Here is a 50,812-nt window from a genome sequence, read left to right on the forward strand (position 1 = left end):
CAGCCGCTGGACACCACCAAGGGATGCCTTCGCCCACTTGTAGACAATGGGTCTTCTATATGTCTAACCTCCACTCATCAGCAAAACTCTCAGGAAGTTGCGTCAAGACCGGGGCACAATGATCCTCATAGCCCCTCACTGGCCACGGCAGGTTTGGTTTTCCATCCTACGTGACCTCTCAGTCCAGCAACCAATTCACCTAGGCACTGATCTAACTCAAATAATGCAGAACGGGCTGTTGCATCATCTGAACCTCCACTCCCTGTCTCTGACAGCATGGATGTTGAAAGGTTGATACTACAATCCCTTCATCTTTCTGACAATGTATCCCAGGTCCTCGTAGCTTCACGAAAGCCTTCTAGAAAATCTTATCGTTCCAAATGGAAAAGATTTTCCTTATGGTGCACGACAAAGGAAATAGACCCTTTTCCTGCCCCACAACAAGGTTCCTGGACTACCTCCTGGTACCTCTTGGAGTCTGGTCTACAAACTTCCTCCATCTGAATGCATGTCAGCACCATAGCTGCTTACCACAAAGGTATAGGAGATGCCCCGATCTTGCTGCAACCCCTTGTAGGGCGCTTTGAGAGGCTTGCTACAACTGAAGCCTCCACTGCATCCTCCGCTTCCAGCATGGGACCTCAATGTTGTACTAGCACAGCTCATGCGACCTCTGTTCGAGCCCCTGCACTCCTGCGAGCTACGTCATCTCACTTGGAAAGTGCTCTTTCTCCTTGCTTTGACATTGGTTCGCAGAGTCAGTGAGCTACAGGCACTGGTAATATACCCATCTTATACAAAACTTCTCCACGATCGTGTGGTACTCCGCACTCACCCTAAAGTTTTGCCAAAGGTAGTAGTGTCTGATTTCCATTTAAATCAATCCATAATACTACCCACATTTTTTTCAAAACCTCACTCACTCCCAGGTGAGCAAGCCCTGCATTCCTTGGACTGTAAATGTATGCTTGCTTTTTATTTGGACCGCACTACAGCCCATAGGAAATCCACCCAACTTTTTATCTCCTTTGATAAGACCAAACTGGGAGTTCCGCTGGGCAAGCATACCCTTTCCACCTGGCTGGCAGACTGTATTACCTTCTGCTACCAACAAGCAGGCCTTCCGCTACAGGGACGTGTGAAAGCGCATTCAGTAAAAGCCATGGCAACGTCAGTAGCACACCTCCGTTCTGTAGAGCTGCCACATGGAGCTCTCTCCACACCTTTGCAGCTCATTGTCTCGACAAGGCTGGCAGGCAGGATTTCATCTTTGGCCAGTCTTTCCTACGTAATTTGTTTCCAGTTTAATAACCCAACTTCCTTCCTGCGACCCACTGTGAAACTCAGGCTGCCCTCATACCCAAAACCATCCCTGTTGTACGTCATGGGGTGCTTTTGGTTCACTCTACTCGGGCATCCTGTAACTCGCTATTCACCAGTATGTGAGGACTACCATCCTGCTTGTCCTGGGAGGAAAGCAGTTGCTTACCTGTAACAGGTGTTCTCCCAGGACAGCAGAATGTTGGTCCTCACGAACCCCACCCACCACCCCGTGGAGTTGGGTTTGCTTACATTTGTATTTTATTTTTCACTCGTACTTTTTGCTACAAACGAGACTGAAGGGGGACCCCTGCTGGATGCAGGGTTAGTGGCATGCTGGGCATGCTCAGTGTGCCAGTCAAAGTTCTAGAAACTTTGATAAAAGTGTTCTGTGATAGGGCTCCATCCTGATGATGTCACCCATATGTGAGGACTAACATCCTGCTGTCCTGGGAGAACACATGTTACAGGTAAGCAACTCTGCTGTATCCGAGATGCTGGAGGCAGACTAAGATTATTTTTGCGGATTGGTGGCCCAGTATAAACTTGGACTAATGGGTTCTGTCCATTGTACTTAAAGGGTTCCAATTGAACCTATTGGGTGTCCCGCCAAATTGCCCTCTGTGCCTGTTACGGGAGCTCTCCGCCCACTTTAACAACCAGAGCAGTCAAACCTGTCCCACCAAGGCAAAGAGGGCAGGGATTCTACTGCTGGTACTTCCTGATTCCAAAGAGAACAGGGGGACTCCGTCCCATCCTAGACCTGAGGGCTTTGAACAAGTTTATCAAAAAAGAAAAGTTCAAGATGGTTTTCCTGGGCACCCAGATTCCCCTCTTGCAAAAAGAGGACTGGCTATGCTCCTTCGATTTAAAGAATGCATACACTCACATCGATATCTTCCCAGGTCACAGAAAGTATCTCAGATTTGTGGTGGGAAAACAGTACTTCCAGTACAGAGTGTTGCTGTTTGAGCTAGCTTCAGCCCCACGTGTCTTAACGAAATGTCTGGCCATGGTGGGGGTGCACCTCTGCAGACTGGAGGGCATGTTTTCCCGTACTTGGATGATTGGCTGGTTAAGAGCACATCTCAGGGGCTGATTGGTCCTTGATTTACCATCTGGGTGCTGGAATCACTAGGGTTCATCATCAACTACCCAAAGTCCCATCTCAGCTGGTCACCTCGATTGGACTTCATAGAAGTCCTGCTGGACATAACTCAGGCAAGAGTCTTCCAGCCATTTTTCAGAGCAGTCACCTTGGTGTCCATAAAGGCAGTGATAGAACAGAGCTAGCAGGTTTCAGCTCAGCACATTGTGAGCTGTTGGGCCATATGGCCACAACCGTCCATGTTACTCCCTTGGCACATCTACACATGTGCAGAACCCAATGGACCCTGAGGTCGCAGTGGCATCAGGCCACAAAGCCTCGGGCTTGCATCTGAGTCTCTGTTTCTCCGAGACTGTCTTGGTGATGGGTTCTCTCGAATTTGGAACGGGGACTATCCAAAATCCCTCTCCCAAATTGTCCTAACCACAGATGCGTCCACCTTTGGTGGGGAGCTCATGTAGAGTGGCTCCGCACCCAAGGCCTATGGTCCACCCAGGAAGCACGGTGTCAGATCAACTTCCTGGAGCTCCAGACGATCAGATACGCGCTATGGGCTTTCAGAGATCGGCTGTCCAACAAAATTGTCCTGATACAGATAACCAGGTTGCGATGTGGTATGTCAACAAGCAGGGAGGCACAGGGTTGTACCTCCTATGTCAGGAAGCTGTCTGATCTGGTCCTGGGGCCTGTCCCACGGGATGGTACTCATGACCATGGTTCTTGCCGAACTGAGAATGTGATAGTGGATAGACTGTCGTGCCTTCAGACCCCCACGAGTGGTCTCTGGACCAGGAAATAGTTAAGCGGATCTTCCGCCTCTGTGGAAACCTAGATGTGGACTTGTTCGTGTCCCCCTGCAACAGGAAGATGACACAGTTCTGCTCCCTGTACAGATAAGATGATCCTCATAGCCCCTCATTGGCCAAGACAGATTTGTTTTCCATTCCTTTGGGAGTTGTCCATCTGGAGATCAGTTTGGGGACTTCACCAGATCTCATCATCCCAAGCTCCCCCTGGATGTTGAGAGATTAATTCTGTAGCCACCCAATCTTTCTTAGAATGTCTCTAGTCCTGGTGGCTTCCAGAAATCCTTCCACTAGAAAGTCTTTTGGACTGAAGTGGAGGCTTATTTTCATTGTGGTGTGAGCAGAAGGCACTATATCTGTTCTGCCCCATGCAAAAAATGCTTGATTGATAGGTGTAGTAGGTAGAGGCTAGCTTGAAGACCAACTCAGAGTTCATCTTAGTGCAATTGGCATATACCACCGAGGTGTAGATGGTACAACCATCTCTGTACAGCCAATGGGCCTGCTTCAATTGGAGCCTCCCCTAAGGCCTTTTGCTGTGTCTTGGGACCTCAACAAGGTGCTAGCTCAGCTGTTGAAAGCTCCTTTTGAGCTGCTGTGCTCCAGTGACCTGAAATACCTGTCTTGGAAGGTCATAGTTTTGGTGGCAGTCACTTCAGCGCGCAGAGTCAGTGAGCTCCAGACCTTAGTAACTTATCCAACTTATACGAAATTCTATCATCATAGGCTGGTCTTGCATATGTACCCTAAGTTCCTTTTCTTTCCCAGGCCCCATACGCACCAAGGCGAACGAGCACTGCACACTTTGGATTAAAAGAGAGCCTTAGCCTTCTGTCTGGAGCAGACAGCAGTTTATAGACAGTCCACCCAACTTTTTATTTCTTTTGACAGGAATAAGTTGGGAGTTGCTGTTGCCAAACACACTATCCAATTGGCTAGCAGACTACATCTCCTTAAGTTATGTCCAGCCGGACTGCATCTTGGGGGTCATGTCAAGGCTCATTCTGTTAGAGCCATGCAACGTCAGTGGCCCACTTGCGAGCAGTTCCTATGGAGGAGATCTGCAGAGCTGCAATGTGGAGTTCTTTTCACAAATTCGTATCTCACTACTATCTGGATAGGGATGGCCGACGTGATAAGTTCGCCCAGTCTGTCCTTCAGAATCTCTTTGAGATGTAGGCCCCAACTCTCCCTGCCTTGGGCCCATTGTTTGGGTTCAGACTGTCTCCCCCTCTGTTACCAACAGCAATGTGGTGGTTGTGCTTGTTGGCATCTGGTTGGTACTTTTGGTTCCCTTTTGTGTTGCGAATAGCCTGAAGCTAGGGATTCACCCATGTGTGAGGACTACCATCCTGCTTGTCCTAGGAGAAAGTTGCTTACCTGTAACTGGTGTTACAGGTAAGATGTTAGTCCTCATGAAACCCGCCCGCCACCCTGCGGAGTTGGGCTTCTCCTGTTGTTTATTTATTTATTTATTTATTATTTTGTTATACCGAGTTTCATGACTAGAATCACATCAACCCGGTTTACAATTAACAATGTGTGTAAGGTAGAGAGTAACATAGTAAACAATATTCCCAATTCAAACTTCAAATACAGAAAACAATATTATGGATGTGAGAAAGTTACAATAAAACAGAGAAAATTAACTAGGATCTGGAAAGGGGGAGAAATTGAACAAAAATATTTACATTTCAGTCAGTTGCATCAATTAATATAATTGTATAGCAAAAATGAATATATATGATACAGTTGTGAAGGACGATAATATGGTGCTGTGTGTGAGTGGGTAGTTGGTGGATTCTTATTTCAATCCAATTTTTGAATACGAGTTTGTGCTGATGGGTGGAGGATTTAATCAAGGCCTGGGAATGCTTTTTTGAAAAGCCAAGTTTTTAGTCTTTTCCTAAATGTTAGAGTGCATGGTTCTTGTCTCAAGTCAGGTGGGATAGAGTTCCATAGAGTTGGACTTGCTGAAGAGAAAGCTCTGAGACTGAAGGATTTATGTTGGTAGGTTTTGGCATGTGGAACCTGAAGTGATTCTTTGTAGTATTCCCTGATGGGTCTGGCGGATGTGTGTTTTTTAAATGGGATTTGTAGGTCGAGTTGAGTGTGTTGGTGGATGGCCTTGTAGATGATAGTGATGGATTTGTACATGATTCTGTAGTGGATCGGTAACCAATGAAGGTCTTTGAGAATAGGGGAGATGTGGTCGATTTTCCTGGAGTTTGTAAGGATTCTGGCTGCTGTGTTCTGTACCATTTGTAGAGGCTTGGTATAAGAAGTTGGGAGGCCTAGTAGTAGTGAGTTGCAATAATCTAGTTTGGAGAAGATTATTGCTTGCAAGATTGTTCTAAAGTCCTGAGCGTGGAAAAGTGGCTTTATTCTTTTCAGAATATGTAATTTGTGGAAGCAATCTTTGGTGGTTTGGTTAATGAATGGTTTGAGGTTAAGACGGTTGTCTAAGATGGCTCCTAGGTCTCTTACATGAGCGGTTTGAAGGAGGGCTGGTGGCTTTGAATGTGTGTTGTTGTTTTCTGGTGATATGAGCAGGTATTCCGTTTTCGAAGCATTGAGGACTAGGTTTAGGCTGGTGAGGAGATGTTTGATTTCTAATAAGCAACTATCCCAGTATTCCATTGTTTTCGAGATTGATTCTTTTATAGGGATCACAATCTGTACGTCGTCTGCGAAGAGGAAGTGTTTCAGGCTTAATTTTGTGAGTAGTTGACATAGCGGTAGCAGGTAGAACCTTGCGGCACCCCTCGGTTGGAAGGGGTGATATTGGGATTCTGTATTGTGAATTTTGATTCTATATCCTCTGTTTTCCAGGAAGGTTTTGAACCAAGTTAGTGTAGCACCTGTCACTCCTATGTTTGCCAGCTGTTTTAGAAGGAGGAAATGGTTGACGGTGTCAAAGGCCGCCGAGAAGTCAAGGAGGATTAGTAAAAATGCTTGGCCTTTATCAATTCCGGAGAGGAGGAAGTCCGTGAGTGAGAGGAGTAGCGTTTCGGTGCTTGCGGCTTTGCGAAAACCATATTGGTTTGGAGACAGAATACTGTGGTCCTCCAAGTAGTTGGATAGTTGAGTGTTCACCAATTTTTCCATAATTTTGGCTATGAATGGGAGGTTGGAAATAGGGCGGAAGTTGTTGGGATCACATGCATTTAGATTCGGTTTTTTTAGGAGGGGTTTGATTGAGGCTGTTTTTAGGTCATCTGGGTAGATACCCTGGGACAGGGAACAGTTTATGATTTCGGCTAGGGTTTTTGATATAGTATCAGGGATGAGAAGAAGCATTTTGGAAGGGATTTGATCAAAAGGGTGTGATGAAGGTTTCATTATCTTCAGCACCGATTGTATCTCTGATTGTGATGGGTTCGAATGCGTTAAGCTGAATGTCTTTGTTTGGGAGAAGATATGTGTTATCAGGAGAGCTAGTGTTTGGTATCAGCTGATTGAGGAGGTCAGAGATTTTTTTGTTGAAATGAAGAGCCAGTTCGTCTGCTTTAGTCTGAGATAGTTCGGGTGGGATATCTGGAGTGATAGGTTTAGTGAGACTGGAAACGAAGGCGAATAGAGCTTTTGAGTCAAAGATGAGGTGGTGAACCTTAAGGGCATAGTAGTCTCTTTTGGTTTTCAGAGTAATGCTCTTGTATAGGTGGAGTGTGCGTTTGTAATCGGAGAGTGAGGCCGGTGAAGGGGCTTTGCCCCATTTTCTTTCTTTCTGCCGAAGTAGGTGTTTGAGATTACGCAGTTCATCATTAAACCAGGGTTGTCTTTTGGAAGCATTTGAAGTCTGTTTTTTGGTTGTCAGGGGGCAAAGAGTGTTTGCTACTGATTTTATTTTGGACCAGGATTGGAGTGCAGAGTTGGGTGTAGAAACATCGATGAGTGGTAGATCTGGGGCTAGAAGTTTGCTGAGGTGTTCCGAGGTGCAAGGTTTTCTGTATAGGAAAGAAGGTCTTGAGTCGAGATTGAAGTCTGGTCGTGGTAGAGAAAAGCTGGTGGAGATTAGAGAGTGGTCTGACCATGGGACTTGTTTACAATCTGGTTGTTTTGTTTGAGAAATACCGGAGTTTGTAAAGAAGAGATCGAGCGTGTGGCCTGCTTTGTGAGTGGGTTTGTTGATTTGTTGTTTGAAACCCATCGCTGACATTGCGGTGAGGAAGGCTTCACAGTTTGTTGAAAGGGGGGGATTTTGTCAACATGTAAGTTGAAGTCACCCAGGATTATAGCAGGATTATAGCAGGATTATAGTCAAGGTTTAGGTGCAAAGTTATGGTTTCGAGAATAGGGGAGGCGTCTGACTCTAGCAGGCCTGGAGGGGCATAGACCAGAAGGATTTGGAGATATTCTGATTTGAACAATCCTAGTTCTAGTTTGGTAGCTGTGTTGATAGGGTAGTGTGTGAACCTTAGGGATTTTTTGGCAGCTAAGAAGATAATCCCTCCTCTTTTTTTTTTTTTTTTTTTGTCTTGGGATAGAGAAAAAATCGTAAGTCTGTGTTGGTAGTTGGTTAATGAGGGTGATGTCGGTGGATTTGAGCCATGTTTCTGTTATGGCGCAAAAGTCTGGGGTTGTGTCCTGCAGTATGTCGTTGAGTATTAGTGTTTTGTTGGTAAGCGATTGGGCGTTAAATAGGATGATGGTGAATAGGGTGAGACCTAGGAACTGTGTGGTGGGGGAAATCATGATTGGGATAAGGGATTTGTAGGTGCGTGGGCGGTAGTGCATTGTTGGCCTTGCAGACTGGTAGCTGGATGTAGGCTGGCAGCTGCTGGGAGGGTTCTGGATGAAAGCTGCTGGAGGCTGGATGGGTGCTGGATGAATGCTGCTGGAGGCTGGATGATGGGTGCTGGTTGAATGTTGCTGGAGGCTGGATGGGTGCTGGATGAATGCTGCTGGAGGCTGGATGGGTGTTGGATGAATCCTGCTGGAGGCTGGATGAATGCTGCTGGAGGCTGGATGGGTGCTGGATGAATCCTGCTGGAGGCTGGATGAATGCTGCTGGAGGCTGGATGGGTGCTGGATGAATGCTGCTGGAGGCTGGATGGGTGTTGGATGAATGCTGCTGGAGGCTGGATGGGTGCTGGATGAATGCTGGATGATGGGTGCTGGATGAATGCTGCTGGAGGCTGGATGGGTGTTGGATGAATGCTGCTGGAGGCTGGATGAATGCTGAATGATGGGTCCTGGATGAATGTTGCTGGAGGCTGGATGGGTGTTGGATGAATGCTGGATGATGGGTGCTGGATGAATGCTGCTGGAGGCTGGATGGGTGCTGGATGAATGCTGGATGATGGGTGCTGGATGAATGCTGCTGGAGGCTGGAAGAGGCAAGTAAGTTGGCTATGTTGTGTGTCAATGTTGAGGCGAGGGATACTGTTGGAGGGACCTTAGTTCTAATTCCTTGGGCTCTCCAAGGGGCGCACTAAGGGGCAGGCCCCTTAGGTCGCGCCCCTTCGGGCACGCAACGCCGGAGGGCGGCAACGCGATTTAAAGGCCTCTCTTTTTTTTTTTTTTTTCGCGCCCTGATAGGCCTAGTGCCTCAGGGGGGCGTGGCTGACTCACCGCGTGGGTCCTGCGGTTCCGTCTCCTTTTCCTTCTCTTTATTTTATTTTTTGTTTGGTTTTCCTTTTCCTGCTATTTCTGATGCCTCCTCTGCACGGCTCGCGGGATTGCGAGCGGGCTCTAGCTCCGATTGGGCCTCGGGAGCCTCAGCAGAGGAGGAGACGGGCGGCGGCCGATGCCGGGAGCTGCTGCTGTTGTTGTTTTTTGGGTTGTTTGTTTTTTTTAATTATTGTAGTTCTGTTATGAGACTGAAGAGGGACCCTGTGTGGATGTGTGGAATAGGGCATGCTGGGCATTCTCAGTGTGCATAGTCAAAGCTCCAGAATTTTGACATGTTTTCTGTGCTGTGCTCCATCCAATGATGTCACCCATGTGTGAGGACTAATGTCCTGCTGGCCTAGGAGAACACCTGTTACAGGTAAGCAATTCTTTCAGACAGGTACCCCCTCCCACTCAAGGGGCCCTCTGAGATTTTGGCTTGGAGGCTTAGAATTTGAACTTATACTACTGATAATGCTGAGTTTTATATAGTGCTCTCAACTAAGGGGTCTTACATATATGTGCAAAAATTTCATGCCTCAAGGAGTTTACGATCTAAGGTAGGTATCTGAGGTGGCAGGAGATAAAATGCTTTACCTTAGGTTACAATAAATGTTAGTGGATGGAAGAAGCAGGATTTGAACTGTGGCTATCTGGTCCTAACTATAAGCCACTCCCTATGACTAATGAAGTAATAGAATAGCAGAAAGTTATAAACTATCTCTGAAGTGATTTGATCTAAAGCTAGAGCGGAGAATTGTGGTTGCTTTATTAGTCCAATTGAATATGTAGAAAGTGAGTTTGTTTTCAGGGTTCTGTGTAGCCAGCAGAATGAATTAGCCATGACGCAGGTGATGTCATCTGGCATCACGCAGACCTGTTGCTCCAGCTCGGTAGTGTGATTTGTTTTTTTGTACTACTAAGCATGTCTGGGAGTTCCCACCTGTGTACTGCCTTGTGAGCCTCTCGATTGTAGAGCTCAGCTTTAGCTAGGTAGTAGACTCTCCAGGGAGGTGGGTGGGCATTAAGTATGGCTAATTCATCTTGCTATCCATGTAGTACCCTGTTTTATGGTAAGCAATCTGTCTTTCTCAGTTGACAAGCAAGGATGAATTAGTAATGGAAGGAGTCCCAAGCTGATGGAGCAATTACTGAAAAAGCAACCTCGGCCTCTCCACTACTTCCTTGTGATGGTGAGCAGGCTGCATAAAACTGCTTGTCAAAAGTTACAGTCACTTCTTGAGAGAGTGCCTAGCATAGTGAGAGGTAAAGATGTATACAGACCAACTTTCAGTTTTGCAGACATTTTCAATAGAGAGAGCTCTTAGGTGAGCAACTGAAATAGCCATGCCTCTCATTTGATAAGTCTGCAAAGACCAGCCAGTGTAATACAGTTTACTAGCCCATCACACAAAATATGAAGACTAAGGGTCAAGGCCTGAGTATCAGGGCTTATCAAAATCTAAGCCTTGGTTTGGGCTGATACTGCTGTAGTGTCTTAAATTGATGTTTCTCACATGGGTGACCTCAAGCTGGAAATTGCTGTGTGGCAGTGCAGGTATAGCCTGATATCACTGAAATTGGAGGAGGGGGGCATCTTTGAAAGAAGGACCACTTAAAAGCGAAGTATAGATGCCTGGAAATAGACTAGTCTATCCCTGCTGACAGGAACTGGCTGGCCATATATTTCTTCTTAATTTGGGCAACAGTATCTGACTTTTTCCCCAAAGAGATTGTCCCCAGAATGCAGGATGTTGATCAACTTGCCATGGATGTCATCTTGCAGAATGCTTGCTCTTAACCAAACCATCTGGCATGCCCTAATGGTTGCAGCAATGGATTTTGCCACTATGTTGAAGGATTTATTAATTAACCAGATGAGGTACTGCTCACATTCTGTATCCAGAAGAGCCTGGCCATATCCCTCTTGCTCCCTGTCCAAGGACTCAATGAGAGGCTTTAGCTTGTCGATGCAGTCATGTAAGTATTGTATCATACAGAGTTGGTGGACTGCAATGCGGGCATTTAGCATCAGACTTTTCTTGAAGGTGCCCAGTAACCTGGGGACCTTATCCAGGGATATGTTGGAAAATATGTAGGTGGTCTTAATCAGCTTTAAAGCTGACTCCCACCACAGACTAGTGGAGCAGTTGGACTATGACAAAACAGGGAGCCTGTTACATACTGTTTGAGATCCAGCTTCTTGGGTTTGCATAATCTGATGAACTTGGATTGCTGATGGTTTGAAAGGGGTTTCCAGATTTCTGTGCAGGGGACCTTGTTCCTCTGGACACTGACTCCATTGGCCCTATCCAGACTCCTGGAAACATTGGAATAGGAGAGATCTTCTGGTGAAGGCAAATGCACCAGCAGATTGGTTGAGGGGTCTGAGAGAATCCCTGTAGACTCCTCCTCCAAACTGAATAGTGGAGGGACACTAACCTATGACCCTGAAGATGGCAATCGAGGCAAAGACCTCTGTCATGTCAGAAGAGAAACCTTCAAAGGAAGGTCCCAGTTGCCAATGCTTCATCCTCTTGACTACTGGCTGGACTCCAATGGAGCAAGTGGGACTCCCCCACCCCCCACACACACATCTTGAGGGAACAAATTATTGTCATGGACAGGAGAGGTTGAAGGGTGCCACTCTAGTCACTGGCTGCCAGAGGTAAAAAAAAAAACCAAAAACGTCATCACTAGTCTTGCAATGTGGTCTATGGACTGCTATGGCCCCCAGGCCAGAATTGGAGAAAAAACATCTTCCTCTGAGACTGATATAGTTTCATTGCCTTGAGAAGCACATACTGACTCTAGGTAGATACCTCTTCCTTCTGGGCTATCTCTGTCAAGGGTAACATAAAAAAAAACAAAGGCACAATGGAGCAGATAAGGTCCAAGTTTCAGATGCAGTGGAAGGGACCTAGGTTGACTGCTTTGGACAGATGACATTAATGAGGCCCTGGAAGGCCTAGGATCTGGAAAGAAGAGGCGAGATGGTGGTAAAAGCATAAAAAGAGGCATGCACCTGTTATTACTGCTAGGGCCAACCTGAGCCAGGGTCACAACCTGCATTGATGGCATCAACTGTGCTCCAGACTTTGGTGCCAGGGACTGGTGCTTCAACATGGATGGTTTCTGCACAGCTAGTGCCAATTGAGCCAAATGGTGCTGCTTCAACACAGAGACCCAAGAGGGAGATGTGGCTCTGGAGTGCACTAGCTCCTGCACCTTGACTTTTGCTCAACACCAGAACTATGGTGGATCTGAAGTCTGGCACTGTAGATGAGGAGCCCTGCCAGAGAAGTCTTTGCTAGACTCAGCACAGAGGAGGCTCTGCTCTAAGAACATCTACATCTCCACAGATTTGTGGAGTATCTAGCTTCCATGGCTAGTTCTGATAGGATCTAGATGACATCTGGGCACAGTTATAGAAATTGACAGTGTTATGTTCATGTCCCAGGCATTTGTAGCAGATGTTAATGACATCTTGTGGCTACAGATGCAGTCATTTGAAGCCACTAGGTCTGATCTTTTTGGACCTGGACAGCCCAGTATCTTCATTTTTTTTTTTAATTTGTTTTAGCCCAGAAACATGCTGTTGAGGGACTGCCAAAGCAGCAAGGCAACAGGCAAAAAAAGACTGACGAGCAGATTAGTAGAAGAAGATGAGAGGATACATGGAAGCTTGGAAACACAAGACTGAGGGGCTCGTGAGGTAGCATGTGCACGGGAACTCCCAGGCATGCACAGCAGTGAAAGTTTACTGAGCTAAAGAGAGAGGTCCATTCAGCATCATCAGATGATCTCACCCACGAGTCATGACTATTTCGGCCCTGCTTGTTGATGGAGAATTAAAGATGAATGTGAGAAGAGAACAATACCATGGTTAGTAACAAAAAAACAAAAGTGATTATATACTCTGGACTTGTTTAGGAGTGTGCAACCTGTATAATTGCACATGATACCACTGCAGCTTTGAAGGTGCTGCCACATCAACATCACCAGCCCTCCAGCCATGGAGCATAGCTTTGAAAGCATGCTACTGGCAGCGCTCTGGAGGAGATGCTGTTGCCAGAGAGAGCACTTTTCCTGGTGCTTGTATAAGGTGCTACCGGTGCTAAAACCAGCCCTATTTATCTTGTGCCTTACAGTTACAGTTTAGTTTCTACCTATAGTTGCATAAAGATAAGCAAATGGACAACAGAGATGAAGCCTTGGGGGTGGCAATGCTGATAACTTCTCTCCCTAAAACCTTCATAAAGTCCTAAAGTGGAATGTTAGTTATGTGGCTGGAGCTGCCTTAAACTAAGGCTTGACTTAGGGGAATAAGGATCTGTGAAATGATAAAGCTGTGATAAATGGTTTTAATCTGTTGCTAAAGATGTCTGAACTGGCTGGGGTTTACAAGCAAACAAAGCTGGTAGCATATAAACTTCCTGGTGATCAGTTCAGGATCTTTGGCATAATTAAAGCAATGAGAGTGGTATTTGACTAGAACCCAGGCTTGTGTAACCAGTTTTGCAAGCTCATTATTACAGAATGCTGCTGCTGTACTATAGAGTAACCACACCTTTGTGATGCATGAACAGAAGGAAAAGCTGGCCTTATATCAAAGCAGCATCAATATCTTCCTTAGATATGGTCTGAAGAGACCTAGAAACTGTTTTGTTTTCTTTAGACATTAAATAGCATCTAAAGAGATGTTAAGATTAGTTGTGTGCAAAAGTTTTGGCAGCCCTGATTAAATTGTATGTTTCAATGACTCGAGAACAGAAGCTAACATAACCTCTACATGGTACAAAATTAAACATGAAATCTTTCTGCAATTTTTAATGCAAAATTACTATTTATTTGCTGACTTTAATAAATTAAACAAAATAAAATAGTGAATGTGACATATGCAAAAGTTTAGACACTCTTCAAATCTCCTTTGGCAGAAATAATAGCTTCCCACTGTTTCCTGTAGCCAGCTAAGAGTCTTCATGTTCTTGTTTTTTGACTTTGTTCCTGCTCTTCCTTGCAGAACTTCACTCAGAACTGAGATCTCCCCACAGATTTTCAATAATATTCAAGCCTGGGGACTATGAAGACCATTCCAAAACCTTCATATCTATTTCCTGTAAGTACCGTATTTCTTGGTTGTATTTGAGGTATGTTTCGGATCATTGACTTGTTGAAATGTATTTATTTAATTCTTTTTTATACAGACATTCATGACAGGTCATATCACATCGGTTTACATCAAAACTTAGAGGAATGGAAAGTTACATTTAACAAGGGGTAATAACTTGGAAGGAGAAGGGTAAAGAACGTGGAGGAGGCACCTTGAGAAACCTCGGGGGAGGGTCCCGAGTGAAAAAAGTGGGTAAGATAGAAACATGAGTCATAAAACCAGAATTAACATATTGAAAAATGGAATGCTGAGGTCTCCAGGGTATGGGTATCTGGGAGGCCGGGAAGGAGGGAGGCGGAAGGAGGAAGGGAAGGAAATATCCAATTTCTTCAATTTTTTTTCACTGACACTGGGACATTAACTTCTAGGATATGTTATTTAGTTGAATCCATTCTTCCTTCTATCCACACAATATTTCATGTGCTACTGGCTACTACTCAACCCCAAAGCATAATAGATCCCATTTCGTCTTAATGGGCCAGGTGCTTTTTTTTTTTTCCCCTCCAAATATCTCTTATGTGATTGTGGTCGAACAGTTCAATTTTTGTTTCATCAGTCCAAAACACTTTGTTCCAAAAGGCTTATCAAGGTTTTGTTACACATACTTAACATAGTAATGACAGCAGATAAAGAGTGAATGGTCCATCCAGTCTGCCAGCAAGTTGCTCATGGTAGTAACTGCTGCTCTGTGCAGGTTACCCCCATGTTCCCCTCTTTCCATTACCAACATCCGGTATTTAGAGTTCTGAAGTATGTATCCCATGTCTTTTTGAAGCCATTTACCGATTTCCTTCTTACCAACTCTTCCAGGAGGGCATTCCAATATCTATTATCCTTTCCATGAAGAAATACTTCCTGACGTAGGTTCTAAGTCACTCCCCAGCCCGGAGTTTCATTTCATGAACTCTAGTTCTACAATTTCCTTTCCAACAAAAAAGATTTGAAGTTTGCACATCATTAAACCTTTCAGCTATCTGAAGGTTTGAATCGTATCTCCCCTGCACTTCTCTTTCAGATCCTTCAGCATCTCCTCAAGTCTTCTGATACAGACCCCACACCATTTTGATAGGATGGAAGCAGTCCAGAGAAAAACTTTCTCCATCTCTTTTAAGATACTGTCTCCAGAACTGAACACGGTACTCCAGGTGAGGCCTCACCAAGGACTTGTACAAGGGGATTATCACCTCCTTTTTTCTTATTATCCTTCTCTATGTAGCCCAGCATCCTTCTGGCTTTAGCTATTGATTTACTACCTTCAGATCACCAGACATTATTACCCCAAGGTCCCTGTCTTGCTCTATGCACATCAATTTTTTGCCACCACCCCACCCAAATCGCATACATTTCTTTCAGATTACTGCACTCCAGGTGCATGACTGCATTACTTGTCGTTGAATCTCAGCTGCCAAATCTTTGACAACTCTTCAAGCTTTCTTAAGTCACTTTTCATTCTCTCTACTCCTTCAAGTGGGTTACTCCATTGCAGATCTTAATATCAGCTGCAAAAAAGACAAACTTTACCTTCTATTCCTTCTGCAATGTCGCTCACAAAGATATTGAACAGAATCTGAGCCAAAACCAATCCTTGAGGCATTCCACTTAACACTGTTCTCTCCTCAGAGTAGGATCCATATACTATTACACACTCTTCTATCAGTCAACCAGTTTGTAATCCATTCCACTACCTTAGCACCCAATTCCAAGATTCTCATTTTATTCATGAGCATCCTCTTGTACTTTCCCCTTAACCATCCTTTCCTCCTTAGTTGAGAATCCCCTAGCCCACGCCCTATCTTTTCTCTTTGACTCACTCTGTATATAGACTCTACATAAGGTTTCGTCCCTGTATATAGACAATATATAGTCTTTACATAATGTTTCGATCCTGTATATTGACTGTACTTAATGCTATCTTGTTAATTGTATATGTACATAAAACCCAATTGCTTCCCTGCCCCCCCCCCCCCCCCACCCTAGTTGTAACATCAGTTAATATGTAAAGCCCTGTTGGCTGAAGTATCTTGTTATCTGGAAACCGATGTGATGTGTCTAACGAATGTCTGTGTATATAAAAAAAATTAAATAAATAAATAAAATCATCTGCAGAGCTGAATCAAAAGCTTTGCTGAAATCCAAGTTAAATCACATTGGGTACTCTTCCTTGATCCAGTTCTTTTGTCACACACAGTCAAAAAAGTAAATCCAGATTTGTCTGACAGGACCATTCCCTGGTGAATCCATGATGCTTCGAGTCCAGCAACCCATTGGATTAGAGAGAGTTCACTATCTTTTCCTTCAGCAGAGGCTCCATTCATTTTCCCACCACTGAGGTGAGGCTGACCGGATTATAGTTTCCAGCCTTGTGTCTGCTACCACTCTTGTGAAACGGGATCACAACCGCTCTTCAGTCCTATGGCACCACCCTAATTTCCAGGAATTATTGAACAGGTCTTTCAGCGGCCCCACCAGCACATCTCCTTTAGTATCCTGGAATGTACCTCATCCAGCCCCCCATGGACTTGTCCATGTTGAGTTTCCTTAACACCTCCCATACATCCTCTTCTGTAAATGGGGTTGCTTCTACCCTACTCCCCTCTGTTCTTGTTGACCAGCAATGGTCCTTCTCCAGGGTAGTCTTTAGTGAACACCGAACTAAAGTATTTAATATTTCTGCTATTTCATCATATTTCTACACACATTCCTCTTTTTCAGTTTTACTGTACCACCTCTGGCCTGCCTTCCTTTTTCTTATATATCTCAAAAATGTTTAGTCACCTCGCTTTACATCTTTGGCAAAAAAAACCCTCCTTTGAGTCAGAACAATTAACATATCTGGAAATCCCACACTACATAGCGACCATTGTCATACTTGTGACTGTACACCAGGTTAATGTTTAAGTACCTGCTACATCAGTGGTTCTCAACCTTTTTTCTGTCAGGACACACCTGACAGATGGTTCTCACATGCGTGACACTGAACATGTGACCATCACGGGGCTAAATGTAAACAAACACTCTGCATTCCACAGGAACCCCCTCGACCCCCAACAATGGGTGCAGAGCAGAACCAGGACATTCCCCGTTCAATTTACCATACAAAAAACGATATTTCTGGTGACATCTCAATAACAGCAACTTAAACACTCTCTCCTACCAGGTACAATAACCCTCCTTATGAAAAGACAGTAATTTACCACCAATGCATGTTCTATTGAGAAAACACAACAAATAATATTGATACAAATGCCTACATGCTAATAAAATACCTCAACTCGGTCACACACATAGAATTGACCTTCACCAAGTACAGACAGACCACAAATTACAAATATGGAAACAGAAACTGGAATGGAAACCCAAAAAAGCCACTCTGCACTCTGTGCAAAACAGAAATATAGCACCTAACAGACTTCCATGATCTGAAATAATGTACAAAAAATGAATGCACACAAAGTTACTCCTGCATTATGGAACTCAAACAGTAATAACCCTACCTATGAAAAGGCAGCACTGCAAAAATTACACCAGGCCCTAAACACCAATACACCTCCTATTAGGAAATCAGAACAAGCCAAGCTGCTATAGATCCCTACCAAGAAACTACAAGCTTGCAGAACACCCTTAGCTGGGTCACACCCGCAGCACACAGACAACCCCTCATCAAATATAGAATAAAGTGACCATAAAGTAATGTTTTTGTTTTTGCATTGTTGCACTGCATACAGAGTTTGGCTTCTTGCTGTTTCCATTCAGTTTTTGTCTCCACATTTCTATTTATACATTCCTCGAGAAATATAAAATAATTCTAAAACTAGAATATAATAAATGTTTGTTTCAAAACAACTGATAAATGGAATAACATCCAAACATTAAAATTTTTCAAAATTATTAAAAATTCTCCAAATGCCAATTAAATATTTCTAACAGCAGACACATCACATAATACCCAATAATTAAAATGGCAGTCAATCAAGAAAGATAAACTTAAAAAGCCACCTGTACTTTCCCTCTCCAGTAACTCTCCTACTCCTTTCCCTTGTAGGCCAGTAGCGCATACTAGAAGCAGCAAGGGCTGCTGAAGCTCTGTCCCTCACGTTCTTCTTTCTTAGGGCCCATGACTAGTCTATTTCACACACACACACCAGTCACCTCCCTGACTAATGTCTTTCTCTCACACACACCAGTGACTTTCCTGAGCAGTATCTTTCTCTCACACATTTTCTCTTACACACACACACACACACATTCTCTCATATACTTACACACATGCTGGCTCTCTCTCTCTCACTCACTCCCACCCCACATGGTAGCTGGTATACTGCTATTAAAAGCAAAGTCCTGACAGGCTAGAAACTACAGAAGGACTGACCTCTCCGCCCCCCAGTGGTAAGAAGACAGCACTCAGCTGATTGCTTATGCTGCTATCACGGCACAGAGCAGTCAGCCTAGAATGTAATTCTATGCTTTTTTTTTCTCCCCACCCCAGCCTTTTATTTTTTTTTTTTTGCAGTTTGATTATTTTTATGTTTCCTTGCTGGTGTTGCACTGGCGAGAGAAGGGGAGGTAAGAGCCAGGCCAAGGAGGGGGACAGCGGCACCGTACTCCTGCCGCCCCTGGCAAAGTGACGAGCCAGCATCGATCTTCAGCTCCGTGTCCGGGCAGCTGATGGACAACTTTCCCCAACAGCCGCACGGCAGGAAATCCCGGTGGCCACATTCTCAGCTGACTGCTCTGTGCTGCGATGATCGCAGCACAGGCAAACTGCTGAGTGTAGCGGGGCTGGGGAGAGCCTTGAGGTGCAATTTCTGCAGCAGCATGCATGGCCTTTTCTTCTTCCCACGTGCTCGGTAAACATCACTTCCTCTTCCGGGCCACAGGGGCGGGAAGAAGAAAAGGTCATGTTCCTGTTGCCGGCTTCCACAAATACTGCTGCCGTTCCCCCTCGGGGCTTGAATGTGCTGATAGCCCGGGCAGGAATGGCAGCAGTGTTTGTCTCACTGAGGTGAAGGGGGGGGGGGAGAGCAGCGGGTGCTTCGCGACACACCGGTTGAGAACCGCTGTGCTAGATAATCATGGTAGGGGCCCCAGATGGCAAGATATTTAGAGTAGTCATTCTTAAGGTCATATCATAACATTGTCCGCTATATCTTTAACTTGTGAGCACTAATACTCTGTTCGTACACACCTTCCAGAGGGTTGCTGCTATAAATCTTGCCACTAGAAGAAACTGTCCCACCAAAGCCCTGTACTTAACTGGAACTAGGGACCAGTAAACCCAGTTCAGGTGTCACTCGAACAGAGAAACAAAGAATAGCCACAATTTGTTGAGTAATTTGCTTCCAAAAACAGCTAACTACTGGGCAGAACCACCACATGCAAATGTACGTGCCTCTCTGGCCACACCCCTCCAACAGTGAACTCCAGCCTACAAAAAACATTTGGAATAAAATGTAGGGGTACGACATGAGCTCTGTTCTTTTGGCACAAATAGAGATGTGGTGTGCAGAAGGCCATATGCGCTTCCAAGCTCTATGGTCTAACTCTATGCGCAGGTCAGTATTCCAGGTATCTATTATATCTTGTGGTGTTTGTTTCCCAAATTTACTGAGAAGAATACCTGAGTATATGAGTAATACCCTTACCAAATGCATCGGGTTCACTCATAAGTCTCCAGGCCATCCATATGAGGTAATGGTATAGTCAGGTCAAATCTGTCCCCCAAAGCACTTCATAGTTGTAGATAAAAGGCATGTGAAGAAACTCAGTCTTCACGAAGTGACTGGAAAGGAAGGAACCCATCCTCATCCCATTATTGAGCTACATATACAAGACCATTATCTCCCCACTTTCTGAAGACTGGGGATAAAGGGTTGGATTTTCATAAATAGGAACATCAGCAGAGGTAACCTCAGCATCCCTACCCAAACACTTTGGGGCGGATTTTAAAACTAGCGCGAATAGCCTACTTTTGTTTGCGCTCCAGGCGCAAACAAAAGTATGCTGGATTTTAGTAGATACGCGCGGAGCCGCGCGTATCCGCTAAAATCCTGGATCGGCGCGCGCAAGGCTATCGATTTCGTATAGCCGGCGCGCGCCAAGCCGCGCAGCGTACCCCCGTTCCCTCCAAGGCCGCTCCGAAATCGGAGCGGCCTCGGAGGGAACTTTCCTTTGCCCTCCCCTCACCTTCCCCTCCCTTCCCCTACCTAACCCACCCGCCCGCCCTGTCTAAACCCCCTCCTTACCTTTGTCGGGGGATTTACGCCTCCCAGAGGCGTAAATCCCCGCGCGTCAGCGGGCCTCCTGCGCGCCGGGATGCGACCTGGGGGCGGGTCCGGAGCGCGCGGCCATGCCCCCGGGCCGCCCTGGGCCGTAGCCACGCCCCTGGGCCCGCCCCGGAACGCTCCCGACACGCCCCGAAAACGCCGCGCGGTTCGGGCCCGCCCCCCGACACGCCCCCTCCGAAAACCCCGGGACTTACGCGAGTCCCGGGGCTCTGCGCGCGCCGGTAGGCCTATGTAAAATAGGCTTACCGGCGCGCAGGGCCCTGCTCGCGTAAATCCGCCCGGTTTTGGGCGGATTTACGCGAGCAGGGCTCTTAAAATCCGCCCCTTTTTGAACTGTTACTAAATTTGCACTGTACGAGCAAGCAGTGGGCTCTTCTGTAAACTCTTCTACTATTGGGAGAATCTCTGGGGAGAAAAGGGAGGACCACTAAGTTAACTGCTTTGGCTTGTAATTTTTCTAACTGGAGAAATGGTTCATCCTGGTCCCTCGACCACACTTTTATAAAAATAAGACTGCTTGCCCAATAATATACCTGGAGATTGGGCAGAGCCATCCTTCCTTGTGCTTTAGGAAACCAAAGGCAACTCAGCTGAATCCAGGCCTGTTTACCCCACCATATAAACTTAGTAATACATTTATTAAGATCGCTAAATACTTGAACAGGGATCTGGCACAGTACATTTTGGAACAAATATAATAAATTTGGAAGCAAGGACATTTTAAGAAAGTTGATTCTACACAACCAGGAAAGTGTTAAATGATCCCAAGACTTCATTTTGTATTTTATCTTTGATATTAACAGGGAATAGTTCCTGTTATATAAGTCTTTAAATTTCCTTGGAACAAAAATTCCGAAGTACTGAAAGCCAGGATCCACCACCTTAAACTTCCTGAGGGTTCTCGAATGCCTGTTGTTGGATCCAGCAGAAACAGCTCAGATTTGTCATAATTAACTTTGTAGCTAGCCAAAATGCCATACTTTGAGAGCAGAGCAAGGAGTGCTGGCCCAGATGTTTTGGGGGATGTCATATAAACCAGCACGTTGACTGCATATAAAGATATTGTATAGACCTTATTCCCTAACCTAATCCCATGGATATCTGAATGCTGCCTAATATCTTCAGCATTGGGCTCAATGGCCAAGTCAAAAAGCAAGAGTGAAAGAGGGTTCCACCTGTCTCATACCAGAGTTATATAAAAAAAGGGAGAAAGCAACTCGTTGATCAAACATGCCCTTGGCTTTTATACATGGCCCTGATCCAGGCTATAAATCATTCAGGCAACCCTGCCCCCTCCAGAGCTGCAAATAGAGGGCCAGGTAAGGTGGTCAAATGCCTTTTCTGCATCCTAGGAAATCACCAGATGTGCCCTTCATAAGAACATAAGAACATAAGAAAATGCCATACTGGGTCAGACCAAGGGTCCATCAAGCCCAGCATCCTGTTTCCAACAGTGGCCAATCCAGGCCATAAGAACCTGGCAAGTACCCAAAAACTAAGTCTATTCCATGTAACCATTGCTAATGGCAGTGGCTATTCTCTAAGTGAACTTAATAGCAGGTAATGGACTTCTCCTCCAAGAACTTATCCAATCCTTTTTTAAACACAGCTATACTAACTGCACGAACCACATTCTCTGGCAACAAATTCCAGAGTTTAATTGTGCGTTGAGTAAAAAAGAACTTTCTCGGATTAGTTTTAAATGTGCCCCATGCTAACTTCATGGAGTGTCCCCTAGTCCTTCGACAATCCGAAAGAGTAAATAACCGATTCACATCTACCCGTTCTAGACCTCTCATGATTTTAAACACCTCTATCATATCCCCCCTCAGTCGTCTCTTCTCCAAGCTGAAAAGTCCTAACCTCTTTAGTCTTTCCTCATAGGGGAGTTGTTCCATTCCCCTTATCATTTTGGTAGCCCTTCTCTGTACCTTCTCCATCGCAATTATATCTTTTTTGAGATGCGGCGACCAGAATTGTACACAGTATTCAAGGTGCGGTCTCACCATGGAGCGATACAGAGGCATTATGACATTTTCCGTTTTATTCATCATTCCTTTTCTAATAATTCCCAACATTCTGTTTGCTTTTTTGACTGCCGCAGCACACTGAACCGATTTCAATGTGTTATCCATTATGACACCTAGATCTCTTTCTTGGGTTGTAGCACCTAATATGGAACCCAACATTGTGTAACTACAGCATGGGTTATTTTTCCCTATATGCATCACCTTGCACTTATCCACATTAAATTTCATCTGCCATTTGGATGCCCAATTTTCCAGCCTCACAAGGTCTTCCTGCAATTTATCACAATCTGCTTGTGATTTAACTACTCTGCACAATTTTGTGTCATCTGCAAATTTGATTATCTCACTCGTCGTATTTCTTTCCAGATCATTTATAAATATATTGAACAGTAAGGGTCCCAATACAGATCCCTGAGGCACTCCACTGTCCACTCCCTTCCACTGAGAAAATTGCCCATTTAATCCTACTCTCTGTTTCCTGTCTTTCGCTAGGTGCAAAAGGTGAAATAACCTCCTGGTATTTGAAGTAGAGTTTCTGCCCTTTACAAACCCTGGGGCTGATGCAATATTAAATGCAGAAAGCGAGCGCTGACTTTTCAGCACCCGCTTTCTTAATGTGTGCATGGTGCCTGCAAGGGGGGTGCCATGCAATAAACAAATTAGGGCGTCACGCTAGCAAGGAGGCTGCTAGGTGTCAGTAAGATTAAATGTAGTAACTAAGTCCCTAAAGCCCAAAGTATGAGAAACATTAAACCTTGGCTGTGAAGTTTTATCAGCTAGCAGAACTGGACAGACATTCCAATTGAACCCAAATGTCTAATCTGATCAGTGAGACTATGGAAAAATTGTGATTGTTCTAGGTTAGGACCATACACATGAAAGGAACAGAGTGTAATAAGCATTCTAGAATAACATATCTCTCATCTGCATCTACTAGTGAACGGTGAACCACCAAGAGTAGATTTTTATGGATAAGAATACGGACTCCCCTACTTCTCAAATTATATGAGGAGTAATAAATTTGGCCCACCCAACCTGCCCGAAGCTTCTCATGTTCCTGGTCAGTGAGGTGTGTTTCCTGCAATATCAGAAACTGGGCATTATTGCGACTAGCAAATTGAAGGATATGCTTCAGCTTAATCGTGGACAAAATCCCTTTTAGCATTTAAGGAAATAAATCGTGTTGTCCTGTCTTGTAACTGAGATATCCAGTGCTGAGTTAAAGCCTAGCAGGTATCTTATGTAAACAACACAGCAAAAAGTAACAATCTGCCCAAAGTATCTACAAAAAGAGAAGTAATACCTAAAAGTCCAAATATCAGGATTTTGGTGACCCAAAGTCTGAACAAAGAAACATATGCTGTTTAAACCAACCCTCCTCCTGACTCAAAAGTTAACTTTGAAAGTGCCCCTAACCTTTTAACTAACCTAAAGACCCACCCCCCCCCCACCAAACTTTCCTCCCAAAACCCACTCTGACTCAGAATCACTAATAACCTAAACCCTTACTTTCCCTATCAACCTTCAAATTAAACCCAAAGCCCCAACCCCCAGATCATAAAGCTCTCAGGTGGGAAAACATTCAGGACCTAGAGGCCAGCCTAAATATACTACCTCCTCATTAACCCACCCCCACTCAAAGCCTCCCAACCATAAAGAACTTATTACAGGAAAGCAGTTTAATAGCACCAGTGCTGGTAACTTCCCTACTGCAAAAATAAACACTTTTTACAGACCATCTCAACTAAACATTATAGTAGCTGGAAAAAAAAAAGGAAATAACATAAAATGTTAAAGAAAAAGATAAGACTTAACATGCTCAGATAATTGAAACACGAGATCATCTGAAACTGACACGGGCCGATTCAGTAAAGTCCATGGGAGAGCGGGCGAACGCACAGGCCACTCTCCTGTGCGCGCGATTCAGTATGCTAATTAGGCCTGGCGGTAAAACCAGGTAAAAGGAGGCGCTAGGGACACTAGCGCGTCCCTAGCACCTCCTTTTGGACGGGAGCCGACGCTCAATTTTGCCGGCATCGGTTCTCGAGCCCGCTGAAAGCCACGGGCTCGGAAACCAGACGCCAGCAAAATTGAGCATCCGGTTTTCAACACGACAGCTGCGGGCCGACTTCAAATTTTTATTTTTTTTTTACTTTTGGAAAGTTTCAGGACCTCTGACTTAATATCGCCATGATATTAAGTCGGAGGGTGCACTTTCCCGGTGCCCGAAGAAATTAGCGCCTACCTTTGGGTAGGCGCTAATTTCTGAAAGTAAAATGTGCGGCTTGGCTGCACATTTTGTTTTCTGAATCGTGCGGGAATACCTAATAGGGCCATCAACATGCATTTGCATGTTGCGGGCGCTATTAGGTTCGGGGGATTGGATGCATGTTTTCGGCCCCTTACTGAAGAAGAGGTAAGGGAAAACGTGCGTCTAATGGCAGGTTAACAGTGCGCTCCGGAGCGCACTGTACTGTAACGGCCCGATAGTTAGGGTGTAGGCGACGTCAATGTCCTCCAGTGCTTGACCATCTGTGGAAACAGCAACAAGATAAGAGAGCCACATGGTCCCAGGTTGAAACTGAAGACAAGTCTGCACATGACAAGAGTAGGTCCTGTAGCTGAAAAAGGCAAACACCATATTTTTGCCAAGCTGATACTCCTGGAAAAACTAGGTCTCGACTGGAAGAGAAGTAGAGCTGTGCCTTTGATCCTAGAGCCATTTCCCTCTCACAAGCCATGTGGCCCTGAGAAGACGCACTGGATTGTTGTCCAGACTTTATATCGCAAATAAAACCAGGAATAAACAAGCATAAAAAGTTTTAGCAATAGGAAAGTCACCAAGCACGATGAATCCATCCACCTTAGAGGGCATTGGAAAGTATTTCGTATCATAACTTAGAACTCCTGATATTCCTGCCTTTTCCCAGTGGGCCACTCCTGTCAGAATATGTAGGTCACAAAAATAGAACAAACTTGTTCATTAAAATAATGCAGACCAAGAACTCATGGATCATTTTTATATCCATTCAGGATCTTCTCCGCTTCTTGCATTAATTTACAGATCTTTGCCTTATCTATGACAATTCTGTTTGGCTGGGCATAACATGGTGTATCTGATCCCCAGACTGAAATTCGTGCTTAACAGCCCTGTAGGCTTGTCATTTTTGTACCTCAAGCGAGAAATCTTGAAATATCATAATCTTAGCCCGCTTATAAGAGAGGAAACCTGCTTGATGTGCAGCATCGAGGATTGATTGTTGCCAAAATTATGAACTTGCACAATTAGTGCCAGAGGACATCCCACTTGCACTGGAGCTGGAGCAAGAGATCTATGGAACTGATCAACTTTGATAACACCATTTTTTGCAATTACTCAGGCCTAGCAATTCTGGGAGGCAGTTTGCAACAAAGGTAACCAGGTTAGTACCTTCACTCTTTTCCGGCAGTCCGATTCTAATGTTGTTCCAGGGGGACCAGTTCTTGAGGTCGTTTTATCTTGGCATATGCTGCACTATAAGAACATCTGTTGACCTTAGCTCGAATCATGGTAAGTGAATCTTCAAGGTCAGACACTCCCCTCAACTTCACTGAGGCATGCTGATTTGTCCTTAACTGATTCCACTAACTGGGCAATCTTCTCCATGATAATGCCCAATTGGGTATAAAGTCAGGTGGTAATTTGCCCAGCAAATTTTTCCAAAAGTCGGGAGAGTCTGTCATCCTCGCAACGTGTCTTGCTTCGAGGCTGAGGCAGCGGTCAAGATGACCGCTTCCGCTAATTTTCTTTTTCGCTGCTTTGTGCATTTTAGCACTTCCATCGGCCCAAAGTCCTGGTATAGAATTCTGGACAGGATCTTTAGGAGCAGACATATAAGTTGCAATCCAAAAGTCAGGTTAAAGCCTGAGAAATATTCAGTTCTGATCAGAGCTCAGCCACGTGCAGCTTCCTCTTTCAAGGCATAACCAGAAGTCCATTGCACTTCTCATGATTTTATGGACCCCTATCATATCTCCCCCCTCAGCTGTCTCTTCTCCAAGCTGAAGTGCCCTAACCTCTCTAGCTTTTCCTCAGAGGAGCTGTTCATCCCTTATCATTTTGGTTGCCCTTCTCTGTACCTTTTCTAGTTCCATTATATCTTTTTATGATCTTTCAGATCTTCCCTTGTCTTCAATAGTTCCATGTTTGACAGTTGAACTTGCTAGCTGGAGGCCTTTAGAGATCTTTCTTTTATATCCTTCCCTTCTTGAAAGTGAATTATCTTCATTTTCAAATGTTCAGACACCTGCTGCTTAGAGAAGCCCATGGTTGTTGAAAGAAGGCAGAACAACAATCACAACCTGAGAGGTTAGAAGGGCCAGAGTATTTGTTCAGTTTTGTACAATGCGAAGATTGTCACTTGGAGACTCATTGAAACATACAATTTGACAAGAGAATGCTAAACTATTTTACATGCTTGTATTTTGAGACCCGGTTAAATTAGAAATACTAATATAGATAAAATGCGTCTGTGCACTCTTCATGATGTAACAAATCATCTACCTTTAACTTGGACAATTGTGTGGTGGCCTACACAAAGACATTAGCAGACACAAACGCCTCCTTGAAACCAAGAAGCCTAATCATTACAGATTCTTAGAGAGACTACTTCAAACTAGTGAAAACGTGGATACTATTAATGGGTAAGAACTTGTCCAGGTTAATTATATATATATATATATATCTCTATAATTATTATTTTTTTACTTAAAGGTCATGGAAAGGAAACTGTTAATGTTTGGGGATATTTGGACCTCATAAATCAGCACTGGAGCAGTTCTGTGCAGTGGCACACTAAGGGAAGTGTAAGGGAGGGGGGTGCATTGCCCCAAGTGACAGCCAGGAGGGGGTGCCATTGGGATGATTGAAATTAAGAACAGCCCTAAAAAAAAAAAAGGCCTGGAGGGGCTGCAGTGGAGCTCATCCAACCATGGCCCAAAAAAAAGGAAGCCTATTGGGGATGCAGCAGGAGGGGGAGGTCCTGAGAGAGAGAAGAGTGTGTGTGTGTGCGTGTGAGAGCTTTTAGATGTGTGTGTGGGAGTATAAGAGCATGTGGGTGTGTGACAGCCAGTGTATGAGGTGTGCGTGAGAGCCTGTATGCGTGTGGAGGCGAGAGTGAGAGACTGGGGGTGTAATCCTTTGTGGGTGTGGGGGTGTGAGAGTCTGGTATGCATGTGTGTGTGAGTGAGAACCTGTGTATGTGAAAGAGGAATAACATTTGTCTGGTCCCAGGGTGACTGGAAGATCCTATGTATAGAGAGCAGTAGGTTTTTTTGTTGGGTTTTTTTTTTTTTATTAGGTTTAACTTTTGGGGGGTGGTTGTTTTGAAATTTTTATTGGTTTTTGAGAACTTGTTTTTTCAATTTGTATTTATATACTGCAAGCAGTATGATATACAACTAGAAAGAAAATCATAACAGATCTGAATAAATTAACTGTACATACATTACAATGCAAATTTAAAAAATATAACATAATACAAAAGCAGAACCTCTGCAAGCTGCCGGAGTAGCCCAACAAAACATCCCTTTCATGTATCATTTATCCACATTCATACTACATTCCACCTATCAATCATTCCATAGAGCGCAACCCACCATGAACCAGTTCTAGCCATTTAGCAGTATAGTCTAACAAGGTCAATTTGTCTTTCAGTGCTTTAGAAAGTTGAGAATAAAATAGTTCCCATGCATGCGCTTAATTTTTGTTAACATTCTTATATACTGTAGCTTTTAACAGTCTGAGGCACTTATTCAACTTTAATATGTTCCTGTGTATCACAGTTTCCTAAAAGACATCAGCTGAGATATCGGAAGTCTTGATTTAACTGCACGTAATCTTCCATTTCCGCCTAAGATATACATGAAATTTATTGTCATGATAGAGAGGAATGCAATCTCCATTGAAATGCTTTAGATTGAGAAGCATTCATCTCTAGAACAACTGAAACAAGAGCATGGTCAGACAATACAATATTTCCAATGAGAAAAGGAAGAAGAAAGGAACAATTCTGGATTATTTGGTTTAGAAATATGTAAAATCATATTCTGAAGGATGAAGTAAGCACCATACATCCACTAGTTGCAACTCTTGCAGCATAAAAAAAAGATGCCTTCGTGTCTTTTACTTTGATGCATAGTTCGAATTGGCTTAGTATGCATTTGTGCATCAGCTATTAGATTAAAATCTCCCCTCAATATAAACCGTTGAGCAATAAATTGACCCATTTCTGCCACTATTTTTGTGTAAAAAGAGTGAGTATAGTCATTTAAGCATATACATTAGAGAATGTATTTCTTAGAATATAAAGTACTACTAACTAAAATAAAACAGCCATCTTTGTCTACTACTACTTTGTCAGATATAAAGAGATTTTTATGAATCAAGATGATACACCATGCTGGGTCTACTAGAGGACAATGAAAAATAACACTGACCAACCCAATTGCGCTTTAATTTTAAATGTTTAACATCTAAAAGATGTTTCCTGCAAAAATACAATCTGTGCTTTTTCTCAATTAAACATAGAAAGTAGTTCCTTTCTTTTAATAGGAGAATGTTTGCCATCTACATTTTGAGAGAGGATTTTTATATTAGCCATTGTCATAAAAAGGGAAGAAAAAGTAGGCAAAAGTATTTAGTGGAAATCCTAATACCACCCCCCCCCCCAACTTAAGCATTCAATTCTTGAGTACAGAACCCTGTAAATTGTCCACGCTCTGGTAATCACATTCACACTATTTAACCATACACCTAATACATCAACATTTTAACATATCTACAAGTATTCCACCATCCCATACATCCATCGCTCTCACGCTATAAGGCATTAAGATAATTCCGCAATACCAGTTCCACAGAACAAAATTAGCAGGAACCCACAAAATAAAAGAAACTCGCTCCAAAGAGGAGTAGAATCGTATCTTCTGATCTTCAGCCCGCCAACGCTCTTCTCCAGGATCCATATAGTAAAAAGGCACCCTGCATTTTCAAACAGAAAGATAAGGCAACAAACTAATTTTCTGTTAGTATTGAATAACCCAGATGTCTCCAGCAATCAAAGCTTCATAAGAAAAAAAATGTGCCTCTAACAGCCCTTAAGTTAGATAACAGAAAATGTAAGAGTAAAAATTACTGGTTACAAGAACAAGCATAGAAACATAGAAATGACTGCAGAAGACGACCAAATGGCCCATCCAGTCTGCCCTGCAAGTTTCACATTTTTTTTCATACTTATCTTTTCTCTTGGCTCTTAGTAACCTTTTGGTTCTATTTCCCTTCCACCCCCACCATTAATGTAGAGAGCAGTGTTGGAGCTGCATCTAAGTGAAATATCTAGCTTAATTAGTTAGGGGTAGTAACCGCCGCAATAAGCAAGCTACACCCATGCTTATTTGTTTACCCAGACTATATAATTCAGTCCTTGTTGGTTGTCTGTATATAGATCCACTCTTCTTCATTCCCCCTGCCGTTGAAGCAGAGAGTAATGCTGGATATGCATGAAGTATCAGTCTTTCTCCCCTGCCGTTGAAGCAGAGAGCTATGCTGGATATGCGTGAAGTGTCAGACTTTCTCCCCTGCCGTTGAAGCAGAGAGCTATGCTGGATATGCATTGAAAGTGAAGTATCAGGCTTATGTGGTTTGGGGTAGTAACTACCATAACACGCAAGCTACTCCCTGCTTTTTTGTGAATGCAAATCTTTTTTTCCCCACATTCATTTATGTCCTGTAGACTTTATGGATCCACAGTGTTTATCCCACGCCCCTTTGAAGGGTTTCACACTTCTGGTCTTCACCACTTCCTCCAGAAGGGCATTCCAGGCATCCACCACCCTCTCCGTGAAGAAATACTTCCTGACATTGGTTCTGAGTCTTCCTCCCTGGAGCTTCAAATCGTGACCCCTGGTTCTGCTGATTTCTTTCCAAAGGAAAAGGTTTGTTGTTGTCTTTGGATCATTAAAACCTTTCAAGTATCTGAAAGTCTGTATCATATCACCTCTGCTCCTCCTTTCCTCCAGGGTGTACATATTTAGATTCTTCAATCTCTCCTCATAAGTCATTTGATGAAGACCTTCCACCTTTATGGTTGCCCTTCTCTGGACCGCCTCCATCTTGTCTCTGTCTCTTTGGAGATACGGTCTCCAGAACTGAACACAGTACTCCAGGTAAGGCCTCACCAAGGACCTGTACAAGGGGATAATCACTTCCCTTTTCTTACTCGATATTCCTCTCTCTATGCAGCCCAGCATTCTTCTGGCTTTAGCTATCACCTTGTCACATTGTTTTGCCGTCTTCAGATCATTAAACACTATCACCCCAAGGTCTCTCTCCTGCTCCATGCACATCAGCCCTTCTCCCTCCATCGAATACAGTTCATTCGGATTTCCACTCCCCATATGCATGACTCTGCACTTCTTGGCATTGAATCTCAGCTGCCATATCTTCGACCACTCTTCCAGCTTCCTTAAATCCCATCTCATTCTTTCCACTCCTTCCGGCGTGTCCACTCTGTTGCAGATCTTAGTGTCATATCTACTTTGTATCCATTATAATACTCACCTAATGTAACATGCTTTGAATTATCTAGTTGGAAAAGCATGATATAAATTACTGATACTGATTTTAAAAAAAATAAGATATAGAAACAGCCTCATCCAAAGAGAAAAAAATAAATCATAGCCCATAAAGTCACTGGCAAGATCACAAAAAATAAAATTAGTCGTTCACTGCAATAGGCATCTGCCATGCTCCAAAAAGCAAACAAAAGAGAGGGGGGAAAAAACTGTATTGATGCATACTATAACATACAGATGATTAGAAAAAATAAATAAATGGTCAGTGTTCAAGAAAAATAGCAAAGGCTATAAAATATATAGAGCATTGAACCTCTGAAGCCAAGCCAATAGGTTCCAGCATTAGCATTCCTCCCTCACGTTATGGGTAGGGAATTTTGCTGTTGAGTAAATAAAATGATTATAACACCAAATAAAATATAGCAATCTCAATTAAGTGAGAAAATTGCTTGGTTTAGAGAACAAATGTCACTGGCTCCATATCGAAACAGTAGTAACATGATAGTCCCAATCATGTATAAAGAGGCCTCTGCCGTTAAATGTATCACAAAAATGCTTCTGGTTAGCAAATGGCCGAGTAACCTACAAGAAAGTATGCATTATCAGAAACAAAAATACACTGTCATTCTCAAGGAAGACCACGTTTGCTCAGTCATATTCAACTTATAGCAGCCTACAAGAAAGAAAAGTCAGTTGTCTCTCTCAAATGCTGAAAGCTTCAATTAGGTAGGGATTTCATAAATTATTCTGCTCACTCTTTAGATTGAAGGTAAAGAGTATGCCATTCTTTTATCACTCGTAAATGGGCAGGAACAGCAAGGAAAACGTGACTCCCTTTTAAAATAACTAGGTACAATATGGTATCAGTGCTTTGTGGTTCGCAGTGACTGGCGAAATAGTCATGGAAAAGTAATACCTTGGCTCCCTGGTTTTCTAAGAGTTTGGTCTCTTTATAAGCCATCATGATCCTTTCTTTTGTGGCATAATTAAGACTCCTGGCGATAACAGGATGGCATCTCATCACATTCTCCCTGAGAATCCCCATGCGGTGAACTCTCTCTACTACGTCTCTAAAGAAAGATTCAGAGATCCTGGCAGCCATATTTGTAAAAGTCTGTAGCTTTTACAATCTCAAACGCCAAATATGTGGATGTTGTTCCACCTCCCACAATTTTCCTGGATATCTATCCTCTCTAAAAAGCTGATTTTGCTTCTTCAATATCATTATTTGCAAGGTGAGGCTATCTGAAGACATTTCTTGAGAAACAATACAGACCAGTCAATTCAGATAATTGAGTACTATGTCTGTCTAGGCAGTCTTTGAGTTCTTCAGTCAGATTGCAGTTCACTAAGGGAATCTGCAATGGTAGCTGAGATGCTTTTAGAAATTTCTCTGATCAGTTCCTCCATAAAACTATCTAGTATAGCTTTGTGTTCAGCTGCCGTTTTAGGTGAAGCTGGTTGAACTCTCTCTAAGCAATATTTGATTTGGTGGCCATTCTCTTTAGAAAGATTGCAAAGTACTATCCACTGGTCAGAACACCAAACTATAGCAGCAATACAGCTGGTGAACAGAGTTTAAGGGCATTTGACAATGAATCCTTTTGGAGCTCAACATGGGCTTGACTTCTAAGGTGGCCATCTTGCTGCAAATTTCTTTTGAGAAATGTTTTTAAATATTTTTGTTTAATTATTGAATGATGTGCTGTTCATCAGCTGTTTTGAAATATTTATTCTTTCCATCAGTATAGTTTTATTTTTACAATGTTTATATTTCTTGATTTTATTGTTTTATGAGGAATGATGATGTTGCTTTTCCAATGTTGCATTGCATAGAGTCTGGCTTCTTGCTATTTCCAGTTCAATTTTTGTCTTCACGTTTCTGTTTATACTTTATTCTAAATTTAGTGTCAATGCTTCTGTGTTTCTGCATGTGTAGGAGTCCCTCAGGGCTCATCCCTGTCTCCTACCTTGTTTAACATTTATCTATTACCCTTATGTAAACTACTCACTGACCTCAATCTCAAACATTTTCTCTACGCTGACGATATTCAGGTCCTGATCCCCATCGAAGAGTCGCTCGCAAAAACACTGTTGCACTGGGAATCCTGCCTCCAAAATATCAAACAACTTCTTACAAGTTTCAACCTGATACTAAATTCATCAAAAACAGAACTTCTACTCATCACACCAGAAAACAGCTCCATCTCATACACCCATCCTACCGTACCAAACACCACACAAGTGAGAGATCTAGGAGTTCAAATTGACAATCACCTAAACCTGAAAGCTAACATCAACAAAACCACCAGAGACTGCTTTTATAAGCTCCAAGTGCTGAAAAGAATACGACCCCTCTTCCACACACATGACTTCAGAACAATCCTACAATCAATCATTTTCGCAAAGCTGGACTATTGTAACACCATCATGCTTGGTCTCCCTTCATCACACACCAAACCATTACAAATGGTCCAAAACGCCTCCGCCCGTATACTCACCAACACCAGGAGAAGAGAACACATAACACCTATCTTGATGGACCTCCATTGGCTGCCCATCCACTTCAGAATAATCTACAAGGCCATTCTCACCATTTTCAAAAACATCCATCAATTAGCCCCAATCGATCTACATATCCCCCTCCGATTACACCATTCCACAAGACCGACAAGAGATGCTTACAAAGGATCACTTCAAGTACCTCCAGCCAAGACTACCAGACACATCACGCTCAGAGATCGGGCATTCTCCACAGCCGGTCCAACATTATGGAACTCCATTCCCCCGGATCTTAGAATGGAACCCAACATCTCAACATTCAAGAAAAGACTCAAGACGTGGCTGTTCACGCAGGCCTTTCCTAACTCCAATTCCATCTAACTTCCTTCTTTCAACACGCTCCGCTAGCATTAGCGTTAATAGCCACCTCTTACAATGTTATTTATACTTATATATAACTATCTGATCTTCATTTCCCTTCTCATTCCAAGTTATTGTTTTCCTTGTTATATGTAACTGCTTTTCTGCACTATTGTTTAAATGGTAAAGTTTATTATAATTACACCCCTGTTTCTTGTGAACCAGCATGATGGGACCACCGTCTTGAATGTTGGTATATAAAAAAGTTAAATAAATAAATAAAATGTGTGACTGCAGCTGGCATGTAGCTTCTGTGTAGGGATCTATAGAAGCCTGGCTTATATTTTCCTAATAAAGGAGTACTGGTGTTTTAGGTGCCTGGTATAATATTTGTAATGTTGTCTTTTCATAGGTAGGGTTATTACTGTTTGAGTCCTGGCATTTTCTGCTGTATGTGAGGTTTATTATCTTGTAATTGTTTACTCATACCTTTCTGAGGGCCTTTATAAAGGCCTTTATAAAGGCACTTTACAATAGGCCTAATACCATATGGGTTCCAAATATCTTTTTTTGTAGGGTCTTCTGGTTGGCACCACAGCAGTGCATGTAAAAATAATATGCATGTTGTAAGTGATATTTTTACCTCATAAGATTGTGTTCTTTTTTTATGTAAAACCTGCTATTATAAATGCAGTTTTTAATTTGGTGTAGTGAGGGCTGGGAAGGTGGAGGCGCAAAGCTGTAAAGTTTGCCTTGTGTGCTTAATGCCCTTGCACCAACCTGGAGAGAGTGTGCCATACAGACCCCCACCATGGGATATATATATCCCTGACTCATAGTACTTGGTGATCATCTATCCCCCACATCTATCTATCTATATCTGTGTGTGTGTTTGTATCTATCCCCAAATCTCTTTCTGCAGTGCTGGAGCTTACCAGTATTTACCCCTGTTGTATTTGTGCACTTGTTTTTTTTTTCTTGTTTAGTGCAAAACTTTGTTTTTGTTGTATGTTATGTTCTCACTGCACATTTGTGAGTGGCCTTAAAGTGTGCCCACCAAGTCTTGCTGCCTGTTGCAATGACAATTTTTCCTGCATCCTTAATCTGCTGTGGCTGCAAAAAAAAAAGTGTGACCATTCTCCAAACCCATTTTGATTTTTAAGCTTAGCCTTCTAATTGCTTTCAATTCCTCCTTAGTAGTATTGGCATGTTTTATAAGTGCTCTCGTTAATCCTTCAATTTGTTGATATAATGAATAATGCCAGATCGCTAGAGCATACATCCTCTCAAGATGGTTTTTACCTTTCGGATGATAAGCAGACAGTGCTCTTGTACACTACTTTCCACACTGTCATGCCTTTCATGCACTATTAGTTTTTCTATGAATTTTGTGAGAAATATGACTTGTTGCTATCTTTCCTTATGCCCCTGAACTACAGTGTAGCTGCTTTGGTTGGCTGTCTTGCTCATGATACATTTTTTGGTTTTAGAGAATTAAATTTTCAAAACTCCCTGAAAAATCCCACCAGCAACTCTGCAAAGCCTAGTGCCGAAAGTGAGCGCCATCTTTTTTAGCAGCTTCCTTCCGGAAATCAGCACAACAGCTAGAATGGGGTGAAGCTAAGGGATACTGTTTCCAGGAGAAGGCAGAAAGAGCAGGTTTCGGATACTTTTTGTGCTGGCTACAAATATATACCTTTGTTCCCGGGGACGTTCTGTGAACCGCGTTTCTCTATTAGGTTGCCTGGTAACGCCTTGTGACGTCACGCACAAAACTGGCTCGCGCTCTCTTGTTCTCCACCCCTTCCTCAGCTCGCGCGCGCCAGGCGAAGACCTTCTTTCCGCGGGGCGGTGTGCGGCTCTGCCTCCTTCTCTTTCTCCAGCTCTCGGCCAATCAGCAGCGCCAGAAGCTCGCGTACGTAAGTGCTCCAGCCCCGCGCCCCCAAGCCAAAGCTTTTTCGATCTATAAAAATCGGCCATTTCGTCGGCGCTGTCTCAGCCCTTGGAGTTCTGCGCAGTAACTTGTGCAAAGCTTAGGCCCTGCAGTGAGAAGCTTGAAAGCCAGTTAAAAAAGAATACGCTTAAGATTTGGATTTAATTTATCGGTTCCTCTCCTTCACTTTCACTATGACTGATGCGGCACTCTCTTTCGCAAAGGATTTTTTGGCCGGCGGTGTGGCTGCTGCAGTCTCTAAAACAGCTGTAGCGCCGATCGAGCGAGTAAAGCTTCTTCTGCAGGTAAAGATGGAAAGAAACAAGGAGGGGAGCGCCTCGATTTTAGCTTATCCTCACGATTGTAGTTATAGAGCAAACGAGGAAAACGCTTTATAGCTTGAGGGCGCACAGATGCTTTACGGAATAATTTGACTTTTAGGCTGATTGGAGAATTAATGTGACTATTAGGACTAGTAAACGCCATAAAAGGGACTGACTTTTAAATTCCAGTGTTGGGTCTTTTTTTTTTTCCATACTTTCGTGGTCAGATGCGAGTACCCTTGACTCTCCGTCGCCAAAGTTGTGGGGTTCTTGTGACCGCTGTTGGGTGACTCTGGAATTTTACTGGCAGGGAGGCTGTCTGAGCCTCTCACATCTGGGCCTGGGAAGCGCCGGCTCTTTGTGGGAAGGGGTTTGCACTTTTAAGACTTTTATTTATGTATAGTGAGACTTTGATCTTATCCAAGGTCGTGGGAAGGAGAAGGAAGCAGGTTACTTTTTGAAGGCCCAGGCGGGTATCCTGGATCAGGAAGAACAAGGCCAAAGAGGCCTTATCCAGCAGAAGATGGGAGAGGAATTAACACGCGTCTACTTTTCTTTGCGAAATTCTTGTCTCGGAGACCCGGAAACGGCCTCTTCCTTCAGGATCGGACCCAAGGAGACTGTGTCCTTTGTCCTTTCCAAAGCTAAAAGCTGGTGGTGCTGCTGCTTCTCTCCACGATCTGCCATTTATTGCTTTTAATTTTCCTCTCCTTATCGTTATTTTCATCCTTACCCGATTTTTTTTTTGCCCGGTCCCCTTGTTGTGGATTCCCCCGCAGTGACCTTTTTATATAAGAACCACGTGTCCCGGCCGACGAAATGAATGGGACTCACCATTTTGAGTTTCTGCTGAGGGCAGGGCAAGAGCCGGAAACTCTACGACTGCAATCCCAAACCTTTACCTTCGACTATCGAATTGTACATCTGAACGGACTCGATATATCTTAACGCAATTTAATTTGGCGTTAAAATTTTCCGTGACTATTGCCCCTCTAATAGCCAGATTTCAGTCTTAGTTTCAGATAAGATCCTGTGATTGAGTAATCATAAGGATGCCATTTAATTTTTTGTTTATAAAGTAATGTAACATTCTCCCACAGCTTGTTGCAAAAGCAGCTTTTTCCTGTTTTGTTTTGTTTGTTCTTTTTCCCTATAGCCCAGAAGAAATGTGTGGTTTTGTTTTAAGACGTGAATTACCCAAAGTCCTTGATCGGCCTTTTAGAGTTTTTAGAAAGCATCCATACCATGTGATATTTGGGGGAAAAAATTACTGTTTTTTCGTGCACTTTTGTTAAATTACTTTGTTCCAGACATGGAAATCGCCTTACTCATCTCATCGTATATCTTATCTGTAGGTCCAGCATGCAAGCAAGCAGATCACAGTCGACAAGCAGTATAAGGGCATTATTGACTGCGTTGTCCGTATCCCCAAGGAGCAGGGGTTCGTGTCCTTCTGGCGAGGAAATCTGGCCAATGTGATCCGGTATTTCCCCACCCAGGCCCTCAACTTTGCCTTCAAAGATAAATACAAGAAGATCTTCCTGGATAACGTTGACAAGAGAACCCAGTTCTGGCGTTACTTTGCCGGGAATCTTGCCTCTGGTGGTGCTGCTGGTGCTACCTCCCTCTGCTTTGTGTACCCGCTCGACTTTGCCCGTACCCGGCTGGCTGCTGATGTGGGCAAGGCCGGAGCTGATCGGGAATTCAAAGGCTTGGGTGACTGCCTCGTCAAGATCTTCAGATCTGATGGGCTCCGGGGACTGTACCAAGGCTTCAATGTCTCTGTGCAGGGTATCATCATCTACAGAGCTGCCTACTTTGGCATCTATGATACTGCAAAAGGTAGGCTTCAGTTATTTGTCATTTTGAAACTTTTTTCATGAAATAAAATAAAAAATAAAGGCATATAATATTCTGTTTTGTTTTGTTTTTCCTTTGGAAGATCAAAAGTGTTGGTACTTTGATAGTTGATGTTCGGATACTTCTCTCTCTTTTTTTTTTTTTTAACTACTATAACCTGCATCCCTTTTTCTTATAACTACCTTTTTGTAGGCATGCTGCCAGATCCCAAAAACACACACATCATCATCAGCTGGATGATTGCACAGACAGTAACAGCGGTGGCTGGCTTTGTCTCTTACCCCTTTGACACTGTCCGGCGTCGAATGATGATGCAGTCTGGCCGGAAAGGAGGTAGGATGGGGTGTGCGTGCTGGGGAGAACCATCCATGGATTGGGAGAAGGGGTGGGAAGTAGGCATGGAGTGTTGGTGAGAGATTTCAAGCGCTCCATGCTGCATTGTGACATCACTGGGCCACTGCAGCCTTGCAGAGTTTGGGCCTCCCTTCTGTTCTAGTGCTGCTTCCCAAGGTGCAGGGTTAGAGCCTTTAAAAAAAAAAACCAAAACAAAAAAAAAAAAACCATGGCATTGGTTTTATCTTCCATGTGATGACTGTAGAGTGCTAAGCTTAAACCGCTGACTGAGCAAATACAATGCTAGTTGCCATGCGTGATAATGCATTTAATGCTCCCCCTCCCCATCCTGTTTGTGTACAAACAAGGTATGTAATAGAAGTTAGAGTACATATTACAGGATTTACAGTTTGTGAGTTGATTGTTTCTGGAATGCTGCTTTACGTGTTCAGCAGGGCAAGTGGCTGTTTTTGGTTACTCTGTGTTCTTGGGCTGGCATGGGGAGGGGAGTGAACTATTGTGTGTCGGAGTTCTCCTAATGGTATTCCTCTGTCTTTCAGCTGAGATCATGTACACGGGCACAATTGACTGCTGGAGAAAGATTCTTCGTGATGAAGGCTCCAAGGCTTTCTTCAAAGGTGCCTGGTCCAATGTGCTCCGAGGAATGGGTGGTGCTTTTGTCTTGGTGCTGTATGATGAGTTCAAGAAGTTCATATAAACTCCTTTTGGTCCTGTCTGTGAGCCGGCATGCCGTATCCTGTAAAATACCCTGACCATTCATGGACTTCTCACTCTGCCTTTTTATTTATAAAGTGCAACTAGTATGTCTTTACTGGTTCAGAATGGGACGCAGTCATTCATCTGATCAGTCCTCCCCTTTATTAAAACACATTCCCTCTTCCTGTGATGGGACTCAAATGCTCTATTTTTTATTTGTCACCCTTTGTTTTTAATGCCCTAGGTTTAAAGAAATAAAACAAAAAATACGGAATTAACTTGGTTTTGAAGTTATTTAGTGTGTGCTACAGCTATATCTATTTTATATATTTAGTATATCGATCACATAGATAAGTGGTTTGCCAATTCAATGTCAAAATTTTTAAAAATGTCTTATACAATTAAGTCAACATAAGCAATTTCATTAAATGCACTTCAAGCAAATCTTCATATACAAAAAAATACCTCATTATTCATTCGAAGGAGTGTGGATAATCAGGTCATTTATATTCACGATTGTAGAATAGTATAACCAGAGGGGCTTAGGGTGGGAATATTATGTCAATTACTGCTGGTAGGACATATTGCTGGTTGCAAGTTTGAGTATTTTGTGCCTGCGTGCGCATTTTGTTTATGCACCATTGACATTTCAAACAACAAAACTTTAAATGAAAAAAAAAACCTCAACGCAAAAGAGAACAAGCTCACCCCAAAAAAACACAAACAATAAACATGTATACAAATGAATTAAGAAAAATATAAAAACAAATCAGCTAGTTAAACTTTCAAAACTGTTTTCTATCCACATGCAAAGGAGCAGGCATGATAAATCATTATAGTTTTGTAACTAAAGCTTTTTTTTGTAACAAATGATTTCATTTGTCCGCTATGGGTCTTTGCATGCCATGGTTGTGGGCAGAGAGATAACCATGATAAAATTTCAGTATCTCCTTAGGAAGGATTTATTTTTAAGTCCTTTTCTAGATGAATTCTTTTTTGGATGTGTTGTGAGGTACTTAGTGTATATGCAGATTGACGTGATCAAGTGGATTTAATTTTGGTTAGGTTGACTTAATTTGTATACGGTTTTTTTGTTTGTTTTTTTTAATAATTTGACAATGAAGTGGCAAACAACTTATCTATGTGAGTGGCATACTGTTCCTGGGTGGTGGATGCCTTTCTAGCCAATGTCTTTTTTTTTCTTTTCTATATTAGTTTAATAAATGTGGTTATGGGACTTCGAGGTGATGTCTTGGGGCTGTCCCATTGTAACAATATACTCTCTGAAACTCTGCTACAATAAAAGGAGAGGTGATCTTACATGCCACAGCCATCTGAATTCTGTCAGTAAACTTTCTACTGTAAGGTGAACAGGGCTAAGCCCTGAGCCAGTGTAGATATAAATCATGTACTGATTGGTGCTAAACGCTGAGAAGGCTTTTGTACAGCTGGCTCTAGGAATGTGGCTGCTCTCATTTCATCATCGTGCTGCTCTGGTGAAATACTTCCTGCTGTCATTCATTCTTCAGTTGCATTCAGTGCATAGTGAAGAGCAGCTGTATTTTGAAGCCTCTCCTGGCTGTTCCAAAGTACTTCTCTCTGGCAGCCAAGATTAAGGGCAGGCAGCCTACAACGGCTTAGTTAAAGGTATGGAACAAACTAGACTTGCCAGGAGTACACTGCTTGCAGCTTTCTTCTACATAATCTTCTTCAGCTAAAGGGAAACTAAGCGCTAGAGTTCTGCACTTCATCCATTGCATTATACTGTATCCAGTCAGTAGTAAGATCACCATGCTCTGCTCATCACCCTTTGTGGTGTCCACTATTGTTATTTCTTCTTTCATGTTCGTACAAAAGTTACAACTCATCTTCTGCAGCTATTGGGTATTCCTGCTTTCTGCTGTTACTCTCTCTCTCTTGTTTTTGTCTTTTCTGATCATGAATAAATAGGGAGGCCACCTTACTCTACGGCACTGTTTGGTAGGTCATAAAAGATTTTTAAAGCTCGCGCAGTGTGTGTTTAGGCTGAGGAGATGGCTTAGGATGGGCATGCACTGGGACATAGGGAGCCCCTGCTGCAGGTAAAACAGGACAAACTGAAAGCCCAAAACTTCTGTTGGGGAAAACACTAAATGATTAAAAAAAAAAAAAAAAATCCCACAGTAAACTGAGCTCAATAATAGTGGTTGCTTACCTTTGCTAGGTTTGAAGGACCTTGATGGCGGAGTCTAATGATGTGAACCTATAAGACTCTTTGGGATTAGTGGTCCTTTTAATTTTTTATTATTGTTTATCTATTTTTTTGTGTTTATGCAGTAGTGTCCATGAACCCAGTATGGTGCCAAAAAAACCCCAAAAGTCACCTTAGCTGCTCAATATTACACAAAAAGCCCTGACACTGCCATTCGAGTCCTGTTCTGCTTCAGGGGGTCCTGGTTATGTTCTTTCATCGCTGGCTCCACCAGAGTAAGGTTGTCCTCCCAAAAAGATTTTTGGCACCATGTACTTGTCAATGGGCTTTTTCTGTTGTGGCCCCCACCCACCCTTTGCAATGGTCTCCCAGCGAATTTACAGCTACAAATAGATTATAAAGGTTTTAGGAAGGCATTAAAAGCACATTCGTCTAGTTCTGAGGCTTTTGCTTAGAATCTGTTCCTGGTTGATTATGCTTTTTGATTTTATATTATTTTGTTAATGTTTTACTGTGTATGCAGAAGTTTCTTGTGTTGTAATCCACCTTGAACAGTATAATCTGATGGGTGGAATATACATTTTTGTTAATAAAATAAGTAAATGCATAAACATAAAAAGAATTAATTAAAAGGTCCATTAATCCCATAGAGCCTTAGCTTCACATCACCAGCTTCCTGCCATTAAGGTCTGACAAACCCAACAATACTAAGCAATTACTATTCTCAAAATCAGTTTTCTGTGGGGGGTTTTTATGATCATATAGGGACAGCAGCCTTGCAGCATGCTCTGTAAGGAGCTACAGCTTGTGGCCCTCAGCTGGAGGCTGGATGGGTAGGCATGCATGAATGGAAGGGAGCGGGATAAATGGAGTTACGGTTCCTGATTCTTGGCTGAGGGATTATCAGCATTGGAGGTGGGTTGTAAATGGAGTTAGTGGTGAATAAGAGACTTGGCTGTTTGCCACAGATGAAAGTCCATGTCTCTTCTGCTTTCTCCCATAGCATAGAGGTGTGGCTGAAGCAGACTCTGATGGGGGTGAGTGGGAGCTTAGAAACCAAAGTAACTACACCACCCAACTACTATGTGAAGGTAGGCACGAAAGCTTTGGATAGTTAGCTGTATAGAAATGAGTCCATATACAAATTGTAATAGGTATGTGAATAGCTTTTGAGAGTTATCCTCTCTTCAGATCAGTGGACGTTGCTACCAGCAATTAGATGGTTTAGTAAGATCCTTGGATCGGCCCCAGTAGGAGTAGCAATATCCCTGCTAGAGCGCCGCGTAATGGAAGTAAAACTCAGAACAAGGATTTGGTTAGTGAATCTGCAGAGGAGGTGTGGACATGCGTGGCACAAAAGCACGTACTAGCCTTGCCAGCCATTGTATACTAGGACCAAGTGCAATGGGGTTAACAACCTCCCCCCTGTTTCGTGGGGAAAGAGGAAGCGTTTGTTTCCCTCTTCCCACTTTCACAGATGCTGGAGGTGACCACATCCTGTCACACCTCTACTAGAGCTGGGGCTTTGGATGTGGTAGGCCAGGTGCCTCTTCTCGCTGAGAGAATGCCAGCTTCTTAAAAGGCTGGGGGAGGGGATATGCTCCATGCCTAGGGTGACAGATCCCGCCTACCCCATTTCAGATGGATTGCTGTCCCAGGATGGAGGAAAAGATGGGACAGGCAGCAGCTTAACCCCCCCTCCTCTAATATAGGATGCAGAACTGTCTGCTTGACTTCCTCCTTTCCAAGGTTGCGGTACCCAGCACAGTCCCCACCCATCTAAGCCATCACAACTTTGTTCATTATTTAATGAAAACTTCACTTACAAGTTGTCATTCTTCCCACCCCCAAAAAGGAGGCTATTTCTTTTCAGTGCTTTTCTCATGTTTTGTTTTATTAATTCCTAGAAGTTCGGTTAATAGTAACCGAATTTGCTGATCTTTACCAATATAGAAGCAGTTGTCTGTATGCACAAAATACAAAACTATTTTAAAGCCTGATTCATACCAGGTGCTTTGCTGAAGCCACAGAATTATACGTGTTTGGTATGGCTTGTGATTTCCAGTCCTTAATCGAAAGAGGGGGAAGGGGCTAAATTGGTTGTTTATTTCATAACTTTGATAAAAGAAATGAACATAGTAACAGGAGCAAAATCCGTGAAAGGATCAGAAGAGAGTTAAAAGTAACCTTAGGTGGCAATAGAGAAGAGGCTTAAGCCCTTTTCTAAATTTTGTGAAATCTTTTTTCCAGGCATGTGTGAAGGAACGAGAACTGCAGAAATGAGGGGCTAGAAATCAGAAAGCTACTTGTCTGTTCAGGACACAGCCTTGCTATCGGGCTAGGAGTTGGCTGTGGCCTGAAGGAAGCGGGTTGTAAACTGATCCGGATGAAATGCCTGCTAACGAGCTGTTGATATTTGTGAGCCTGGCACAGGCCCAGATGTACAGTTTGCCTGTTGTCACATACTTGGGATGCCATTAACTGGAGGAGGCCCCTCCTTTCACACAACTTTCCCACTCCTCCTGCCATAACAGCAGCATTAGATTTCTTAAAAGTCCAAAAGTTAAAACAAAATACAAACCTGAACACCCTTGCTTCCAGATCCACCTCCCCCCATTGCCCCTCTACCCTGTTTGTCCATCCATCCAACCCAAGCATGCCCAAAATCTGCTAAAAGTGTTCTCCTCTACCAACTCCCTCTGTAGACCATTTCAGCTCTTCTCATCTTCAAGACACTTACTTAATCCAGCTCTAGGCCCCTTTCCTGTTTAACCATGGTCTCTCCAGACAGATTATTCCAGCCTCCTTGGAAGCCTGATGCTTTTGCACGTTGTAACTGCTGCTCCATGAAGGTGACCCCAGTGCCTTCTTTGGAAGCCTGCTGCAGGCTTACTATTTCTATTCTGGATTTTAACCCCTGTTCCCTGTTTCCAACTCTAGAAGTCAAGTTTCCCTGAAGTCTTTTCTGATGTTGCTCCTGAGTCCGCCCCCTTGCAACTGCATACTGTGACCTCATTCTAATTCAGAGGTTCCCAGACCTGACCTTGAGGACCCTAAGCCAGTCAGGTGTTTGGGATATCTATAATAAATATGCATGAGAGAAATTTGCATGCACTGGCTTCATTCATTGTATATAGCTTGAAAAAGTAGAGGGTGTTCCTGGACCAGTGTGAGAAATATTATTTATTTATATATTCCACACTTTGGCACTTCACGGTGACATCAAAGCAGATTATATTCAGGTACTATAGGTATTTCCCTATCCCCACTTACAATCTAGTTTTGTACTTAAGGCAACAGAGTCTAAAATCACTTGCCCAGGTTACAAGGAGTGACTGCATGATTTGCATCCTGGTTTCTCTGGGTCATAGCCTGCTGCTCTAACTACTTCGCTACTAGGGATGTGAATCGTTTTTTGACGATTTAAAACATCGTCCGATATATTTTAAATCGTCAAAAATCGTTAGGGCCACGATACAATACCAATTCCCCCGATTTATCGTTAAAAAATCGTAAATCGGGGGAAGGGGGAGGGCAGGAAAACCGGCACACTAAAACCCCCTAAAACCCACCCCCGACCCTTTAAATTAAATCCCCCACCCTCCTGAACCCCCCCAATGCTTTAAATTACCTGGGGATCCAGCGGTGGTCCAGAACGGCGGCGGTCCGGAACGGCCCCCTCAATTTAATCCTTTTGTCTTCAGCCGGTGCCATTTTGCAAAATGGCCGCCGCAAAATGGCGGCGGCCATAGACAAAAACGATTCGACGCAGGAGGTCGTTCCGGACCCCCACTGGACTTTTGGCAAGTCTTGTGGGGGTCAGGAGGCCCCCCCAAGCTGGCCAAAAGTTTCTGGGAGTCCAGCGGGGTTCAGGAAGCGATATTTTGCCGCGAATCGTTTTCCGTACGGAAAATGGCGCCGGCAGGAGATCGACTGCAGGAGGTCATTCAGCGGGGGTTCCGGACCGCCGCTGAACGACCTCCTGCAGTCGATCTCCTGCCGGCGCCATTTTCCGTACGGAAAACGATTCGCGGCAAAAAATCGCTTCCTGAACCCCGCTGGACTCCCAGAAACTTTTGGCCAGCTTGGGGGGGCCTCCTGACCCCCACAAGACTTGCCAAAAGTCCAGCGGGGGTCCGGAATGACCTCCTGTGTCGAATCGTTTTTGTCTATGGCCGCCGCCATTTTGCGGCGGCCATTTTGCAAAATGGCACCGGCTGAAGACAAAAGGATTCAATTGAGGGGGCCGTTCCGGACCGCCGCCGTTCTGGACCACCGCTGGATCCCCAGGTAATTTAAAGCATTTGGGGGGGGTTCGGGAGGGTGGGGGATTTAATTTAAAGGGTCGGGGGTGGGTTTTAGGGGGTTGGCTCACGATTTTAACAATTTTTCACGATAGTTTACACACCCAAACGGCAACAATACGATTCCCTCCCCCTCCCAGCCGAAATTGATCGTTAAGACGATCGAGGACACGATTCACATCTCTATTGGCTACTCCTCCACTCCTATTGTATTTAGGGCCCATACTCGTATGGCTTTAGTTGCAGACCCTGCATTTTGACTGCCTTTCCTTGGACTTCTTCCAGTCTCTCTCTATCCTTCTGGAGAAATTACCTCCAGAATGGTACACAGTATTCCACTTGTGTTCTCAACAATGACCTGTACAGAGTTGCCATCATTTCCTTTTTTCTGATGGTTATATTTCTCCCTGTGCACCCTCCCAGAGCTCTGGCTTTATCCCCCCACTTTATCACACTGTTTCATCACTGGACACTTATCATTCCCAGCTCTCCCCCCCTGGTCAGTGCACATCAGCTGGTGGTACCTCATGGGCTAACATTGAAGCATAAGCTTTCAGAGGGCAAAGAGTCTGCTTTGTCACATGCATCAGTTGGCACAAGCTCCTGTGTATCTGAAATGGCCTTGCGATCAGGTTTCCCCCTAAAGACGCACGCACCCGTAGAGCAAGGAATGCCACTGCCCTCCACAACCCCAACACCCTGCACCACTTCTGCATCTGGCCCTCCCTTTACCTATTGTACCACTCATTGTAGCTCTGTATTAATCTGCTTAGGTTTACCTTGCACAGTGCTCTGTACACTATTGGGACTACCCTAAATAGCCACAATAACAATTGGGCAGATACAGTAAAAGTCGCGGGAGAGACGGCGAGCAGGCCAGTGTCCTCATTTGCATACAGGCCAGTATCGGCCTGTATGCAAATGAGGGCCCGCGGTAAAAGGAGGCGCTAGGAACACTAGTGCATCCCTAGTGCCTCCTTTTTGACAGAAGCGGCGGCTGTCAGTGGGTTTGACAGCCGATGCTCAATTTTACTGGCGTCAGTTCTCAAACCCGCTGGCTAAATTGAGTGTCCATCTTCTGGGCCGCGGGCAGATTTTTTATTTTATTTTTAATTTTTGGGCCTCTGACTTAATATTGCTATGATATTAAGTCAGAGGGTGTTCAGAAAAGCAGTTTTTTTTCTGCATTTATTTATTTATTTAAAACTTTTATATACCGACATTCAAAGGGATATCACATTGGTTTACAAATAACTGTGGGTGGGGGGGGGATAACTTTAACAGAGAGAATGGAAAATAAAAGTTACATATAACAGGAATATTGAAAGAACGGGGGAGAGGGAGAAAGTGGTCAGGGTGACCTGAGAGAGATTAATATGTAGAAGGTGGGAACAATAATTATATTACAATTGCTATGAGGTCAGGCGTGTGGGAGGATTAGGTGAATGCTTGTTTGAAAAGCCAAGTTTTAAACTTTTTTTTTTTAAGGTTATTGTACAGTGTTCTTGGTGTAGATCGGGTGGCATCGAGTTCCATATTGTTGCTCCAGCTATGGAAAGAGCACGTTCTCTGGTAGAGGTGAGATGGATAAGTTTGTGAGAAGGAGTAGACAAGGGAACCTTTGTAAGCAGATCTGGTTGGTCTGCTGGAGGTATGGTAATGGAGGGAATCATTGAGCCAGTGAATCTCTTTATTGTGCAGGGTTTTGTGGATAATTGTTAGGCTTTTATGTAGGATTCTAGCTGGGATCGGGAGCCAATGGAGGTCTCTGAGGATTGGGGTGATGTGGTCCGATCCGCGTGAGTTGTTAAAGATTCTGGCTGCTGCATTTTGCAGCATTTGAAGAGGTTTGATTCAGATAGAGGGCAGGCTCAAGAGTAGGGCATTGCAGTAGTCAATCTTTGAGAATAGGGTGGCTTGGAGGACTCTCCGGAAATCATTGTGGTGTAGTAGGGGTCTTAATTTCTTAAGTACATTTTCTGTACACTTTCCTGGTGCTGGCCGAAATGAACTCCTGCCTTTGGCAGGAGTTAATTTCTGAGAGTAAAATGTGCAGCTTTGCTGCACATTTCACTTTATATATCGCGGGAATGACTAATAGGCCCATCAACATGCATTTGCAGGTTGCAAGCGTTATTAGTTTCAGGGGCGTTGGCCGCGTGTTTTCTCTATGAGGGGTAAAGCTACTACATCAAACATGCGGCCAAACCCGTTATCGGCCTGTATAAGGGGTAATAGCGCATGGAGGGGTGGTAATAGTGCATTTAAAATGCGTGGACAAATGGGGGCTAAGGCGTGTGCGGTGATGATGCACCGTTCTGTATCGGCCTGATTGTGATTACAGGCACACGGCTCCTTCAGCCTTCTCTTTATTTAGAAAAGGTAAAAAAAAAAACAAAAAAGTAGTTGTGGAAAGCAGATTCCTTCGCGAACCCCCAGGTAGCTGCAGAAGGTTGAAATAATGTCAGAATGCAGTTGAGCATAAAGGCGAAGAGTAGAGGCAGCTGCCGTAAATCTGTCCTCTGCTGCCGGCCTGCACTGATAACGCGTGCAGCGGGCGGTCCGGCTCTGAGCTCTCCCGCGGCGCATCACTTCCGGCTCCTAGTCCCGTCCAAATCCCTCCCCCCCCCACCGAGCGTCAGCGGCCAGGGCGGCGTCTCCTCCAGCACGAACGGAGGACAGCGTTGCAGCAGCTGGGGGGGGGGGAAGCGGATTGATCCTGCTATACAGATAGTGCAAGCTCTGGCACAGGGTGGGACGAGTCAGCCAAAGTCGCGCAGACAGAAAGAGGAAGGGAGCGACATTTAGCAACACAACTTCTCACGGACTTCTGGGAAGCTGTGTTGCAATGGCTGCTCGCGAGTGCGCGTCGCATTCCCAGCGCGCTGCTGGCGAAAAGCTCTTGGCTCATGCACGCACTCTCTCGGGCACACGCTGCTTTAGAGCTCAGCTGTACCTGCCCCTCCCCCCCCCCCCCCTTTTTTTTTTTGTTATGACTATTGCTGGGTTTCCATTTCCCCTGCACCACTGAATGCTGACTTAGCACTGTCTTGTGAAACAGTGATCTGGGTGTAGAATGCTTCCCAGAGCTGCCTGTGAGTTTCGGAGCTTGCAGTGAGAGGGGTAATCTGTGCTTCCTTCCACCCACCCCATTGGTTGTTTTTTCTTATATAGATTTTTTAGAAGCCAGAGCCATAGATTCTGGGAAATTACACAGAACATAAGATCACCAGAGGTTTTCTCTTCTGTGTCTCGACTAGATTGTGAGCTCCACCGAGCAGGAATCGTCTTATATGTGTCCCTACAGCGCTGCTTACCTCCTGCTGCACTGTGTAAACAAGCAGTAGTTTGTGGTGAATCATTTTCTGTGTGATAGCAGCTGGTATCTGATGTCAGGCCATTTACTGCTTCTCCCTGTCCTGTCATGTTCATTTCCATGTAAAGCAGGTACAGCGATTCCTACAGACTCTGCTTCCAGGAAGCAAGCTGAGGCCTGTCTCAGTACAAATTCCCTGAAAGGGGCCTGCCGGTTAATAGGAAACTTGCAAGGTGTGACCTTTTCTGCAGGGCTTGCACATTGCCTGTGATGAGACGTTGAAATCATTTCTATTAGTCAGAGGGACTCCCCGCCCCTTCAGTAAAGATTAAACATATAGCTGTGTATGCATTCTCATGAAAAGGGCTCTGGTGATCTCACGCTGGTGGATAATTGGAAAATACAGTACTAGAAGACTGATACTCAGTAATCTATTGTATCAGTACTAATAGTCTGAATAACAGCGGCTTGTATCCATTACCAAAAACAAGGAAAAGTAACAGTAACCTAGAAAGCCATGCTGAGGGCCAGAGGACACAAAATAATATCTTTTCATTCCACATTCTCTGTTCGACAGATGATTTACATCTTTATTTTATACAGGTAAGAAAACCGATTGGTTTATACATAATGCCAAATTTAATAATAACCTTTAATTATGATGGGGGCAACTAGGGAATTTTGCAATAGGGGGTGGGGAGAGGGAGGTTTCTGAGTCTCACTGACATCTTTCAGCTGACTGCTCATACTGTCATGACAGGACACACAATCACCTGGTTACAGCATCTTTGGTTTATTTAATTCAAACCATGCTGCAGCAGCATGCAAGTTTATTCCTATAGGTGGGATTTAGAATCCGAGGCAGTTTGTTTGTTTTCTAATAAATTTAGGGCCAGATGTACTGAAGGGGTTTCTCCCTGGTGTGTCCATGACAGCACTGCAAACCTGCGCTGCCACCCATTTATCTCCAAGACCGGTCATGGCAGTGAACTCCTACCAGCTGGCTTATTGTGTGGAGGAATTCCTTACATTTGTTCCAAAGATAGGGGCAGTTTATGACCCTATTTTATTGTTTTATGATGTAAAGTGTGAGAATAAATGCCATCATGAAATGTGCAGAGAGTGTAATTATTCAATCTCCTCTCAGTCTTTTTCCAAATGAAGAGTCCTAGGTTTTTGAGTCTCTCCTCATATGGAAGTTTTTACATACCCTTAACATATAATAATAATAATAAAATCATCTCTGTACCGTTCTAAGAACACTAGGTCCTTTTTTGAGGTGAGGCGACCAGGACATATGATAGATTTGCACCACGACATACTGACGCTTTCTCTTTTGTTTGTAAATGCTAACACATCTTTAGCTTTGCATGGTGATGGTATCAGAGTGAATGAGTCCTTCTGAATGCCCGTGCACGCTGGGGAAGTGTCTTATGGAACACAATCCGCTTCACTCCCAAGCTCTCTCTTTCCTGAGAGCTAAGGGCCATACCTGAGAGCTTTCGAGTTCTGGTTACCCAGTGTGTGCGCAAACGTTTTCCTCCCCTTCCCCCTCGCACAACCACTATCTTTCCCCCAGGGTGGACTCCAGAACGTCCCCCTTTCCCTGCACCCCCCCCAAGACCCAATTCCACCACATTTTCTCTACCCCCTCTTCCTTAGGCCTAACTCCAACACTCTCTAACCTTCTCGGCTCTGAAGCTGACACTGCTGCAGCTCCTGTAAGCCATTTCAGCCAGCGCCCCTTCTTCCGGCCCATGCCTCTGGCCCTCCTAACCAATGCCTCTTCCTTGTTCTTCTGGCCCACGAGGGCCGATCCTGTTGCAGCCCAGGAGCTTTCGGCTCACAGGAGCTCATTGGCTGCAGCCGCCTCCCTCACACAGTCCAGGTTTATCCTCAGAGACCTGGCACTTTCAATGAACTCTCAGTCTACAGGGGAAATCCAGAGAGTTCCTAGGTACGGTAATGACCAAAACACAGCTCATTATTATCTATGAAAAGCTTGGATAGTTTTTTTTCCCCTACA

General features: G+C 43.9%; 1 protein-coding gene and 1 long non-coding RNA gene across 2 annotated transcripts; both read left to right on the forward strand.

The window, feature by feature from the left end:
• Window positions 1-8,738: 8,738 nt before the first annotated feature.
• On the forward strand, window positions 8,739-30,156 carry LOC115094494. Its single transcript, XR_003857569.1, has 4 exons — window positions 8,739-12,732; window positions 13,871-13,966; window positions 14,055-14,212; window positions 30,107-30,156. It is a non-coding gene; the product is annotated as an uncharacterized LOC115094494 (long non-coding RNA).
• Window positions 30,157-35,776: 5,620 nt separating this feature from the next.
• SLC25A5 (solute carrier family 25 member 5) lies at window positions 35,777-39,253 on the forward strand. Its single transcript, XM_029607605.1, has 4 exons — window positions 35,777-36,047; window positions 37,421-37,907; window positions 38,118-38,258; window positions 38,819-39,253. Exons 1-4 carry the CDS (start codon window positions 35,937-35,939, stop codon window positions 38,974-38,976), a joined length of 897 nt encoding a protein of 298 aa, XP_029463465.1. The 5' UTR covers window positions 35,777-35,936; the 3' UTR covers window positions 38,977-39,253.
• Window positions 39,254-50,812: the final 11,559 nt, after the last annotated feature.

Source organism: Rhinatrema bivittatum, chromosome 6 (assembly GCF_901001135.1).
Source record: "Rhinatrema bivittatum chromosome 6, aRhiBiv1.1, whole genome shotgun sequence".
Taxonomy (NCBI): domain Eukaryota; kingdom Metazoa; phylum Chordata; class Amphibia; order Gymnophiona; family Rhinatrematidae; genus Rhinatrema; species Rhinatrema bivittatum.

Coding starts and splice junctions, on each gene's coding strand:
- SLC25A5 (XM_029607605.1), top strand. CDS start 35,937: ATGACTGATGCGGCACTCTCTTTCGCAAAGGATTTTTTGGCCGGCGGT. Junction 36,048..37,420: donor GAGTAAAGCTTCTTCTGCAG/GTAAAGATGGAA, acceptor TCTTATCTGTAG/GTCCAGCATGCAAGCAAGCA. Junction 37,908..38,117: donor CATCTATGATACTGCAAAAG/GTAGGCTTCAGT, acceptor ACCTTTTTGTAG/GCATGCTGCCAGATCCCAAA.